This window comes from Ruditapes philippinarum, unplaced genomic scaffold (genome assembly GCF_026571515.1).
Source record: "Ruditapes philippinarum isolate M1 unplaced genomic scaffold, ASM2657151v2 ctg5765_1_1_1_1, whole genome shotgun sequence".
Taxonomy (NCBI): Eukaryota; Metazoa; Mollusca; class Bivalvia; order Venerida; family Veneridae; genus Ruditapes; species Ruditapes philippinarum.
This window is the reverse complement of record NW_026864232.1, coordinates 1-57,369: the sequence shown is the minus strand read 5'-3', so window position 1 is coordinate 57,369 and position 57,369 is coordinate 1. Positions and strand designations below refer to the sequence as shown.

Sequence of the window (57,369 nt, the reverse complement as noted above, 5' to 3'; positions counted from 1 at the left end):
AACATTAAAATTTTTGGCTGCTAGGCTGCCAGGCCGCCAGGCCCCTGGGCCGCCAACTTCACGCCGCTAGGCCGCCAGGCCGCTGGGCCGCCAACTTCACGCCGCTAGGCCGCTAGACCGCTAGGCCGCCAAACTTCACGCCGCCAGGCCGCTAGGCCGCCAGGCCGCTAGGCCGACAGGCCGCCAACTTCACACATCTTATTTGTATTGTTTGTTTAGAAAAACAAAATATAATCTGATCAGATGTCAAGACGTTTATGACTCAGACTATGAAATAAATAGCATGATGCAATGGTATTATTCAAACATGTATATACTTATACATGCATCCGATAATCATATCAGTCAAACAATAATACACTAGCAAACTGATAATTATACAGAGCTGAATGTTACATGAACAGTTTATACAACAGTAAAATCACACTTTGAAAGCGCCACGGTTACCAGACTTATGGCAGCCGTGAACACACTGATATACATTGTTCTATAGATGCGCGAAAATATGACTATTAAGAAATTATATGTGTAGAAATATTCGCGCTGAACATAAATTCGCGGATCGAATGTCATCGCGAAGATCGCGAAAATTTGAAGCCCGCGAATATTTCTACACATACAGTATTATTACTTTCAGATCTTTTAAAGCTTTGACCTTAGTTGCGGTTTTTAATACAGGAGCGTATTTGTTAAGCAAAAACTGATCAAGCCAGTCTGAGCGGATTTACACAGAAGTGGTATCAATTGCCTCTTCACAATTTAACTTTGTGAAACCCGTGCAGAAGTATGAGAAATGCCCAAATTGCATTACAATTTGGACACCCTGTGCACAGAAATTTTCACAATTTAACTTTGTGAAACCCGTGCAGAAGTATGAGAAATGCCCAAATTGCATTACAATTTGGACACCCTTTGCACAGAAATGTTTTCATCAGCAACGAAAACAACAATTTTGCTCTTTTCATTTTTATCCAACTCTCAAACTTAATAATAAGTATTAGTACTTTGCTTTTGATTGTCTGCCTGTTTGTTTGTTTGTTTCTTTCTTTTAGAAGGACGGCAATTTATATGATTGTGATATTTGGAATTTTCATAGTTTTTATATGTACGCAATCAAACTGATGTTTTCCTGAATTATGCTTTCTACCACGTTGTACTTAACGCTCTTGCTATAATACAAGTTTGATACGGTGTGCTCCGAATATTAATGACTACATATTGATTCAAAAATACAGCTGGAACATCTGGGAGATAAACCGTTTCAATAGGCTTATTCAAACTTTATATTGTACCCTCTTGGGATGCATATCTATCACGTCTTTGTTGGATGTTGATAAACATTTTCAAGGTTTACTTATTCAATAAAAGCAAACACACAGAAAAACGAGAAAATGTGCTTGAACAGGCCCAATTATTCTGAGTCTGAAAAACTATTTTTTTCCATTTTTAGTGTTCTTTAGTTTGGTTACAATAATGATATGAAGTAAATATAATCCATAGTAGCATAACAACATAGTAAAACAGAAAGTTTTATTGTGTTTTAGTTCTTTTCCTTCTATTAATTCTTTTTTCTGGTTGTGTAGTTCCAGTTTTCTAACTTAAATTTAGTTTCACCACCCTAAAGGTACGGATTTTCTTTGTCTGATGACACCTTGACTGTGATATGCGCCTTTCGATAACCTCTGAACCCCCTTCAGTTCATTTTTTTTTATTAAAAAATCATTTTTCGTTTATTTAAAGGGAAACCATGATATGCCCCCATATAATACTTTATGTGGATGGTTCAAAAATTAAAATTTTTTACCTTTTTCTTTTAAAAATTTAAAGGGCCTTTTTGGGGTGGTGGATAAGTTTTTAACCTTTAAACTGCCATAAAACACTTAAATTTAAAATTGAGCCGGGCGACTTTTTCACCTTTTTTTTTTAAAGCGTTTTTAAAGGGGTTTAAATGTTTTCCTTATTGTTTATTTATTACAAAAATTTAAAACGTTTTATAAAATTTAAAAACTTTTCCCTTTTTAAGGGTTAATTTTACTTTTTAAAATATTTACATTTTATATACTAATTATACTCACGCGTTAAAAATTTAAACACGACTTTATATTTAAGCCATTCAAGTGCTTTATTTTGAGAAAATTTTTTAAATTATAATAAAATGCTAATAATGGGATGATTTTTGGGAAAAAACATTAATTTTATAATACTTTGTTATGTATTTATCATGACTCTCCTTATTTTCAATCGTCTGTATTGTATTTTCCTACATGTATTTTAATGATATTATAATCATTAAGTTGACCCAAGTGAGCATTATAACTTTATAGATAAAGAAATATATTACTATCCAAGTCTTAATGTTTCTTCTGAATGTATGCATACACCTAACAACTGATTGCGTAAAATAGTCTCCTAGACACGCAATGTACATTTAAGAAGACTGGAAACCGCATTGTTTTTGTATTGATGTTACCTTATGTTAGTACAATATAAAGTTTTATTTCCCAGTCACAACATATAGACTGAACTCTTTAGCATAAATTGAACGATATTGTGCGGTCTTTTAAGTGAAACCATTTAGCATATTAAAAAATGTTCTATGGTAATCTTTGGGAAAAGGATTTTTACTGCAGACTTTTATGATATTTTGGGAAAACTCTGTACTAAATTTAATTTTTGGAATTACTGAATCAAAAAACTAAAAATCTTTTTAACTTCCCATTCTCTAGCCAATTTTCCCAATTGTGCACCATTTTGTACATTAACATCTGCAAAACCCTTTTGGACGAAAACCCTTTCGCACGACGGACTGAGTTTTTAAATGCTTTTTCCCCTTTCCTCATGCTTCTGCAGTTGCTTATGCACAAAAGGGTACATTAAATACTCTATTTTATGTATAATTCATACTGATATTTGAAATAATTTTTGACCTACTCACTCAAATAACCATATCCATGCCACAGTAACGAGATTTCACCTAATTCCGTTATGTTTTAGGCAGTTTAGGTCGTATTGTATGTCCCCTTATAATCAGACAGATTGCAGTTCTTAGACTGAAATTAGTAGTGCTATTAATGTGTTTGTGACACCCATCCCAACTATACTTCTAATTTTTTGTGTGTCTTTTTGTTATTGTTGTTCATTTAATTTATTCGTTGGTTTTGTTAGCACTTAAAATTGTCATTTTATGTCGTTTTATTTAAATCTATTATATATTTAAGTATTTTTTTTGTAATTATTTTTTTCACCTGTCTGTCTGAAATTTATATGCAAAGTATATATTGTAAACTTTTTAATATTTCTTTTTTAAATATTTTTGTATTGTTTTTGCAATAAACATATATTTCGATTTAAATCAACAAAATTCAATCCACACAAAACTATCTGAAGGAAGTGAAACGAATTTCGTACTTCTAATTTCGTTAATGGAAAATAAACGGATTTGCTACTCTAATGTGTTTGTCTTTAAAGTAATATGATGAACAGTTTATTCATATTGTAAAAATTTCAAGCAAACAAACACAATTATTTTAATATAGTTCCTGTTCAATATTTTCCAGGAAATCAGATTTGCCAACGGGAATACTTATATCCCTGTCTGTCAATTTAAACGCTATTTTAAAATAATAATGTTTTTTCTGCAATATATTGATGAAGTGATACATGTATTATAAAGGTCGACTAGTGTATAGTGTATTTTGCTAGACAGTTGTTCGTTTGTTAGGTTTTTACGTCAAACCGACACAGTATAGGTCATGTGGCGACGATCAAGCTTGGTTGAGGAAGACCTCATGTGCCTTTTCGTGCATTATTTCAAGCATGAACGGGGACGGGAACAAGTAGAATCATCGACAAGTGTAAAGGAAGTATCAGACATAACAAATCACAGTAAAAAGTAATCGATGACGTCGAATTTATTCCAAAACCTAAACTTGGACATTCAGAATTTATCGTTATGTATTTTTTATACTTTATAATTTTGTAGCAATCTTTCAATATTTCCACATGTACAGTAAATATGATGGTTTTAAAACAAGCCTTTAATATAAAATTTATGCCATTTTTACTCATCTTTATTTCTAAAGAATGCCTATACACTTGATAGTACACTATATGAGATAGATGTAGATATCAGCATATTTCCATATGATACTTGCCTGAATTGGACGGATTATGTAACACATGATATATGATTTGAAATTGCTTTGTATATATGTATGCACATACCATGTTTTTGCATGTTTTGTAAATATGTTACGCTCTCCTATATTTGGGTAATAAAAAAGCTCCATTCTTTAAAAAACAGTACACACATAATTCATGTGCGCCTACTTATGTATATGGCGTTTTGGTTACTAAGAGTGTTGTCAAAGCATTATGATTGCAGTCTAAGTATTTTTGTGATGATAAAAAGAATTTCAATTAGTGCAGATTCTTTTTTAATTTTCTTATGAACTCGTTGAATGAAACCGTTGTAATCGAGACTTGGTTTATACCGTTTTGTTGAACTGATTTTGTATATTCTAAACAGATACCACGCCTATTTATCGTCCTCTTTATATATCATTTACAATGACAAATTAGAAGTAAAAATTATCTATCTTTCATATACTTATTGGTCAGAAAAATAACTTAATTTAGCTGCAGTGATTAACAAATGTCAAAAAATGTCATGTATCAACTTTCAGCAATGAATACTATTTTAAGAGAAATTAAACGATGGTTAATGCACGAAAGCCATTTCTTTTCCTTGTTAATAGGACACAGCGTTTTGTATTAGATACACCATTTTATAAGTTTAACTATTGTTCAAACATTTATAAGTTTTTTTACATAAACCGATTGAAAAATAAATAAATAAATACGTATGTCTTGTTAATATCTTTAAATGATTACTGACAAGCTGATTTTTTCTTTTGAAAATGGAAGACTAGTCGTTCTCTGAGATTTTAGATGATGAAATTATTAAGCGTCAGGGAGAGTGAAGTAGAAAATTGGATTACTGCGAATAAATTTAATTTCGGGAGAAATATAAGATTTAAGTAAAACAGGGGGTAAAACAAAACATCCAGGGGGTTGTCAATTTCGGTATCATTAAACAACGCTGTCTTACAACCATACAGTGTCTATATATTATAAACCATTGATATCAAAACATGTAGTATTGTGATCCACAGTCATGTTCAGAAACGATATGCATTATATTTGGACATTTTATATTCTCGAAACATACAGATAATAAAAGCATGTTTTAGATTTTAATAACTGTTTTTAAGAATGCATTTCAATATAAAAACATACATAAAGTTCATAATACATGCGTTATGGGTTTTGTATTTATTAATTATTTCATTTTGTTCATTAAGAGCTAATGAATCAAAATGGGCAATCTCAGTGACTTCCATATTTAATTTATGTGCAGTATAGGTCAAATGACGATTCAGTTATCGATAAGGTGCAAATTCGTTATCACATTACAAAATCCAAAAGTCTTTCCTTCTTATGGATATGCATTCACAAAGTTAAATACATCGTTATTTCATCCTATTGAATATATAATTATGTGAATGTTTACATGAATGTCTGGTGGTAGGCTTAATCAAGTATTATAATTCTGTCTCAGGGGATACACATTTATCACTTCTTTACAATGTTGAAAGAAATAATTATATGCGGGTAATCATATAAATCATGCATCAATTAAAACCATACATTATTAAAGTTTGCTTGTATGCTGTTTCGTATGTGTCAAGTATTATTAATCACATCATTGTGTAATCAGAACAGTATATGTATATGTTAACAGACTTATTCCAATGTTACCTATTACGTTTACCTTAAACCTCAATGTGACATGACGACAAAAATAATATTCTTTAAAAGTAGTAATTAAAGCAGAAAACAAACTGATTATTTCTAAAACTTACTGTTAGAATAAAGCGAAATGTGAATTTAAAGTTTTTAAATTGTATATTTGCTGTGCAACACTTATTGTTTTGAATGACTTTATAAAAGAAATGTGTTACTTTATTGGCTTTAAAGCGAATGACGCATGCTAGACATGAATGACGCATGCTAGACATTGCTAAACAGGTTTAAACTCTCCTTAAAACAGCAATATCACGCTTCAAAATTGAGTGGTAGCGTGACTAATATATTATACAAATAGTTTAATGCTCTCCTATTCATTTGTCCTTCGTCGGAGTGATATTATAGGACGTGTTTTATCTTATCAGTAATTTAAACAAGGAAGTACTTAAAAATGTGTTTTCTTTTTTTTAAATCGTTACGGAAACAGGTAACATGTCGGGAAATTACGATTGATATTGAAATTAGCTCCATGTCTTCATTGATTGTCTAGTTATTAGTTTACTTATACACATGGCAGATAATCAGAAAAAATGTATTTCTAAGAAATCAATGTTTAATCTTAACAGAATTTTTTTAATCAATTATGTTAACTGCCAATCAATGTGAATTTTTTGTGTTTCAAATGCTTTCATTTTCTTAATATAAATAACTTATCATTGGCATCATTAGGGTGTGCTTAAGCACTAGGGTAAACATTAAAAAATATGCATATCTAGCAAAATATATATCTATATGTAAGTAAAAAAATGTTGCATATAATGTAAGAAATATTTAAACCGACAAACCTTCTGTTTTATAAGAAAAGGAAGTTAGTGTTTTTGTATCAAAATATGTGCTAAAATTATAATCTATCCGTTTTTCGTTTGTTCTTCATATCATAATTATATCCCACCTTACTAAAATATTCTCACGGTGCAATAATTTATTTTAAACAATCCTGACAACTTGTCATCAAACCATCAAATAGTTTTGATAAGATTAAGGAAAACTAATACATAAGATGATCTATTGACACGGAATGTTGTTTATACAGCTACACTTATGACAGCTAGTTCAATATTGTTACAGATAAATCACACTAAGACATTAATGGTGTAAGTACTTTTCACAAAATGGGTCTCTTAGCACTTTCACGATCATATGATAACTCAAGTCCATTGAACAATATTTGATAACTTGCAGTCAAAATATTTATCTTTTTACGCAGAATTAATCAGATTGTTTAAAGTTCTAAGCCAAGAATGAAGTCTTCGTGTGAGGTTGACATATTTGCGAAACCATATATAAGTTTTAATTTCGTCCTCTTAAAGCATTCTGATAAGTCCGGGTCATATAGTTGTCTATAATTTATAAATAAAGTGCAAAGTCCTTGTAATCAGTCATAAGAAATAGTTGCACTTGGGAAAACCAAGCTTAAAAAACAAAGACAGTGTATGCAGTTAAAAGTGCAAATGTTTTTTCCTACTTACCACATATCTTTTGTTCGTCTGGCGATAATCCATATCAATAGACAGTATCATTCATTATCATTCTGACTCAGGGGATGCATATTTATTACGACTTTGCCACGTTCTTGGAATTATATGCGAACATTTACATCATTGTTTAAATAAACAAAACATGACACGTGCATTAAAGCAAGATTTAACATTATGAAATATACTTGTTAAAATGTTGATGTACACGTGCATTTTTTTATCTTTCTACTCAAAATTTTACCATAGAAATGTCCAAACTTTCGGATGTTGTTCTTCGTAATACGTATATAAGCCTGAGACAGAAATGTACAATTTTATTACATTTTATAATACAAAACAACAAATCTATTAAAATTCCAAATAGGCTAAAACGAAAAAGCTAAATATGTCATTAATTACCATTTATATTTTCACACACTGATTGAATGATTTTCACATTATTGAGGGAAAATGCTTTCAGGAAACTCATTTGTAAGATAAATTAAACATTAAAATTGATTATTTTAAAATAAATTATTTTACGGGAGACAGGATATTGCTTTATATTTAAGACTTGAACCTTTAATTGTACAAAAACATTGAGATTCCAGTTAATTGTTGTCCTTGACTTCTCTCAAAACACACCTAAAGTAAAGCTAAACGCTAAAATTCTGTATTACCATGTCATTACAATTACATGTATTTGGGTACTCATCTAATAATAACACTAATAAAACTATAAAACTTTGAACGTATTGTATCATATCTACCGCTGTTTTAAATAATGCACGTTGATCATCTGACGTATTCCAAGCTTTATCGCTTGTTTGTCAGCTATTGTCACGGCAGTACCAGAAGCAGCAACAGTGAGTATTCGCAATTTAATATGGCGTTGATTTTAAAGAATATATTATTTCGGGCACAATATGTTATAGATAAAATAGGGTCATATGCCATTATATATAGGGGAGTCAGTATTTGATAGAATGGGGACACTATTTTAAATGAAATGATGGCCGGGGTTCATTGTTATATGTGGGTCACTTCACAGTTGCAACCAGCCAAATGCCATCTAATTAAATTGCAAAGCATTTTAACGATATAAATATAAGACAAAATGTAAGAAAAGTTTTAAAAAGGCAGCTTCAACACGTCAAGTTAATCGATAAAATTTGAGTATTGAAACATTTACATCATCGTTAGCATTATTTATGTTAATATTTATGGTAAGTATATAAAGCTCGTGTTGTTTATAGGGAGTAATAATTATAGGTACACAGATGAAACATCATAAACTATAGATCGAGCTACTATTCTGCTGTATACCACTTACTATTCAATGCATACCGTAATTCAATTAGAACGCATCAAAGGGTAATGTCATAGCGAGTAAAATTATACCTTATTTTGAGTTGATATATTGGATATTAGTCTTATACAAGAAGAAGAAGAAAGATGAATTTAAATAAATTTACGACAGATATTATTGAAATAACAGCGCTTCCGGGTGCTTTCAATATCGGTCTCATTCATTTTATTTGAATAATGTAGACATACATGGATGAACAAGCGCCAAAAGGTTATAGTGACACGAGAGAAGACCGGCATATTTGTGATAATTATACAAGAAGACGCATACGTGTAGAGTAATTTGTATAAAGGTAAATGTTCACCAGGGTATCAAATTTGCATGGATAAAATGCAATATAATAATGTATAAATTGTTATATGTTTAACCAAAGTCAATTCATCTTAAATGGCAAGCCCTGATAACCAGAAGATAATGAAGTTTTACTTTGCGATTTCATACATTATTACATACATAAGAATCGTGTCTCATAAAATCCTATACATAATTATATATAAAATATATATTACAGTCAATATGTTCCGCTAGGTACGTGCACACCGTTGAGATGTCTCATGATTAAATAACCAATGTAACGTTTAAGACAGCCACTGTTGTTATATTCGTCTTTAAAGGCGCCAATACTGGAACAATATTGTCACCTTTTAACGATCAGTTATATGAATAGAGAGACTCAAATGCGTCAAAATGTAAATCAAACTGGCTTGGATCATACAAAGCAAAATAGTTTGTTATCTTGTTATTTTTTTTATCTGCAACGGAATCTTTGTAGGGCACGTATGACTTTACCGGAGTTATTTCTTTTACAGTGAGAAACATGGGAACCCACATGATATCGTGACCAACAATAATGTGACCATGATTAAACAATTGTTGAAACATTTAAAGTATCGTCGCATGGTGCACTGGTTCTTCTTTGATGTTCGTCAAATGCTATGCGCAAGTAGCATGCTTAATTGACAATAATGCACAGTGCGATATCTCCGATAAGGCACACTTCTGTAGAAAAATATAGGCTGAAGAAAATAGAATTTATTCAGATCGTGGATATGTAATGGGAAACTGGGGATATGGCTTTCAGTTTAGAATAAGTTTTGTCTGGTTCATCAACGTACTGGTTTATAAACCTTTTTATATTTTTTCCTCAATGTCATTTGGTGCCAGGAAGTACTGCCTCTATGAATCTTTAACATGAGTAGCAATACTTGCAATATTATCTATTTCAAGTCCCTAACGATAAAAAGTAACCGAGGTTCCAAATAGCTAATTTATTTTATTAAGGGAAGCAAATATGAATTGAAATATTATGTTTAATGAGAATTCTCATTTTCTGTATGTCACGGTTCAGAACTGTTCACTATTTAGGGGAGAAGATGTGTAAGCGGCCGGATAGCTCAGTCGGTAGAGCCGCGGAACGGTATTCCGAAGGTCCCGGGTTCGAGTCCCGGTCAGGCTGCACATTTTTCTCACCCTGTGACATGTACCTCAGCACTACCAAAAAACATAGAACCTTTTGAATACCACGCTTAAACGTTTTTTCTCATCTATGCATTGACATAGCCCACACTATATTGAAATTTGTCCCTTTTCATTGGAACACTTAAATGACAAAGTGAATTGACTTGGAGTAAGTACCGCCATAACTTCATATTGGTCCCTGAAAGTAACAGGGGAAATGTGCAGCCTGACTGAAGCTCAAACCTGGCATGCATTGAAAACCATTCCACAGCTCTACCATCTGAGAAATAAGGTTTCTGAACAGTTTATACTGTGACATCCCCACCATATTGAATTTTTTCTACAATCCATTTCATGAATAGCAGAGTATACTTCTTATAAGCTATATATGGCACATTTTGCATCAACATCACAGGGTAAGACGAATGTGCCGTTTGACCGGTATGAAACCTTGGATCCTTAGAATATTATACATGTATGTTGGCTGTACTGACTGAGGTAACTAGCTTACATGTAATTTATATATTATATATACGAGAATAATGCATTGGCATATAAATCAAAGAAACATTCATTGATAATGACCCTTTTTTAAAGTTAACCCTATCAGAAGAATCCCTTGAAAATGATATCATTTTAACATTGACCCATAATTATCACCACTGCCTTCTTATAGCCATAGGCAATATCAAACCGAGCCTGCAGCATTTGATAGAAACAATTAAACACATTAATTGGCACTTATATAATTTTTTAAGAGAAAAGATCCAGATAAAGTGTAAGAGTGAGATATCATGAATGGGAACTTTGATATACAGTTCCCTAGTTTGCCTTGTTTCAGAGGCAAGCCTGGTCCAAGCAGTCCTGAACATATTGGGACTTTTGTCCCACCTGTAAGATTGTTGACAAAGTATATCATGGTGAAGATGGGGTTTTAGTATCTCATGATTCTTGGATCACAAGATCAAAATGTTACAACACAATTACAGATCAACTCCCTTTATTAAGATTTGTGTTTACTTAATTTGAATTTATTCATTGATAACAGAATTTTTCTTTAAAGTTTTAAATACATAGTAATTTGAAGGATTGTGTCATGGTTCATTACTGTTCACTGTTTAGGGGAGAACATGTGTTAATGGCCAGATAGCTTAGTCGGTTGAGCCACGGTATGGTTCTTTAAGCGTCCCGGGTTCGAATCCCGATCAGACTGTACATTTTTCTTAATCTGTTACAATTGGCGCCCAACATATTGCCTTAACTGCATATAGCTCAGAGTATGTTCAATTCACACACCTGTGTATAATTTACCCTTAGAAATTTGAGGATAAGCTTTAATATAGCGAGAAGTCAAGAACTGTTCACTATTTAAAGGAGTTGATGTGTATCCATCTTAATAGCTCAGTCGGTAGAGTTGAAGTGAAGTATTCTGAGTGTCCCGGGTTTGAGTCCTGGTCAGGCTGCACATTTACTCACCCTGTTACAAAATTACAAATTGATAGGACATAAGAGTCTTGTGATAATTCTAAATATAATATATTAAATCATATTGGACTAATATTATTCACTTTTTATATGCATTAAACATTCTTAATCTTGTTGCATATTATACAAATTGATTAACTTGTATAACAGATATTGGTGGAGTGACATTGAAAACATCATAATTATGTTCCTTTATATATAGAAACCAACTATTGAATTATAGAAAATGACTGTTTACAAAATGATGTGGATCCAGGATTTTACACCAGAGGGATTGATAAAATTTGAACTTGTTTTCAAAAAAGGCAAGGCCTTGAAGTAATAGAATATTTATGTGTTACGATTTAGTGGAGAAGATGTGTAATCGGCTGGATAGCTCAGTCGGTTAGAGCTATGGTAGGGTATTCCGAGGGTCCCGGTTTCGAGTTCCGGTCAGACTGCACATTGTGCGCCAAAGTTGGGGCTTTGACTGACTATAGCTCAGAGCAAAATTCACGTTGCTTTGTAACCTGAGAAATTTGAGGAAGAATTTCAATATAGCAGGGAAATAAAAATAAGATAATAGACAAACAGGCATATAGCCGAAACGTTTGCAATTAAATTAAATTACTAAATGTTCGTGTTTGTGTGGCTTTTCTGATTATTTTAATATAGCAGGGAAGTATTTCACGCTTAAGAACATTTCTTTTTAGGGGAGGCCGGATAGCTCAGTGGGAAGAGTCACGGTATGGTATTCCGAGGTTCCTAGATTTGAGTCCCCATCAGGCTTCGATATGTTTTTGTTTTGTTTTTTTCTTTTACTTTAATTAATTTCAATCTTTCTTGTCATTTTTTTCATATACACCCTTTACTGCGATAAAACAAAATAATGAGAAAAAAAGAGAGTGACATTGGTGGGACGCACAGGTGACTGTATGATAAAACGCCAATTTTTAGTGATTGTTCGCTAAATATGGGGCAACAAAATGATTTTTTTATTGTCGCATGGAAATAAATGTCTCCCCCCCCCCCGTCATATCATATGTTTTGTGTTGTCGTGGTTGAAGGACACATTCAAAAATACTGACAAAAGATAAAAAGTGTGTGACAAAATATTCTCAATGTGTCACTCTTACAAGGTTTTGCTACTTGTAACAACCATAACCAAACAAAATGGCACAAATCAGACACAATAGTTTTGTGATCATCATTTGGCAAAATGGCAGCTGGACTTTTGCTTCACTTAAATGAAAAAAAATACTGTCAGGATATTCAAATACATGCACCGAAATAATTGTTTTATGTTGAAGATTTATACCAATTTATTAAAGCGCTGTGTTCGAAAACAAAGTCACAAGCAAGTTAAAAAAACATGTACAAACCTTGGTAATATTACGCCCGTGTGATTATTACGCACACCGGTTATAAACCCCAGCCATCCGATGAGTCATTATCACTCATGCGCTATTAAAGGTTTAAACATAAAGTTTATGAATAGTACAGAAAAACAATTTTCATATGTGTGTGTTAACGTGCTTTGGTGTACGTTTAGTCGGATAAACAACTTTAAATTGCTAAAACTCTAACAAAACGTTTAAGAAACATGTTATTTTAGATATATTATGCCCTTTGTCACGTCTCAAAACGTTTAGACGATTTATATATTCAGTTTTTATTTAACTGTAAATAAACTAGTATTTGTAGCGAGTAGGTTTTAAATATCAGTATATTTACAACTTTAAATAAAATGAAATTTTAAGGACGTATTGTAGTTTTTAAGGAATATTTTAAAAATAGTGAATTGAACAAAATGAGAGAAGACAAAAGCATAAAAGGTGGAAAGGATTTATTCTTCGAAGACACAGTATGTTCTCCAAAAAATGTAATGTAAGTATGACTTTGTCAGTTTTCTCCTTCTCCTTTTTAATGTTGATAAGAACTACTTCAGTTAGATTTCCAAAACATCTGGATGTGTATTGGCCACATCATCTCGGTATATGGAATTTGGAAGAGGACAAAGAAATAAGTAGCAGTGATCAACTTATTGTATTCCACAGTTATATACAATTATATATTATACTTTATATTACATGCAAATCTTACAATAATTGTTTCTTTCAACAATACATAATCTTAGAATGACTTGAAAGAAGTTATTTTAAGCTACATATGTAGACACATTTCTAACACAGCTGTGGCAAGAGGTTACAATTTTAACATGTTAGAAAATGGTGGTGTGCAATCAAGAAGTAATTATACATTGTTTAATATAGTACTGATTTTATTGAACTTAACTTAAATTGACAAATGTGAGCATCAGCTTCTTGCAATAAGTTTGGTATATTCGCCCAAATATTAAACAAGTGGATTGCATATCAGAACTTGTATTGTAATCATTTACATTTGTTCTTTTCATATAAACGTATCCTTTTGTTTGTTTATTATAAAAAACATATTTTCGGGGTTGACTTCTTATATGTAAATGAACCAAATTCACGCAAATGAACATTTCTTTATAAAAGACTATACACACATATTAACATTGTAAATACATTTATATTCGAACATTCTCAGGCATATCACACTAATCTATGTTACCTTGATATTGTTACGGCATCTAATAACCGGCAAACAAATCTGAGGCATTAACATATTTTAACTGAGAAATAAAACACCGACATTTTACTAGATGGAAAGCAAATCATTTACTTACACTTGATTTTCCAAAGTTTTAGTACAAATAATGAATGCAAACTGATGCCACCGATTATTATACAAAGTGAAAAAGGAACATCACAAACCCTTGGTTGTCTTGAGCATAAAATATTATCACTGGAACTGATACGTCAACAGAGACGTTTGTACCAGAAGACTACCAATCAATATACCCAATATACCCATATCATATACCAACCCACAACCACTTGTGTTAATATGAATGTCTTAAACTGTGAATTTCTGTTTGACTTTAGTCACCTTTTGTTAAAAAAAAAGAATTTGCCTTATAAACATTATCAAATTATCTGTAAAAAGATATACAGTCTTCAGGTCGAATTTACAAAGTCTGCTAGTCACGTCTGTAACAATTTTGCCAAAGCTACACTGGACATAGTTCACATTAAACAAAGAACAACAAGTAATGATTACTCAAACTTAATATCCTTTTCTCCTATTTTCATGGGAATAATCAAAGAATGTTTCAAAGAACCTTTTTTTAAATCCAATAAAATTTTATAAGTTCCAAAAGATATTTCATTTTTGTAAGTCCGAAAGGTTCTAAGTTGCAATAAAAACACGATTCAACATACAGTAACAAATCTTTATATATAATCAATATCCCCGCCAAATTTACAAAAAAACACGTAAAATACATGAACAACGGTGGCATACATCGTTGAGGAAACAACAAAGTTTACCGACAATGATTTTAGGTAACAATTAGAACGGTGTAAATATGTATAATTTTATATCAATGTACATAACACCGTTGCTTAAATGATACTTTACAGCATATCAACACCAGTACATATGAAAAACGAACATATGAACAAACAATAAATTCATGACATGAGTTTATTATACGATTAACTTTCTTGCAAAAACCCTTTACATTTATTTAATTAAATTACATTTTAATAAATAAATGGTCACGATGTTCTCGACAACGGTTACTGTTATATATACTGCATTTTGTATGGCTACCCAATGAGTGGGTTATTGTTTAACTTAATTTGATTATATACATGTATTACTTCGAATCTTAAGCGTTGTGCAATTTTCATTATGTGAATTTGAAATAATTTACGACATGATTGCCATAACATTACAACATTACATTATTATGTTATAACATAACATAACATAACATAACATAACGTAACGTAACGTAACGTAACGTAACGTAACATAACATAACGTAACAGTCTATTTGATGCAAATCGACTATAATTTTGTTGTAACAATTATAATGTCGCATAAAAGTTATAATATAATTTTTATTCGACATTAAAATTGTTACAATTAAATTAAAGTGGATTTGAAACAAATAATGCAAAAGTGAGACACATGATTTCCTAACCTAGAAATATATATTTGTTTACCGGGAAGTTCACCCCATGACGAATTGTTAATTATATGAAGATAGCATAATCATTGTGCACAATTATCAGAAATGTATTGTCTGGGTGAGAGATCTGCAAGTGTAAATAGGTTATTTTTGTGCATGGTGGTTCCCTTCCCTTCCAAAAATTCTTATCCCGCTTATATAAAATCAAAACATGTGCCAAATTAGTACAGCAAAATATTGTGATTTGCAACTATAAACATTACTTTATTTATTTACTTTATCTAAAGCCTTAATGAGTTTATTGATATAAATCATGATTTATTCTGGAGCATGTTACAATGACGTAAACAGATTGAAAGTCAATGTCTTTACACCCTCACAATGCATTACCTCAACTTTGATAGATTATCTGAATATACTAGATTTGCTTTGAAATTCATTGAATATAATGATCCTAGTTACAATCAAACGTGTTATCTACGCATCTTTAACATTCAAAAAAAAAAAAGAAACGTTGTTTTTTAATTATAAAAAAAATGTTTTTAAATAAAAAATTATCATTTGTGTTGTACTATATTTAATAACAAATGGTGCCCGATGTTAAAGGGTTGTGTGACCTAGTCTTAAAAGATCAAAATTTCAAAATAAATATTTTACAATTGTCAAAATAAACATAATATACTTTTAGAACAATATTTCAGTTCCGTAAATTGAGCTATATTTTGAACCAGACAGTCTTACAAGGTTAATGTTCCGACAGGAGATTATTTTAAACATTTCGAATCGAAATAATTATTTAATTTCAATATCAGTCAACTATGTATCATATATTGGGGAAAAACAAATATGATAAATAAAAATTAAAGTGGGCGGAGACTACTTTCTCAAATATTTCTGTTTTGTAATAAAATGGTTTGATTTTTTTCATTTCTTCATCGGAAATTATCTGGTTTTGTTGTGTTTTTTTTTTCAGGACAGTTATGGCAGTGATAAATTGTATATTGAATCCGAACCGCGTAGAGCATCTATAAATAATCAATGTATTACTACGTGCTGTATAAATGCAACTGCGTAACAAATTGGTGTATTCGTAAACAACTTTTTCTTGTGGGTAAAATTTATATAGCAATGTTAGTTTTTTTTCGTTTTTCGTGAAATGTTGAATATATTTGCACTTAACATGATGAATTTCTATATATTTCACTCGAAGTTCCGGCTTGTGAAAAGATATGCAATTAAATCATGTTTCGTGAAAATATTTTTCATATTTCTCACACACGAAAAAATATCCTATTAAATGGTGTGTTAAGTGAACACTTTTTTATTGTCGGGGAGCATTCCCAGTGTACCTTATAATTACAGTGGGGTCGGGGAGCATTACAATTACTGTAACAGTATAAGTTTATATGATATGCAAAGATAAAAATTGTATTAGTTTATAACATTTGTGTAAAGCAATATATAAATAACTTCATAAACACTTAAGTACGTATAGATCATTATTATGTGTTTATACTACAAAGTATCAAGCCTTTAAAAAGAATGGACATTTTAAGATATATCTGTATATTCAAAGAATTGTTAATAATATAAATAGAATAAGTTCAGAGAGGTTCTTGTAATTTGCAATTAATAAATGAGTTAAATGCTCCTACAAAAATAATAAGATCAAAAACTATTAATAGTTCTTTCAGCTGTAAAAGCCATTATACAATATTGCCTCATTTGAGGATATTTATCAAAAATTTGATTTAATTTCTTAATTACTGTTTTGATACTTAGAGGAATATAGCATTACTTGTAAGTATTTTATCAATATAAGTTTCTCATCTGACCTCTTAAATCCCCATTATTATCTACACAATAATGAGAAGAAGCTTTTATAATAACTTGTTGTTGCCAACTTAATAGATAAAAAATAATTTTCTTTCCATGTATATCCATCCTCATAATCATGAACATATTTATCCCAATTTGTACAACAAAAAGTTCAATTTCACTTCATTCAATTTACAGTGCATGTACATACTCTACTTCATGTCTTATCTGTTAATAAAGTTTAAAACTGACATAATCAGTAACCAAAAGCTTGTGAACATGTGAAATTTCAAGGAATGAAAAAAGCTAATAAAGAATATTACTACACGAATTGTTTTCAATCCAGTTTGAGTTTTGCAAAACCATATATCATGTTATAAACTATTGGTTAATGACATTTTGAGGGGTATAAAAAGACATAAAAAAGGGTTTGGTGTGATCTATGTGTGCTTAACCTGAGAAACTTAAGACTTGATTTAAAACTAAGAACACTTGTTTTGCTGGAATTGATGAGATTGGGACCGATGGAAGTCTCCTTATAAGAGTAGTATAAGTCAGAGTATTATTTGGAAGTGCGGATTTAGAATGTCAAAAAGAAAATTATCAACTTAACTCAATCAGATTATCATACTTATGCCACGATTTTTTAAAAAAAATCAAGTTTAAAAGATTGTTTCGAAATATATTTCCCAGTTTTATAACTGGCACATATTTGATTTTTGAAGTTTGCTAAACTTGGCCTTTTTGTTTTATTCTGCTTTAATATATACATGTATTAAAATTTCGCATTTATAATTATTTGGTTTGTAACACTTTCCAGATATAACACTTTCCAAAAAACAAAATCTGAAATGATCAAACTATTTAAATGAATATTACATTTTTCCTTTATATAAAGCTGAAACTGTGTCCAAAACTGTTTTATAATACCACAATCAAAGAATAAATGTACCGATGTTTCTTTTTCATTTCAACAAAAATACAAATATCCTCAATTATAATATTAATTTTATTAAGTAAACAAGGCAGTATGAAGGAAGGACAGCTAAAACCCCTTCCGCAGTGAAGATGAATGTGTAATTCTTGACCCTTTACCAGCCACGACCTTGATGTTATGCCATGCATATCATAAGCACTTATTCTCATGATGATGATTATTTGTGCCATGTTATCTAAAATCTTCCATAAAGTAAAAAAAGATATGGAGAACATATAACCTTGACCTTGGGGGTAGCAACCTGGATGTTGAACTCTGCAGATTGCGTCATGGTGGTGATCATTTGTTCCAAGTAATTTCAAAACCTTTGAAATGTCATAAGTTATAGAGCGGACATGTTTTTACATTAGACCTTTGAGTGTGACCCTTACCTTCAGGGTTTTGACTTGATTATTGTGCTCTACCAATGGTTTAATAATGGTGATCATTTCTGCCAAGTTATCCTAAAAATATTGCAGCGGTTTAATCCTTTCGCTGCCAGAGGGTTATTTATTTATTGATCACCTATTTGCCAGAAGGTTTTCTAAGAAATTACTATATTAGTAATTAATATAATTATTATTATTTGTTATTAGTATTATAATAATTATATATGTTTCCAAATATGCTAGTATATAATAATTATTGTCGATGGTATAATTATCTTTATATTTATTATTATAATATTATTTTTGTTATTATTATTATTATTATTACTTTTATAATTATTATTAATATTATTGTTATAATTATTATAATTATTATTGTTATAATTATTATTATTATTATAATTATTATTGTTATAATTATTATTATTATAATTATTATTATCATTATAGAAACGGCAAAAGCCGTCCTTATGGCAAATACACCGAAAATAATAGGGACAGCATATCTATGGCAGTGAAAGGGTTAAATATTATAGACAAATACCAAATGTAGACTTTCTAACATTTGACCTGTAAGTTTGACCTTGACCTTGGGTGTAGCAATTCATTTACTGCGCTCTGCACATTGTCTCATAATGGTGATAACTCGTGCCAAGTTATTAAAAAAAACTTTTCAGGGGTTTAAAAGTTATGAAGCGGACATAAATTGTATACATTTTAACACTTGACCTTTAAGTGCGTCCTTGACCTTGGGAATGGCAACCCAATTATTGCGCTCTGCATATTGCCTCATAACGGAATTCACTTGTGCCAAGCTATTCAAACAAGTAATTTGTTAAACATGTATGCCCTCCTATCGGCATCCAATTAGTCATGTGATCAGGATAATTTAAATTTATTATGACTGACTTTTGACCTTGTGACCAAATTACTAATCACTAGGTAATTGTGACCACAAAGGTTGTGTGAAGCAACTTTATGACAAAGTTATTACAAATCTCACCAAATAATATATGCATACATTTTATGAATCATGTAGACCTCATTAATGACAGCCAGGTTGTTATATTACATAATACCTTGAAATGTGTATACCAAAAGTATAATTAGTTTAATAAAAAAATATCAACAAAGGCAATTTGAGTTCTTGAGTTATTGGTCAGAAACAGTTTTTACATACCAGGTCAATATAACATTTGACCCTTGAATCAATAGAGGGTATCCACTGACAAGACCAATGTAGCTGTGAAGTTTAAAGGTAAAGGGCCAATGAGTTGGGACATTGATCAGAAAGCGTTGTAACCGATCTTGACCTCTGATCCCTTAATCCCAAAAATCCATTTAGGTCATCTTCTGACCAAAAGCAATGCATCTGTAAAGCTTGAAGGTCAAGAGTCCATGGGTTGTCCAGTTAGTGATAGAACACCATTTTGAAATACAAGGTAAATGCAACCTTGATCTTTGGAAACCCTGACCCCATAATGAATATGGGTCATCTACTGGCCAAGACCAATGCACAATAAATTTTGAGGGCCACCGGCCCATAGCTTGTCAAGTTATTGACGGAAACCGCTTTAACTACAAGGTCAATACAACCTTCACCTTAGACAACCGTCATCTCATTATCAATAGGGGTCATCTACTGGCCAGGACCAATGCACCTACAAATTTTGAGGCCAAACAGCCCAAAGCTTGTCAAGTTATTGATCGGAATCCGTTTAAACCTATCGGGTCAATGCAACCTTGATATTTGACCCCGTGAACCCAAAATCAATATGGGGTCATCTACTGGTCAACTCCAATGCACCTCTCAAGTTGGAGGGCCAACAACCCATGGGCTATCAAGTTATTAATCGGAAACCACTTTTATCTACAAGGTCAATGTGACCTTGACTTTTGACCCCAAAATAAAGAGGGTCATTTGCAGTTCATAAACAATCATCATACCAAGTTTCATGTTCCTAGGCCTAAGTGTTCTTAAGTTATTGATTGGAAACAGTTTTACCTACAAGGTCAATGTGAGACCTTTGACCCATTGGCCCCAAAAATCAAAAGGGGTCAACAAATCATCAAACAAACGTTGAAGTGCCATTGCCTAAGTGTTTTAAGTTATATTTCGGAAACTTGTATACAACTTGTTTTTAACTAAAAGGTCAATGTGACCTTGATTTTCTTTACGTATTAACCCCAAAATCAACAGAGGTCATCTGCTTTTCATGAACAATCATTTAACCAAGTTTTAAGTGCCTAGGACTAAGCCTTCCTTATTTATTGTTCGGAAACCGTTTTTACCTACAAGGTCAATGTGACCTTGACGTTCGACCCTCTCAACCCCAAAATCAACAGGGGTCTGAAGTTTGAATTTCCTTTGCCCAAGCGTTCTTTAGTTATTGATCGGAAACCGTTTTTACCTACAACCGTTGACCCCTTGTCCCCAAAATTAATAGGAGTCATTTACTGGTCATAAAATATCATCAATCCAAGTTTGAAGTTCATAGGCCTTAGCGTTCTTTAGTTATCACTTGGAAACCATTTGACCTACGGACCGACGAACCGACGGACCGACCGTCAGACAAATGCAAAGCAATATAGTCCCATTTCTTTGTATGGGGTATAAAAAAAGTTTAAAAGTTATGGAAGGGACGCAAAATGTAGACTTTTATACATTTGACCTTTACGTGTGGCCTTGACCTTGGGGGTGGAAATCCAATTATTGCGCCCTGCACATTTTCTTATAATGTTCAATTGTGCCAAGTTATTTCAAGAAAAAATCAGGAGTTTAAAAAGTAACGAGCGGCAAAAATTGTAGACTTTTATTAGGAAATGAAGACATTTTAACATTTGACCTTTAAGTATGACCTTGACCTTTGGGGTAGCAACCCAATTATTTCGCTCTGCACATTGTCTCATCGTGGTGGTTACTTGTGCCAAGTAATCACTGCGGTATACCGTACCCCGGATATTGCTCGATATTATGAGGACTTTCATCCCATTTCGCGACTTTGAACGGGGAACGAAGGTAAGTTCAGCGAAGATATTTTCTAAACTAATGGCTATTTCATTTATCTCAACGGGTTTTAAATATCTAGAGTTATTTTTGTAGCTCTAAAAGACGTAAAAGTATTACAGGTATTTGTAAACTTGATTAAACTACCCCTAAACGAACCGCTGCTCACTAGAAAATAGTGACCGCGATACTGTAGAATCATTAGAAATTATTATATTACCAATATAAAAAAAATTGAATCGAGCAATTTTTTTATTCACAAACCAAGTATGCTTTGTCCAAATTTCAGGCAAAAAGTGTGAAAGTACAAAAAGATACAGGCCAAAAAAGAAACAAGAAAGTGTACCGAGTATTGATTTTAAGTGTACAGAGTATTGCAAAATATCCCAACTTTAGTGTACAGTGTATTGCAAAACAGAATGAGCACATTAGTATGGAAAATCAATATTTTTGTCTAATTTTCACGTCTGTTTATCATTTTGCTGATGATGTACTGTTTATATGATATTTATTCAAAAATTTCAGATTTAACAATGCATTTTCAGTGTTATTACTGTTCTTTTCCTACGGCAAATACAGAGATTTAGTTTCCCATTTGATTGAAAATCACACTATGGATGAAATAAAGTGTGTGCAGGGTCGGGAGCAGGGTAGAACCATCAAAATTGACGATAATAATCTTTAAATACATGTCTCAAGAAACTATGATCAAGAAGACCCATCTCTGAAAAGAAGAAGAATAAAAAAGCATATTTAGATGCCATTAATAATAGGGTTTTACAGGGCAAGTTTGCCTTAAGAAACATATCGACACACTTAGTAAAATATTGGCCCGAGGGCTTATGCCGTCCAAGCATGCCGGATACCTTAACCTTTTTCTGCATGAGCATATTGCGAAAAATGTCTGTTTTCATTTTATTAAGCCTATTGTTACAAGTTCAAACTGTTATGAAACTATAACAAAAATGCTTCAATACTAATCAAACTTGGACAAATGTTGGCTGGACCATAGCCTGTGGAATAGCATGCTCAATTTTAAATTTCCAGTTACCACGTGGCAACGGGGGACCTCTCAAAATTGCCAAAAATCTCTATTTTGCGTTGTTTTCAAGGTGCAGCAACTTCTCAATTGATTGAGATAAAGTCTAAGGTATTCGGCGTTGATTACACGGTAGCTTTAAATCGACCTGATGCCATTTTAGCCCCCTCCCCCACAAGTCCAAAGTCTTCTCGGCGATTAGAGGGGCTACTGCCCAACTTCAAATTCCCAAACAGAGAAGGGGGCACCCACCCCCTTTGTGGCACCCCTTGATGAATCTTTTTAATGGGTGGCGCCGAAAAAGTGATCACTAGCTCTTTTGAACAACATTTCTCAAACGGGGTCTAAACAGCGCATGTTTTACACTATTTGAGGCCTCAAAAGATATGGGATGTAAAGCCTTCAAAACACGCCTTAATGAGGTATAAGGTTATAAGAAACATAAACTTTTTATTGCCCTTTATAATAATCTTGTCAAAATGCATTATTCGGTTTTTTAGCTGTGCCCGATCGGCAGTCATATGGTAACTCATTGCTAATGACGTAACAAATTCACGTGCAGACAGTCCGCCATTGCTAGAGTGCAGGTGCAAAATGACCGAAAGTTACCTTAATATGTATTTTGGGCATAGTAGGAAGTCGGTTGATATTTGCTCAATACTGTCTACAATCTTGAGGCAGCATTAATTCACTTCGGATGCATTTTTTTAGTCCCCTACCGGTTTACCGGAGGGGACTTTAGGTTTACCCTCCGTCCGTCTGTCCGTCTGTCTGTCTGTCCGTCTGTCCGTCCGTCAGTCCGTCCGTCCACAAAACTGGATCCCGCGATAACGCAAAAAGTACTGAAAATATTTTAATGAAACTTGATATATGGATAGATGGCAGTATGGAGATTATGCACGTCTTTTTTTTTTCTTCCTATGTTGAAAATTCTGGTTGCTATGGCAACAAATAGACTGAAAATATGGCAAATTTTACACATAACCTGGATCCCGTGATAACCCAAAAAGTACTGAAAATATTTTTATGAAACTTGATTTATGGATAGATGGCAGTATGGAGATTATGCACATCTTTTTCCTTTCTTCCTATGTTGAAAATTCTGGTTGCTATGGCAACAAAAAGACTGAAAATATGGCAAATTTTACACATAACCTGGATCCAGTGATAACACAAAAAGTACTGAAAATATGTTTATGAAACTTGACATATGGGTAGATGGCAGTATGGAAATTATGCACATCCTTTTCTTATCTTCCTATGTTGAAAATTCTGGTTGCTATGGCAACAAATAGACTGAATTTCAAGATTTCTGATTCTAGTTTTTAAGTTTTTTCACTATAAGTTCTTTATTTCTTAAGGTATTTTCTTCAAACTTTAAATATAAGTTGCTTATCATCAACCACATCATATGTGACAAGGTTTACAACTCTAGCACAAAATTTATCAGAATTGCCTCCCTTGAACTTAAAATTTTCATGAAAAAAAAACATTGTTTTTTTTAATAACTTCTTTTTTTGAATGTATCTACTTCAAACTTCATATAAATGTTTCTTCTTATCACTCAAAATTTGTGAGTGTTCAATACTCTAGCAAAACTATTTCCAGAATTATGCCCCTTTTGAACTTAGACTTTTTTTTTGTTGAGAAATTGGTAATTTTTACTCCAACTTCTTCAATCATGATAGGATTTTAAAAATGTTATATTTTGATAACAGGGATGTTTAAAAAATAACTTTAGAGTGTCCTTCAGTCTGTCTGTCTGTACATAAAAACTGTTTCCTGTGATAACTTTTAAATAACTTTTTTAACAAATTAACTTAAAATAGGAACATAAGTGAATGGCCAATGGCCCTTCAGAACGTTGCTTGGGCTCTTACCGGTAGGGGACTTATGGATTGCTTGCAATACTATGATAATTGCTTGTTACTATTTAAAGTAAGATATGCAATAATAACTAACAAATTCTGGAAAGGTTGATCTTTCGATAGCAACGAGAACTTTTTAAACACAGAAAATTGCTGAGTTCGTTCGACTGAGATTTTTCATGAGCAGGATTATTCGCAGATGTTTCCAGTAAAGTACCTCCGAACTCTGCATATTCTGCACATATAGTGTAAATAAGTATACACAATAACAAATATATAAGATTAAATGTAGTAAATACTACATGTTTACTACTTGCATTACTCTATATTGATAACCAATACTCGTTACACTAAAAGCAATACTCGTGACACCGGCGGGCAACTCCAACGCAATACTCGGTACACTGACATGTGTATTTATTCTCAAAATGCACTGTCATCTGAAGGTCTATTGTTGATGGAACTTTACAACATAAACATTATCATCATTATCACATTTCACTCGATTCAAGTTTTTCTGTTAATAAGGTATATGCACAAAAACATCAAATTTGGCTGACCCGAGCTCATTTATCACGTGAGCAAAGAGACGAATTTTACCTCATAATTACATTTCAAAGCTATTTCTCAGCATTTTTGGGGTTTCAGTAACTAGAGAAATTATCGAAGTATTTATTTTTCTATAAAATTTATATCAAACCAATTCAAAATGACTAAATATCGCCACTGAACTTACCTTCTTTCCTCGTTCAAAGTCGCGAAATGGGATGAAAGTCCTCATAATATCGAGCAATATCCGGGGTACGGTATACCGCAGTGGTAATTGTCAAAATAAAACAGCGGTTTAAAAGTAATGGAGCGGACACGAAAGTGTTACGGACGGACAGACGGACTGACAAACAGGACAGACGGACAGATGGACGGACAGACAGAGGGGGACAATTTCTATATTTCCCTTTCCGCCACGCGGAATAGGATTCATAATTGGTCGCAAGAATGCTATGATTAATTTTAAATTGGAACCGTAATAATTTTAGATCTTTCGTATTTATATGTTATATCATATACTAAGTTGTTCTGAAAAAGTTAGGATCAATTTTATCTCATTCATCATTTTTGTAAAAAATGGATATTGTTCTAATAAGTGCATTGCCTTGTAAATAGAACGACATCATTTTATATCTTTGATAATTGTCAGTACAGTTTGTGGGAAAGGTATATTACATTTATGTTCTTTTGCTAAGTCTTGTACATTTAATTACAATAAATATTATTATAATGCTTTTATGACACTCCTATATTCTAGAAAATTACTTCTCTATTTGCTTAAATTCATCAAAAGTATAATAATTTATTGACAAGATCTCCTAAAAACAATATTCCACCAGCAACCCATCTGTTCAGATGAATGCTGGAATTTCAAACCTTAATTTCAGGGTTATCCCAATGGAAAAATATTAAATAAAATTTTTTGGCTGTAAGTTCAAAGATAGGGAATGATAGCTATGTAAAACAGCTTTCCCAAAATGGACTTTCACCAAATTTAGTGCAAACCTAACTACTTCCTTGATATAAGGCAAATACTTTCCACCAGTTTGAAATAATTATTGTTTGAATGTATAAGTCTCTTAATCCAGGCGACCTTTATTATTCATAAAACATATAAGGTCAATCATTTTTAAACCTGCAAACTTATATTCTTCAGTGATTATATTCCTCTTAACTTTATTCGTACATTCTTTCCAGAGAAATTTGAAGAAAATATTTTGTATTAAATTATTTTTTTCTAAAGGCGGACTAGGTATACTCATAATAAAATGATTTAGTTTAGCAAGTGCCAAAGATTTTACCACTATAATTTTTCCAATGAATTTTGATACCTTTTACTATCATGGTTACCTCTGATCAAAATGTAAAGAATCTCAGCACATATAATGAACAGGTCATCACATTGTCGACAGTCTCTCTGAAGTGTGAACCAGTCTGACATATGTCCATTTACTATAACACAAGACCCCACATTTCTACAGAACAGCTTAACCCATGTTTAAATGAAGGGCCTAAAACTTTAAACATTAAATCATATTACACAGAATCGAAAGCAGTCGCAAATTCAATGAGAAGTAACAATCCTGGAATGTATTTTTCTCAGTTTAAAATAACAAATCATACAACATCGATCCTAGTATTAGATTCCATTAGTCGTACAGGTATAAATCCCGTTTGGTAATATCATTTATAATATATGTCAAATTATTCTTTATACGAAAGGCTTTTGAAACAACAGCAATTTATAAGCCACATTCAATAGTGAAATTGGCCTCCAATTCGTTAAGTATAATTTGTCTTAATTGCCTTTTGGGGTACAAGTTATTACCCCCTTGTTTGTGTGAAACTGACAATTATTCTGTATTATAAGCATAATTTATATGAGTAAGATACAATCCGGAACGCACCTAATGTAAATCTTCTGTAGATCTCCTGTCTGTGGTGCTTCTATATTGCTGATCGACCTCCATCATCAGCATGGTGCTCGCCGTCATTGATATTTCAGCCCTTATCCATGTATATCTGCTGACGAGTGGGCCCACCGTCTTACGGTTTGGAGGTCGATTGCTTCCAGATCTTCTCCTTTCGTCTCAACCACAGCCAGCTAGACGCACGCTCGGCAGCTTGGCTCAGTCTCTGGATTGTCCTACGTCTATCCCTTCCAGTAGTTCCTATCGCTGTCATCAGTCGGCACACATATTGCGAACAGAACCCTCGCACACCTACTTCAATAGGAAAAAGCCATGTATTTCAGCCTCTGTCTACATTGGTTAAGTAGCTCTGTATACTTTGTTTTCTTCCTCTCGTAGGCCTCTTCACATCTTGTCTATCAAGGTACTGTTAACTCAATCATGATGAATTTCTTTCCTCTTCCAGACCACAGTACAATATCTGGTCTTAAGTTGGTCTGGACAATACTTGGGAAAACAAGCTTCTTGCTAAGATCCACCTCCATTTTCCAACCTGTTGTGCCATCTAGAATTGATGGTTGGTGTGGCGACTGTGTCTTGGCAGTTTTACCCGGTTTCACAAAGTTAATGTGACAAAGCTTGGGGTTACTCGTTCGTTCCTTTTTCCTTTCACCTTCAAGCCAGTCAGCCACCTCCCTGAGGACGTTGCCATGACGCCATCGGTACCTTCCCTGTGTCAGTGCAGTGGAACAGGAAGAAAAGACATGCTCCAGAGTGCCAGGACGATCGCCCAGGTCACATGCTGGATCCGTTGTAAGTCCCCACCGGTGAAGATTAGCTGGGGATGGTGAGAGTTCATGAACTGACCTGATAGAATTAACAAGAATAAAAACAACAGATGTCTTTCCAATTTTAAGAATTCAACAATAAATCCATCATTACCCGGACTGGTATTATTAGACATTTTCTTTAATAAGTCAGTTTTCAATGAACGCCACCTTTCCTTGTTCACCTTGTTTATCTTTTTTTCCTACTTTAGACATCTTTATATATTTTTACTAAGGTAGGAGTATAGATACATTCAAAAATATTTTTAAGTGATACATCAATTGTTTCGTTTCTTTTATAATGGTTTTCATGATGTTGTTTTGTTTCAGTTATAATATCCTTCTGTGTTTGCAATAAAAGACCATTTCTATATATAAGTGAGTTCATCATTTTTGATATGTTATTTTGATTTTTTAAGTTACAAAAATAGTTTGAAGGTTTAACCTTCAATGATCCACTTTGCGTTTGATCTAATAAAATGTCCCACCCTTTCTTTTGCTTCTTAGAGTCAGAAGTTCATTTCATTCCATCTAAAAGTTCATAGTTTATATTTTCAATATTTTCTATTTCTTTTAGAAGTACATCCTCTTTAATATCAAGTAATGTTTGTCTTATGCGATGCATAGCTTTTTGCTATCCCACTAAATTAATATTTAGCATAAACGTCTCAAAAAAGTTGGTTATTGATACTAAATCTTAAATCTTCAATATCGACATCATAAGTATTCCTATAATTCTCTAAAATAATTGTTGTGTATTGTATTTTTGTCACTTAAATATCATTTTTCACCTGTTCTATATATACTTCATCTTTCAGGAGTGAATTATTGAATTTCGAATATGACATCCTCTTTTGAAATTTTCCAAATTTTAATGACATCAATATTAGAGGATAGTCAATACTGTAGCCATGTGAGATCTTTAAATTGACTATGTCAGTATATATATAATCAGACATTAATAAAAAATCTAAACGGGCCCTTTATGGGATTTCACCTAAACCATGTATATTTTTTTTCCAAAATTACTTTCTCTTCAGGTGTTCATCAAATTAAAATCAGACATTAAGGTATGTACTTTGTCTTTTGCATTTGGATTGTTTAAATTTAAGTAATTGTAACTATCAAATTGTTGATTAAGAATTAAATTAAAATCCAGCTAAGATAAATAAAAGTTATCATACTTGGACATTTTATTCGATAATGTACCAAAAAAAAAAACATGGTCTATCCCTGTTTGGACCATAAATATTCACAAGTCTTTAGAGTATTTTTTTTTCAAGATATATTGCAATTTAAAAGGAGTAGGTTACCATCTTTATCTTTTTATGTATCATTTATCTTACACTCAAAATTGTTATTGATAAAATTTGCAACTCCTCTGGACTGTTAAAATTTGAAAAAAATGTGTTTCATATCCCCAAATGGAACGTATATATTGCTCCTGTTATTTGTAAAGTGTGTGTTTTGCAACATGCAAATAGAGTTTTTTTTTACTTTTCAAAAAGTTAATTACATCTCTCCTTTTTTCCCTGTCACCAAGACCCGTCCCTGTACAGTTATGATTGCAATTGAGACATTATTTGTCATAATTTAACCTAAAAGGTTTTATTATTACTTAAATAAAAAAAACATAGAAAAGCCATTCATTAACCACTTGAAAACGTTCTTAGTTTTTAAACTACTCACCAAATGTTTTTATTATAATTATCATATGCACGATCAATTTTGCAGAGAAATTCCACCAAACCACCCACAAGAACCCTTCACAGCATGTTCCTGAGGAAATTACAAAGAGTTTGAATAAGCCTGGCTCATGAAGGCGAATAAGACAAAAATTGACAGAAGAATAGGTTAAAAGAAAGTAAAGAAATTAAAGAAAATATCCATATATTTATATATGTGTATTTTTGCCGAATTGGAGCCTAGACTGTGAGGCTTTAAATTACATATTTTACGGATTGATCCTTAAATCAAATAAGTAGTGATTGTCATTAGTTGAAAATGAATCGGTGCAAAAAATAACTATTTTCTTCTGTATTTTTTTTCACTTTTACTGTAAACACTGCTAGATAAACATACTTAATATGCCCCCGCCATATAATGGCTGGGGCATATAGTTTACCCCGTTTTGCCTTTTTTGTCATTTCCCCCCTTTGGGGCATTCCGTCATTTTTCATTTCCCTCATCATCATTTCCGTTCTTTTCTACGTAAAGGGGTTTCCCATTTAAATCAAAATTTGGGGATATGGTATGTTCATGAGAAAAAAACAGTCAAATTCGATTTGGGGCATGGGTTTGATGTTTTTAGGGAGAATTAACTCCTTTTACTTTGAAAATGATATAAAATTTTCAGTTTCCGTTCATTATCTCCCCAACAGTTTTACACATTCAACTCAAACTTGACATATGGATATGTCAAATAAATGCGCAGGTCATGTTTGAATTTGGTCATGGTTCAATGATATTTAGCAGAGTAATGCCCCTTTAACTTTGAAAATAATATGAAATTTTCAGTTTTCGTTCATTATCTCCCAAACAGTATTATGCATTCAATTTAAATTTTACATATGGATATGTCATGAGAAAATACAGGTCAAGTTCGAATTTGGTTATGGTTTGGTTATTTTTGGCAGAGTTATGCCCCTTTTGCTTCGAAAATAATATGAAATTTTCAGTTTCTGTTCATTATCTCCCCAACAGTGTGACATAATTTATTCAATTCAAATTTAATATATGGATATGTCAAATGAATGCGCAAGTCAAGTTCAAAATTGGTCATGGTTAGATGAACTTAGAAGAATTATGTCCCTTTCACTTTGAAAATAATATGAAATTTTCAGTTTCCGTTCATTTTCTCCTCAATGGTATTACACATTCAACTCAAATTTGACATATGGATACGGCAAAAGATGCGCAGGACAAATTTGAATTTTGTCATGGTTCGATGATTTCTGGCACAGGTATGCCCCTTATCTTTGAAAAAAAGGAAATTTTCAGTTCACACTAATTATCTCCCCAACAGTTGTACATATTCAACTCAAATCAAAGATATGGATATGTCATAAGAATGAATGGGTGAATTTCGAATTTGGTTATGGTTTGATGATAGCTGACAGAGTTATCCCTCTTGAACTTTGAATAAAAATCAGAAATTTTAAGTGTCCGTTTATTATCTCCCAAACTGTTGTACACATTCAACTTAAATTTGACAAATATATACATCTAAGGAATAAGCAGTTAAAGTTTGAATTTGGTCGTTGTTCAATGATTTTGGACAAAGTTATCTTTCTTGAATGTTGGAAAAATTTTGATTTTTCAGTTTCAGCACTCATACTTTTGTGGAAATGTATGTAGCCATTATTTTGGCTACAAATATGCAATATGCAATTTACAAAGGTAAACACTGAATAGTTTCAGTGCTTCGAACTTTGTAAAAAATTGTTTTTGTTAACATTGAATAGTTTTCAAGGCTTTGAACTTAAAATGAAAAAATAATTAGTGAAAACAAATTTGGAACTAAATATTAAAGCATCTGAAATTTTGGTTGCATGCGGGGGCATCCGTGGCGTGACGACATATTTCTAGTTTAAATATATAGGGCTACAGACTACAGTATATTCGGAATAAATACATACATTATAATGAATAGTATCTCAAACGCCTGGATATAAAAACATGAGCACTTACTTTTCTAAATACATATTAATGATGTATCATGTAGCAGTTCTGTGACATGTGGGCAGTAATAAAGACAAAAAATGTTTCTTGTTCACGACCGGCTGAAACACTTGGTTTAATCGAAAATTCAAAAGGACGTTTGTCATGCCGTTAAGTGAAGTATATCCTGAAAAGTTTTTAAAAGACACAAAGAACCGATTGCTTGAAATAAACAACAACGGAAAAAACACCCAACAAAAAAAGCTAGATCCTGAACCCTAGGTGTTAACCAGGCGAATAAATGATCAATGAACACTTTGTCTAAATCTCCAAGTCTTCTCACAGCGAAGTTTTTTTATTAATAATAATTACTTTTCATTAAAGTGATGATCCGACCTTCATTTCTTCACTACTGCCTTTACTTTGCTATGTTCCGATACGTGTTCAAGAAGTCTAGCATTTGTTTTTTTGATGTTTCACGTATTACCACATAAGATCCTTAAAGAACTCTGCATACCTTCATTACTTGCTTCTTCACTAGCCTCTGCACAAATTTACATATTATCACTCGGTTTCCATCACTTCTAAACTCTCGTAGTCAAAATAACATTGTCAAAATAATTTGTTGAAAGTTTTATTCTGAGCTTGTCGTTCAAGAGCTGTGGAACCTTTTTACATGTTTCTTCGTCCGTTTCTGATACATTGTCCTGAGTACCATAGATCAGGACACTGTTACGTCTGTACTGCTCTAGATTGTTATAAGTAGATTTTAAAACTTTATTTCTATCAAGGACGGCACATGATTGTTCTTCAAGTAATTTATTGATTTTTTAGTTTTATATTTTCGACTCTAAAGTATCCGTTTTCACTTAAAAATCCGAAACTTTACTTCTGATTTCAAAGATCGTTTTCTCCAAATCTGTCACTTGATCTTTCAAAGCTTTTAGATCTCTATTTATATTATCAAACTTTTTTTTCATTTTATTTTCTATAGATGTTTTTAATTTCTCATTGAACATTGAAGTACTCCTTAGAAGCTAACATATCTAACCTTTCCTGTAATTTTTCAACATGCCAGCTAAGTCGATCGGAGCCCCAGTTTTAAGGTGCTTGTCGAGTGTTGACGCCTCCTCGTTTTTCTTTGATTCGTCGCTTTTAGGTATTTTTTGGTCTTTGCATTTAGACTGGCATCTACAGACGCGTCTGTTTCAGTACCCACATACTCCTCCGACTGTTTTGATCCTCCCTTTGACCTTGATCTCGTTACACTCTGCGTTATGTTTGTGTTCTGTTTCGACATCTTCAGAAAAAAAATTGACACTGTTTTTGTGTATACACTATGCTACAATAAACTAAGTATTTGTGTCTACCTGCCGTTACGCTTTATGAATTCGTGAAAATCGTGCAATAATCTCACATTTCTCCCCTATTGTTTATCGTTTAATACCAAATTTTCCCTTCTCCAACTCCAACTCAAAGCGCCAAAAATTTATACCATCATATTCCTCGTACAATTTAATTTAATCTCGATATAAATTTACTTTTAAATCCAATTTTAATTGATAAATTTATCTTTTGTTAGCTTGACTTTTCGCAGAATAATCGAGCTAATGTTACGTACGGTTTATTAGTTTTTTTTGCAATATATCTTATATCAGGACAAAAAAAGGATTAATCATATAACTTGTATTGTTCACGTTATTATATACTTTCCCGGTGATGTCCTCTTTATTAGCAACTCGAGAAATGAAATACATGCGGCGTAGGGTTGTGTTTCCGTTCAAAGGTTGCTTATATGTACCGTTACCCTGAGAGACTTGTGCTATTCTTTTTTACACCGAACCAACATTTTTCAACGCAATACATTATTTATCCGAGTGCAATGCTTCACTGATTATTGTCAAGGGAGGGAAATAGTCTAAGAGCATTTTGTTTTCCTAAGCCTATGTTGTGGTTTTCAGATACCTTGATTAATTTTCTAATTTAGATAATTCTTATTTTTATCAACTGGTGTCTGATATTTATCCTCATGAACTAAAACTTAATAAAACGAACTCTTAAAATTTACGTACATCATATTTGTATCTTCTTGTACTGTCAACAACTATTCTATTCACACATACATCTATGATAAAATAGATGACTTTGATTTCTGTATAGTTAATTATCCACATTTTGATGGAGACGTTACGGGGTTAGTTAATTAGATTGACTAAAGCTTGTAGCAACTTTAAGGATTTCAATGAGCGGAATATATTCGTTACTAGCAAGCTCCAGAGCAGGGCTACCGCTTTTATAAATTACAGAAATACTTTACAAACATTTTATAATCGTAATTTTAATTCAAAATTCAATAGTGATTTAAAATCACTTCTGCGACAAGTGATTAGCCAACCTGATTTTTTGGGATGTTATTCACAAACTTTGTAAGATCTTTGGTCATGGTAATTTTTCTGTTGTTTTTACAAAAATTATTAAACGCTTCATAAGAAAAAGGTTATGAATCTACTATTTTAAGACATACCGCATGCTTAGCGTTCAACCGTTTTACTGTTAGATCTGTAGATACAACGCTTTCCTTTTTTAATTACATTTGACGGACCAAGTGGGAGACTCCGTTCTTAATGCCATTTGGGACTTAAATGTCTAAATGTTAGTTTTCTGTCTTGCTTTGTCGGCCCTTGTAGGTGACTTTCTTCCTTTAAGACGTTATGTACTTTTGTTATTGTCATTCGGTTTACTTTTACATGTATCTACATGATCATTTCTGTGTTTTACTTATTTCACCTTTTGTAACCATACCAACTGTTAGAATTTTACTTTACAATGTCTCTAATGGGCTAAAAGTCACTCGTTTAATTGTATAGGTTTATTGATTAATCGTTTCTTTAACTTCATTGTCGGTTTTTATTGTTTCCGACTATTGTTGTTGTTGTAGTCACCCCATCAGTGCTTTGCCTGTGTCCTGTTTTTGTTTGGGTCCTGCTTGACTCCTGTTGGTGGTCCTGTGTTGCTGGGTCGTGTGGTGGTTGAGTTCATTGGACGCCACCCTTCCTTGTTGATATTGTGTTCCATATATTTTGTTTTAATTCAAACCTGAAACTACGAGCTTTAGATCCTCTTTATACCTTATACAAACTCTTGATATTGCATCATTTTAAACCCATCTCACACAGAATACTCGGCCACCCGTGTAAACCGTACCTAAAACCGAACAAACCGTGAGTTTAAACGAGTTACATTAGGGCCATTCGAGTGCATCCGTGCAAGCCGAGTATGATTAACAAAATCTGGTACGGATGTAATGCCCATGTTAGATCGTATAAACGACAGTACAATACCGTAAGAGACCGTGTGAGACGTATGAGACCGTATATGCAACCGTATTTGAAGTCCACCTCACGACTGAGCCCCACCGTGCCAAGATCGAATATAAATCGTATGGAATCGTTGGAGACCGTTCCTAAGTCCTTTATCCAATAAACGATTAACATCCGAATGTCACACGATCACGGTACGATTCACTCGAGTGCACATGCGGTTTCATACGATCGCCATACGACCAATACGGTTAAAGTACGAGTCATACATGGTAGACACGGTTTAGTACGTGTATACACGGTCTCATACGGCCTCGTACGGCCTCTACATCATTATGAATTGTACAACGAAAACCAAAACTTCCTGCTGCCACCCTAAATTGCTAGATCTACCGTGAGTGCTTGCTGCATCATACAAAAATGTATCCAAAGAAGAAGGTTCCTACGCACAGAAGGAATGCAAGAATGGTCTTTCAGGCCCGCTGACCACTTCAACCGTCTGACCCTGCCGAACCTGATGAGCAGGGGGACCTACCAATGTCTGTCAGTCTTATCATGATTTCTAATTCCCTTATCCTGTCATCTGTGGCATGTGGCATTGTTTTATATAACCAATATTCACATAATTATAAAGGTGTTCTTTTTTTGAAAGTTTGAAAATTTATGAAGCCAAACCATGAAAATGGGTCAATTTATATAAAAACATACACGAATATGTGATAAATCGAGCATAAAGCGAACAAAAGTTGGCGGGACCATATGTTAGTCCTGTGAAAGTCGGGTAAATCGAGGAAAATCGTGTTTAATCGTACTTGGCCATATAAGACCGTACTTGGAACCGTGCAACAATTGTATGTATTCGTATGCAAATTGTTTTCAAACCTTGCTTGACCTGGTTCGAGTGTATCGCGATCAGTTGAAGTCTCACGATGAACATTTTTGCCTAAAAAATTCAATTCATACTCTTTATTTGAAAATTTCTCCATAGACGAAGAAGTTGTGGCATTTACAAGTTTGGACGTCCGCACACACAATCACTGAAAAGCCATTTTGACAACTATGTCAAGCTCATGCGCAAAGATCTTATAGTCCTCTGACCACTAGGAATAACACTTCAAAACATAAGCAAGATACAGCGCCAAGAAACAAACATAGTTTAATATTTTATTTGACCTTTGACCTGTTGTGCCATAGACCTTCATTTTGCGGGAGACAACTCAACTCAACATGGAAAGCTTTTGTGCTGAGTTATATTTAAATCCATCCATGTATATAGACCTTGACCTTTGAACGGGGGAACTGGGTATTGCATGCAACTTGGTAACACTTGTACAAAATTATCATGTACAGACTGACGGACGTACGTACAGATGCACATACATCGGAAATACGCCAAATGTGACGACAAAATAGAGAAATACAGAATCCCTAAAGAAAGCCCAAAACGACAAAATTGATAATGTTGCAGGCTCGGTTCGATTGAGCCTGTTCATGGACGGTATTGGAAATTGCACATTAAATTAAATGAATAGTTAAAATGAAATAATTAGTTAAAGTGCAAGTCGAGCTCACCGCAAGCGGGCTCGACAATAAAATGATTATAATACAAATAACATTATTATACAACACGCATTGAAGTTGTTGAATGGGCAAATCTGTTAATAACAGTAATATTACAGTGATTAAATTTTATGTATCAAATACAAGCATAGAAGGTAGGTGAATAATGGTAACAGATGAAAACAACAGAAGAACAAATAAAGCCTAAATTCTTAACTTTATTTCATGATAAGATGCATTTTGATTCTTTTACAGTTTACATGCTTTGAAGCTCATATCGCTGTTCACAATTCTGATACTGATTGTTGTGATGATAGTTTCAATTGTGACTTGGTCCAGCACTGCAATGGGGACAAAAACTTTTAGCGATACATTTGTGCATCTTCTTAGTAAAGCTGCACACTTTTGGGCAAAATGCGTTTTGGTCTTAATTGCAGGTATGTTTTTCTTTTGTTCAGTTTTGTTACTTAGTTTCTTTTTCAAAACATTTTTTTTATTTGTTTTAAATTGCATGCAAAATGTATTTAATTTTATATTTTTATTTTTACCAGAAATGTTAAGCTTTGACGTTGTATTAAACATTGTGTTTTCTTTTTTTTTTCAGAAATTGTATTTGCCTGGTATTCGTTCCACCGGTTTGAGCTAGGACACAGCGAAATCATGTCTATCGTTCAAATTGTCCTATTTTTTATTTTGTTTTTTGTCGTTATTTGTATACTTATACTACAGAACCCTTTAACAATTTTTGTATTTTGGCTTTCATATTTCTTCAGTTTTGTTTTCTTTTACTTTTCATCATGCTACAGGTACGGCTTAAAACCGCCTTCTGTAGAGCAACTACCTATTTAAACAACAGTTAGTAAAAGAAAATATAATAGACAAGATCAACAAGGAAAGGCGGCGTTCAAAAGATCCTAACAAAAGATCTTACCTTTCCGGAACAACCAAAATACTTGTATCTAAATAGATATTGCACTATATAAGTGGTTCTGTATTATTCAAAATGTACAAAATTGATATTTCCTACTTTAATTCTATCTCAAAATTATAAAAGCTTGATTTTTTACTGCATTGCATATTAATTTTATATAAATATGTTTGTTTGTTGGTTTGTTCGTTTTTTAACTAAATATAGCAAAATGATCATTAACACCATATATCTAAATTAGGTTTTTGTATGTTAGAATTACCATAATAATGGATGTAAAATTGTTTTATGCCTTGACTAAAAGTAAACATAATATATATCAGTATGCAAACCATAATTCATTTAAAATAGTTTTGACTTATGATTAAATTAAGTTATATATTGCATGTAGATTAGGAAAATACAACATCAACAAAAAAAACAACAACAAAAAAATGCAAAACAGACATGTACTCGCATAATTTTGCAATTAAATGTAAAAGTTAATAGTAATTAAGTGATTAGCATTTCAGCATTTAAATTGACTTTCTTAAAAAATGCATGGTTTAGTCACTTAACTGTGACTTTTGTAAAAACTTGAAGAATTAAAATGATATGTTATGAGTTTCGGAGATATAGATATATTTTTTAACCAACCATCTTCTTAAAATCAAGTTAAAAAGAAAACGTATATCATAAATTTGTGGCAAAACGTAAATGACCATAAAAAGGTGATGCAAATGATAGTCAGTGAGGCCGTTGTTTAATCAGTATTGTAACTGTGTCCTAGCATATAAGCCAACTGATTTGAAATTTAAAAATCGTTGACTTGCGTCCACCTTTATTTAGCAACTTTTGTAATTAAGCAACGGCATAAAATCCCGCCCATGTAAGTTCATTCCATTTAACGACGGCTTTATATCGCGGCCAGCGTGAACTAAAAGTCGGCCCAAATATACGACATTAAGTGTTTAAGTATCTATTAAACGGCCGTTACAATTTCAATCGTTTCAAAATCGGATATAAATTGCTGAAAACAAAGAAATATTTTCCCCATTGTAATATTTACTTAGTCATATTTTGTCAGAGCAATAAACAACTTCAACACCGCATTTGTCATGTGCTAAGGGTGAACTTCCTTCCTGTAAGAAATAATCGAAACGAGCGAAAAAATGACGGACAGCTAAAAAGACCGAAGAAATCGAATGAGGAAATCGTATGTGGAATTGAGTCTGAGTAAAGAGCAAATGGCATCGTTTATAATCAAAACGAAACGTAAAAGGTAGAGGACTAATTATTTCTGAAAGGCTACTTCACTGTTTTTTATTAACTCAGCCTTTCCTTGTCGGTTTTGTAGATGCTCATCTAATGCTTTATAGAAATAATCTACCCATTGAACTAGATCTCTAAAAAACTAACTGAATTTGAAATCTGGTAGTAAAAAAATTTATTGCTAAAAAAATATAAAAAATATTTGGAGCTCTGGCTGACGACTTTTAAAGTATGCTAAGCAGGAGATGTGCATGGACATATTAACAATATAAGACACTATGCTCTGTTTCATGGTCACAATGACCTGCTTGATATTATTATATATACATCACATTTTCACACACATTTCTACGAAAAAAATACAAGAACAAACACATATTGATGACCTTTTTTTAGAAAGGCATAAATGTAATTATGAGACTGTAATACATGTTCATACATAATATTGTAGTTTTTGTTATTGTAAAGGATGATATCATATCTATGACTTGTAGTATAAAAAAGTTATCCCTTTATTTAGTATCGGATTTTCCAGAATTCTATTGAGAAACCAGTTTATTAAGAAAAACGTGATTGGTAAAACTCTAGGAAAAAAAAATTCCTATACTTGTTCATATTAAACACGAAATACATAAATTTTAAAAATGCTGAATGAGCAAAATTGTTCAAACCGATTTTTACATTAGTCATTTTGACCCCAGTGACCTGTTTCAACATAAAAAGTCAGAGGACCATTAAATGTATCCACTCGCCAAATAATATGAAATATATCATTGAATAAATTAAGTAATTAGGACAAATTCAAGATTTCTGTCTTGTGAATAGCACACCTGTTGTAACATGCTACACATAATTATGTGCAGTGTAATTTCAGAGTGGCCTGATGCATGGCTGAGTTTTGAGCCGACAATATTTTCTAACTGCTAAAAAAGCTACATAAATCAGAAGTGTAGCCCAAAACCTGCAAATGAAGCTTCCGTAAGTAAATCTGCATTGTAATAATCAGTTCAGTTTACAATTCAATTCAATCGGCTTCGCTTATTTCAATTGTATACCTAGATTATTTTATGGTTGCGAATTGTGGTCTTACCTTAAGCAAACTGACTATACACGACTTGATAGATTTATTAGACTTACAGCAAAATGATGCAAGTGTTCTCTGTGCGAATATGAACTGATATGTGTCTAAGGATGTTAGGCTGGGAAGTATTAATTATGAAATAGAGCTTATCAAAGTAGGTTTTTTGGACAATTATGTGAAATGCCAATCACAGTGTTAGGAAAACATGTGTTCAACGTGAGATTACCAATTTATTGATGTACCGCAGAAGAAAAATAGCATGAGTTTGTCCCAGATATTGTGAATTTTCTTAGGAAATATAAAAACTCAATGTACTTAATAAAGTATATAGAAAAGTTGTGTTTTCCGGCAAAAGAATCATGGAAAATTTTATGCAGGACAAAAAAATAATATTTTTGAAACATAAAAATAGACCCTTAGGCTGGTTAACGATGATGATTTTCATATATTTCGTTTTATACATACAAACATAGAGAGGTCTATTCTTTGGGAATGTTCTTATAACTCAACAAGCTTAGAACACGCTATTTAGATTAGCAAATTATTAATAAGCAAACGTAATAATACAAACATTTCAATGTGTCTTGATTGTGGAACACACTGATATGATGTCATCAAACATGATGTGGTAAATTGCAATAAAATGGACCATTTTTGAGAAGAATTGTTTAAAACTTTGTATAATTTATTTGGCAAATATATGTTATTTCACAAATATTATTAAGTGAAAGCGAAACTAAGTTTCAAAAACTGATAGGCAGACGCCTGTTATCATTACAAAACAGGAATGTTCATTTCTTTTTAGAATAGCAATGGAATATGTTTACTATTGTATTAAAATACACGAAGTATACAAATCTTGTAGATACGATGATTATGCTTTAACAGTTTTGTGTTAAATATGCGTGCAAGTTGTCATAATATTGCTTTTTAGAACGGAAATACGATACTGGCGTTACTGATAACTGTACAGGCATCTAAAGTATATAACAAGATAAAACATTGTATAATGAGAATGTAAATACTCATGCACTTAAATAATCTATGTCTTTTCGATAATTATGTTTGGTGTTTATGCTATTTTCACTTTATATTTTCAGGTTGCATTTGATCTGTACTTAACCAAATTGAATATGTTATGCATGTTATTACCACCAATATCTTCTATTTATGCACAATTGTATAATATGTATAGTTGTTTTTTTTTTCACTTGAAAACATTGTATTATAATTTAAATCACTTAAATGTGGGAATAAAGAGTATATTTGCAACAACAAATTTTATGTGCCCATAATATGTGCCTGTCACAGTGGCACATTTATATACTTAAAAGAATATTTCATAACAACCATGAACAGTATATATTGGTTTATACAGAATTTATTTTAGTTCGATTGTGTAGGAAGCTATAAGCTGTACAGTATATATTGATGAGATAAAACCGTATGTTGTAATAATAATGTTAGTACAATTATCATTGTTGCTAGCAAACAAATATATCTGCATTAACAAAATATAACTTTAAATAAATACCAGTACAGAATTTGTATTGACATATTAGTGTTGTTAAATAATAGCCATCCTTTCAGATCCGGGATTATAAAAAAGTATTAGAGTCAATAATGCATAGATTCCAACGTAAGTTTATCCCTGATATGATAAAATTCATTTACAGAGTTAAAGATCAATCATTGTGTTCAACAATTGAACATGTAAGGCTTCTAATAAAACGTTTTTACAGTGTTAAAATTTATATAGTTGAATAAAATATGATAAACAAGATCATCAAGGAAAGGCGGCGAACGCAGCCCCCACCCGACCCAGTAACAAGAGCGTGGCAAGGAGCCCAGGAGGACCCCAAACAAAATCAGGGAAGGGCATAATGCAGAGTACGGGCTAAACCACTACCTAAAAATAAATAATTAGAGACTGATAAGGAACCAAAATACAACAAATAAATGATTGAATATAATGCTTATAAAGTCAAAAGGCACAGGGGAAGGGTACATGAGACCCGGGGAAGGGGGGGGGGATAAATAAAAACTAGGGGCAAAGGGGAAGATACTTACCGTAGACGAGAAAACAACAAGAGACACAAAAGTGTCAACGAAACAGTATAAAACAACATAGACAAACATCTGAGTAACACAGAGGGACGCCGCCTTCAAACGGTCAGCAGCAGAAATACTGCTGAGGTGTTTAAACCGGTTAATGGTGCACCAAACCTCACTCTTAGCCCCACCATGTTCCTAAAAACGAGACAGTGTAAACAAAATGAATCCCCGCCAAGTGAAATTTTAACAGTTGTCATGGTTACAAAATGGTTACAAAAGGTGAAAGTAAAACATCGAAATGCTCATGTAGAAACATACAAAAGAAAACCCACTGACCATAACAAAAGTACTCAATGTCTTAAAGGAAGACAGAGCAACAAGAAAATCACCTACAAGGGCCCGACGAAGCAAGACAGAAGACGAACATTAAGGCAATACAGTCCCAGGGCTTTAAGAAGTCTCCCACTTGGTCGATCAGATGTAACCAAAAGAGGAAAGCGTAGCGTCTAACTGTAAATGGGTTGTAAGTTAATAATTTTAACGGCCTTATACCTAAGTTATACAAATAAATCAAATAAACACTAACCTTTGTATGAAAGGTTAAGATAACATTTTTATTGGCTAATAAATAAGTAACATTTTGGTCATTCGGCATCATTGATGCCAGCACTATAAAGTGTTGAGTATTGCTTAAGCCAGTGCTAGGGGCACTAAGGGATAAACTTATTAAAGCTTGAAAGTCGTCGTATGATTGTTAAAGTGTTATTGCAAATTAAAACACAAGCAAGATAGAAAACATATATGCCAAGCTAAATTTCTCTTGGCCACTCATCTTCAACTGGCAAGCAACGCCAAAGCCTAATATGTTTGGGAAATTTGCTTAATGTTATTTTATTATTTTCGTGTATGTCCATAAATCACCAAATGAGACTGTTTCAAATACAAATATGTTTACAAATGTTAAGATTAAAGTGACAAATTGATGACAAAATTAGCCTGTTCACATACAGTTAATGGCGATTTTAGCCGATAATGTAACTTTGATGTGAGGTTTTATTCAATATTCATAAGTCAATATTCTATAATAATATTATTGTTTTGTTTTTGAGTGCAACTTTTATTTTCAAGTGAGTAGATGTAGTTATACTGGTCGGTGGGCGAAATTTATACAAATCTGGTTATTATTACAATATTGTGTGAAATGTTTAAAGAGCAACAACAGCAAAAACAACAAATTAAAAAGGATATTTTGTAAACAGTTTATCTGCTAAAGAGCAGTGCACCCATCTGATGCTTCTTTCCATACAAAATTATCAGTTGAACTGTTCAATTTGCTTTAATCAAAATAAAACATACTATTTATGAGAATATATTTACGAAACATTGCTCATCGATTGTTTAAAAAAATGACATTTCTGACAAATAAGCTAAGGCTTTCAAAATCAATTTTCTGTTGCCAAGGTGATATGTTATTCTCGAACATTAGTCTTATCTTGAAAGGAATGAATACGTACAAGGAAATGTACTTAAAGATATTTAAAACATACAAAGGCTTGAAATATATTAATTTTGTTGCAGACAGGATTTAACGTGAAATATGAGATGGTTGTTGTAAATATAAAGACAAAATAAATCAAATTCATAATAGCAATGATAATTAGGCTAATGTTATTGCATGGTTTGTTAAAGAACAAGAGATAAGGCCACCCTTTAGTTGTTTATCGTTTTGTTAAATAGTACCATTATTTCAATTTCTCTGTGTAAAAGTATATAGTTAATATTCTATAATAACTTGCAATGTTTAAGTTGCACATGACATATCTATTTTGAAAAGAAATTTGATATTACTTTACTTTTGCAAGACATGGAAGATATTTGATGTTATTAAACATAGAGAAACAGTTTTGTATATGCCTTTTGACAAGTCTTTTTCCTCATGTTTTTCTAACACCATCTTACGTATTTTAACAATCACATAGGAAAATTAAGTTCCTTTTCGTGCAAAACAATAACAATTATAGATTTATATCTTCACATACGAAATCAGAAAGCAATCAAGGTTTGTGGGAGGAAACAAGTGCCGTTGTGACTAAATTAACATTTTTATAAATTTCGTTTCAATTATAAATAAGATTATACAACTTAATTTCAATGGCCTTAAATTTCTTGCAAATAGTTTCCAAAGGTCTATTAAATAAAAACAATCGTTTAAGAGAAAATACAAAAATAAACAACACAACATTATTGGCAAGTTTTTATAAATTGAAAAAGTCGATGTACATATAAATCATCTGTCATTTTTGAATATACAATACCAATACATAGATCTTGTAGAAATCTTTTTCCGAATAATGAAGAAGACCCGATATTCTCTTTTAGAAAATTGAAGATTGATAAAGTAATACTTTGTTCTTCGGAGAATTCAAGATAATTAGGTGTCATACTTAGTGGAGTAGAAAACAGGATTACTATGAATAAATTTAATTTGGGGGAAATAACAGAGATTGGAGAGATAACAGGAGGCAACAAATCTAGGGAGTTGAAAAAACGGTGTATCAAAACAGTTATTAAGAATTATATGTGTAGGTAATGGTACCTTAATGTTTAATACTAGGTTGCTTTTCTTTTGAGATGACATTTATCAGGGACTATATCGTTTAGATTCGCATGTGATTAAAACAGTATACGCTTGGTGTAATGAGAAATACTTAAACATAAACATGAATTGAAGGAGTTCTGCGAATCCATATAATTTTTTCTTTAAGATCCAAAGCTGTTTACAGAGACTTGTGACGTTATAGCGGATGAAATAGGAATGTATAGTTTAGGGTTATAAATGTTTTAATTTGAATAGATTGTACGCCGATTTCAGCCTACATAACCTCCTCTCTGTGACAACTCGTCGGTAATTACTATAATAATTTATCCGCTAGTTACTAATTCCACGTGCTTTTTTTAAACAGGTTTTCGAGATAAAAAAACTTACACTTCGTTGCCACGTAGAAAATTTAATTCGCTCTATGACCGAACCAGTGATCTCTAGATTTTGAATCCGCTGCTTTCCGGATTGAGCTAGGTAGTCGGAAATATATAATCGACGACTTAACATGGTAATATTTATAGACCTGTAAATATTATTTTCTTTTAATAACATAAGTACGAAATTGAATGGGCATGTGTTATAAATGTGAAGAGACTGTATAAGTATAAATGTTACGTGATCGTTCATTCATATTATGAGCTTTGCATGGTTCCATTTCTTTAAAAAACTTTTCAATGCAATTAAAGAGATACAAACACTACTACTTCCATTTAAGATAAGCGCTTACATAGTCGGATAAAGATGTTTTTTGTCTTATAACTCTCTTGTGCACATACTTTTATTGATCACATAGACCAAAAATCGCTGTCGAGGCCTACACACAAGTAAGCTGAATAAACCATTTCAATAGACCTAGTAAGGCCTCAGGGGATACATTTGTTTTTTCCGTCTCAGTCTGGTTCTTGTAAACATATTATAGCATTAAGCATTCCCATGCGATGGTGGCCTTGATTAACTTGAAACAAATGGAGCCCTAAAACGTGCACCAAATTAATATATAATTTTATTTGAAAAAAAAAATGGACAAGCCGCAAGACAAGAGTATATTCCTTTCTTTTGGGTTTTTTTAACGTATGGCATATTTTGGAACAGATTTGTCGGATTTAATCGTTTGATATGTTTGATTTCTCGATATTTAACCTAATGTAACAAGGTGACAAGAAGTAAATTAAATTCCTTCAATTTATTGTACTTTTACAATTTTAAATATAATATCTTTAATCATTTATTATCAAATTTTAATTAATTGACATCTTTTTGTATTTATTACTTCTGATTAAAACGTATTTTCTTTTCACTGTAAATGAAATTAATTTCATAAAAATGGTTTTAATTGCTGAAACAGTACATTGCTTGCAATTGCTGACATGCATATAGCAAATGTCGAAATGTGTCCTTAATTGCACAGCATCTTGATACAGAATCACCCGATTTTGTGAAGTTTATAAACTAGACGAATTATCAAAATGCTTTTGATGAAGATAGAGCTATAATTATGGAGTTATATATCCTGGATTAGTAAAAATGCTGTCCATAGTACTGAAAGAAGTTCCATGAAACAAAATTGTTCAAAGGTTTAACTTTTCTGTGGCGGAAGTATATTCTTTTACGACTGACAGGAAATTGCAGTGTATAAGAATGATTATTTATGGCAAGACATTTTGATAAAACGGAAACACTGAAGTCTAGATAATGCTTTTGTTTAACTTCTCTCGGAGCATACGTAAAGTAAAGCAATCCATTTCAAGTCCTTTCCTGACTTCATGTCACGTTTACTTTAAACGTACAGGGTTTATCTTTCCTCTACTATTTGTGTACTATATTTTCGCAAGGCAAGACAATGAATATATTTTATATAAATTATTGAAATCTCGTTAATTCATCCTATGTTATTAGAATATAGGAAGGTATGAACTATGTTTGAGAAGCTGCAATTCGTATTTCTTGTCAAATTAATTTGATCAATTCTTATAAAAACTACCAGTTTTTGTAATGACATGTATGTAATCATACTGTGATTACCTGTAGTGTGTAGAGTTTAAAGGGTAACATAGTTCCTTTATGTATGTATACACAATATGTTTATTGCACATTTCAAAAGAGACTGTATAGTCATTATCAGGATTTATTTCGTTTTGTTTTTGCTTCAACTTTTTTTCAACTATCAAATTTGAGCATAAAATATTTTTTATATCGAAATCGTGTTTACAGCATATAAAATGTTATGAGTGTATTCCAACATATGAATGAAAGCCATGCCTTGACACTAGACACGTTTTAATGTTTAAAAAAGTACAATATGAAAAGCTCATACTATGAATGAACGTAACATCTAAACTGATAGTCTCTACAAATTATTGACACGTGCACATGTTTACATTATAATGATATTAAGTATTTTACTCAAAGATGGGAATAGTATATCCGTAAGTCAAACCATATCAAATAGGCGATCATGACGCCTAGGTGGAAAGGGTCATAAGTCTTTTGTTTGATAGTTAGTTTTAACGACCAAATTGTAAACACTACAGGGAAATAAACAACCATTACGAGGAGTATCCAGATATTCTAGCCTTCAGTATTCCTAGACTTAGGATTAGGAGTATTCTTAGACTGCCTTGATTATTCATATTTAATTATGTTTTTACCTTGTGACAAACCAAAAAATAAAATAAAAACACATTTCAAAGTTGTTTTTTATCTTGTGAAATTTAAAGGTACGTTTTATAAGGGGGATTGTCAATTACTAATTTATGCAACGTCGATGCCATATAAATGAGGCTGGTATGTAATTGTCTGTATAATATTATTTAGAGGTTTCCCTATGTGAGATGTTTGTTTCTGAAATGCCATTGCGCATTTATTGTTCCGCTTAAAATGAGGAACACTGAAAGTTGTTTTGATATTTATAACCATACATGATTTTATGTGCCCTAGACAGCTTTACATGTAGCATTGTGATCCACATCCATGTAAAGAGACGAAATGGATTGTATTTGAACATATTTTATTCACAAAGCAATACAGCAGTACCATTTTAAATTAATTTTTAAAAAGCACGAATTAAATTAGCACTTATCTACTAATATCTAGACTTAATAATGTAAATGTTATGCGTTTGGAATAATTTGAAAAGTTCAGCTTGTTCATTTAAAGGACGTGATTACAAATTGGTAATCGTTATAATTATACTATAATAAAGATTTAATAATGAAAAATATTTACTGCCAAGACTTTTATATGAAACAAGTGTTAAAACATTCACAAGATCATAACTTTTTGTATTCAATATCAAAATCAGTACAAGTCAAATGACGATTGAGTTATTGTGAATGTGCAGATCCGTTGTCAGATTTCAATATCCGAAAGTTCTTCCTGCACTACACAGAGTTAAAAAGACCGTTCATTTTTCCAATTGACTGTGAAAGAATGTATAATAGTAGGTATAATCCAGCGTTATAATTCTGCCTCAGGGGATGCATATTTATCGCTTCTTTACCGGGTTCTGGGAAATACATTTGCGAGTAATCTTATAATTAAATGAGATTGCCTTATTAACGATTCAAACAGAAATACACCTTAAGCAATCATCAATCAAACATATTTTAACATACCTTTATTAATTTGACTTTTTAATGTCTAGATTAAACTAGAACTAGATTATCACTCAACGACAAGCATGGATGTTTAGTTACATTTGTAATATATTCGGAGAAAAACAATATTTAAAAGACGATTACCAAACAAAATACTGTATATATAGCCTCAAGCTAAGTCAATATTACTAAATTTATAATCGTTACTTCATTAAATTATAAATGTTTATATATCATTGTGTACAGTTTTAATTAACGATTTTGCGAGTTATCATAATTATAAAATTGATATATTGTTAATTCTATTATTTTACCACGTAACATGCTATAAAAAATTTCCAAGAGGGACCTACAGCTATTTATATCATAAAAACGATTTTATAAGTTGCTTCTTTCTTATATATGTATGATTTATATAGATGTATTAAATAATATTAATTTTACTTTACATTGTGCTTCCTTACTGATTTGTAATGTACGACATGTCTGTATGCAACAGCAAGAATTGTCCGTGAGAAATAATATGGTAGTTTAAAGGAAAATATTATCCGATTGGTCGTTTGAAAGTTGCCACAATGGCAAGTTAAATATTCTAAATTGTGTTCATTTCAAAATACAAATTAGTTCAGAGTCAATAAGAGCGTTGTCACGCATTAATTTTACATATACCTATTTATCAAGACTTGCAAGATCATAGCGTGTAAGTTTCATTTCTTATCATAACGTAATGCAAAAAAAAAATACTTTTATAACGGTTGAGTATATTTATATGGACGAATTTGTATTCCTTTGTATTCTATGTAGCTGTTTTTGAAATTCAATGTTGAATGTCATTGTTGCTATGTGATGTGGGCTTCAAAATTGACCTATCTCTATTATGTGGTAGCATAACTTATTAATCATACAAATAATTAAATGCTCTACGATCCATTCTTCATTTGTCAAGGTGATTTTATAGGACATGTGTAATCTTATCAGTAATTTCTACAAGGAACTACTTAACAAAATGTGTGTTTGTTTTTAGAATTGTAAAGGAAACAAGTAACATGTCAGGAAATTATGGTTAATGTTAAAATTACAACAAACCGAGTATATCTTCAAGTCTTCATTAACAGTCTAGTTATTAGTTTAGTACTTATACATATGGAAGATAGACAGTCAGAATAAAGGTGTATAATTGTAGAAAAATCAAATTTAGCCATTTCACTATCAAAGCTATATTAACTGCAAAGAAATATAAATAGTTTGTGTTTCACAGGGTTATCATTTTTCAAATAGAAAGCAACGTATCGTTTGCACTAAGGGTGCTTAAACACTAGGTGGGGCACATCAAACACATAAGCATGTCGACCAAAACATAAAGATAAATCCATATGTAAAGTCAGGAAATATAAAACTTTCGACATTTTTACACCGATGAACCATTTCTTTGTGCAAGAAATGGGATAGTCGGTGATTTTATTTTTACAATATGGGCTTGAATTATAATCTACACCTTTTCGGTTTGTCTTCATAGAAATATTGATCTCACAAAAAATAATTCTTATGTTGCATTGTTTTCTTCTTATAATAAGCATTCATGACAATGTGTTAACAAACCGTTTCGAAAACTAATTCATAAAATGGTCTTTTTACAGGGAATATATTTATCCAGCTACACTTATGACAGCTAGTTCAACACAGTTACAGATAAATCACACAAATACATTAATGTCAAAAGTAATGAAAAATTTCTCTTAGCGCGTTCACGGTCATTTGATAAATTCGATTGTACAAAAAAATCAAAATCGTCTGATGCAAGTATATTGAGCAAAATTTGATAAATTGCCGTCAAAATATTTTACTTTTTTACGCAATATCGATAAGATTATTCATGTATATCTTTTACTTTATGTACTTTATATAACACTATTCTACCGAAATGAAATATTTTCCCTTGATTTTATAAAATGCCACAGTAAATAGGGATGGGCGGGTTATGGTAGGGCTGGGTGACAAAAATTATGTTGTTGTTTTTTTTTCATATAACTTGTGGAATACATCATATTTCTAGATTTGTCATAGTTCAACGGTTTGTGCGAATAACATGGACATTGCAAAATAAATACATATATCTTTCGTATGTTTTATATTTTAAATAAGAACTGATTTTCTATATAAGAAAAAGAACGTAATGCTTTGCTCTCAGAGATCTTATATGATTAATTGTCAGAAAATGTAGAGAAGAATATTTGATTAATATATCAAATAAATTTAATTTGGAGAAAGCTGAGAGATTTAAGTGACAACAAGTGGTAACAAATCTAGGGTGCTTGTCAATTAGGGTGTAACAAAGCAACGATACAATTGGAATGATTGTTGTAGGCAATGGTCTGTACATTTTCAATGGTAGATTTGCTTTTAGAATTGTCTGTTTCTGACGAGATATTTACTGGCCAGTATACGGTCAGCTATGAGCGTTTTTAAGACAATTATTTTAACTGGCTATTGCGTATTCTTTGCGTCGTTGAGTTATATCTAACATCTATTTCATGGTTTAAAGACACGTTATTAAATTTGATTTTTGAATTATAAAATTAACCCTTATAGAAAAGATACAATCTAACTGATATGTTGGCATGTCACAGTTTGTGTTTGTGCATTTTGTATTATACTGCAGGCATTGACTTGTTCATTTAATACGGTTCCATTAAAAATTGATAATGATTTCCATTTCCAAGATTAGTTTGAATATATAAAACGAAACATAAACAAAACAGGGGATGAGGTTTATAACTAACATAAGGATTCAGTAAAGAACAAAAAAATGTAGTACTAAGTCAAGACTCACGTCTTAGACACTATTATCAGCCTTACTGTTCAATTTGCTTTAAATTTTATAAACATACTATTAATGATAATATATTTACGAAATATACCTCATTGCTGTTATCTGTCAAAATTGACCCATCTAACAAATAAGCTGAGGCTATAAGAATCAATTTTCTGTAGTCAAGGTGATATGATAAATATTATGATATTCTAGAACATGTGTCTTATCTTGGAATGACATTTACGTACAAGGAAATACTTAAAAGATTATTAAAAAATACGAATGCTCAAAATTTATGATTTGTTTTTTTGCAGACAGGAAATTACGTGAAATATGATATGGTTGTTGTATATATGAAGACACAATAAATCAAATGCATAATAACACTTATGACAAGGACGAGCGCAATGCATGGTTTGAGAGAGTACATGGGAAAACCAATCTTTTTTCAGTTGTGTATTTTTTTTGTAATTTCAGACAATGCAAGTTAGAAAACTGAATGCAGACACAATAATGTTTATTTCGTTTCTTTCCAGAAAGATTTGTTTTCAGTAAGATTTGTTTCGCAAAAAAAATCAAAACAACGTTTCAACTTAACAAAAGTTGAAACACGTGTGTTACGAAACGGTTTTGTACGAAATAAAAATTTAGTGAGTTACCGTTCTTTATAAAACCACGCCGTTTGTTGAAAACCAATCTAAGCTTGTTAAAAGGGTTATGTCAAGCTATAATGTAAGGAAACAGCTTATTCGTTAACTTTTTATATGTATTTTCTTTAAAATCAACTTTACACTGTTTATTCTAGTCATGTTTGTAAGAATTTTATGTTTCTTTATGATTAGGTTTCGCCCTAAAATATGTTCGTACTCGGAGATTCGTATTTAAAGGGGCGAAAGGTTACGTTCGTACTCGACTAATGTCGGATTCGTCCTCAGCTATTTCGTACCTTTATATTTATAAGGTTTATGGACCTTTATGAATGCATATAATTAGATATAAATAATTCAAATGTTAGATATTACTTCACACTGTCATTTTTGTTAATGGTTAATGTCTAGACTACATATCTTTTAAGAATTTCGTGAAAATTGTAAGATCAGGAACAACTATGCCATACTTGTAGGTATTATGTTACCTACGTACATGTTAACTGATTAAGTATTTTTGTAACCTCAATTTAACTTGTTCTAGTCTTTGTTAGCTGAAAGATTGTAAATTAATAATTTCATTATGTTTTTTGTTTGGTTTCAGCTTTTACGATAATAAACAACGTTCTGAGCTCGATCTGTTACAGTAAAAGATTAGCTGACACCAACCAGACGACAAGTATGGCTTCTCATGTTGACAGTCAGCCAGAAGATGAGTCAAAGAGAATACGCAGTCACACGGAGAAAGCAAAGAAGATCTATGATGAAAAGGTCACCGACTACCTATCAAAAATGCAAAAGGCATGGGATACCGTTCAAAGACTTATGGATACACAGAACTCATTTACCAAATTAGAAGAGTTGAAAGACCTACAAAAGAACCTTTGTTTCTGTTACGGAGAATACAGAATGTTAGCTCGTGAATTTGTGGCATACTTAGAGGGAATTCGTACTCAAGATAGTTGTCAAGAACTTTCAGACCACCGTGTAAATGACCAAAATAAAGACATAATTGTAAATGAGGTCTTCGATAAAATAGAAAGTAAGATAACCAATTTATTGCTAGAAACCAGATCATCATCTTCATCATTAAGAAGTGGTAAGTCGAAATCATCACATTCTGCAGCAACCCAAGCGAAGGCTAAGGCACGTGCAGCATTAGCACGTATGACATTGATAGAGAAAGAAAAAGATCTGAGAAGGAAACAGGTGGACATTGAAAGTGATTTAAAAGCATTAAAAGTAAAAGAGATATATGAAGAGGCAAAGGCAGAAGCGGAGGTCTATGAGGAAGAGATTAGTGAGTGGCATGCGAGTCAGCACGGTCATAGTGAGAAGAGTGTTCTCAACGAGCAACATCAAACTACTAGTAGTCAAATTCAACTTCAAGTTCAGTCTGTTGAAGAGAGAACAAGACAGTACGTTTCATCACTGCCAGAAAGATCAGTTCAATCTTCTAAAGATCTCAATCCTGCGGCAACAGAATTTACTCCAAGAAATGTTGACACAAATGTTACCTTCGAACTATCACGTTTTCTTTTACGGAAAGATCTTATGTTCTCTCGCTTAACCAAATATGATGACAAACCAGAGAATTATGCAGTCTGGAAAGCTACATTCCAGAGTGTCGTGCAGGAACTTGGAGTGTCCTACCGTGAGGAGTTCGACTTATTAGTGAAATGGCTTGGTCCAGAATCTGCCAGGCATGCGGTCAGCCTTAGAGCATCTAGCTCCTCAAATCCTACAAATGGTGTAAATCGACTTTGGGAGAGATTGGACGAAAGGTTTGGTTCCCCTGAAATAGTTGAGGTAGCCCTACGGAAAAAGATCGACAACTTCCCTCGAATAGGACCCAGAGATAGTAGAAGGCTTTATGACCTTGCAGATATCCTTGACGAGATCTTAAACAATATGGATGACCCCATGTACAAGGACCTCCTGTCATACTATAATACCTCGCTTGGAATAATTCCTATAGTAAACAAGTTACCACACAATCTTCAAGAGAAATGGACTTCTCATGCTGCAAAATATAAGAAAGACAACTGTGTTCAATATCCTCCGTTCTCATACTTCACTAATTTCATCCGAGAGATAAGTAAGATTCGTAATGATCCTGGATTCATGTATGAACTCAAACAAAATGCATACACTCAACCAAATAGGAGAATGTCCTCCATGAAAAAAGGGGAAGGGTTTTAAAATTTCCCCAGCAGGAAAAGTCCAAATTTTGGGGAATTTCACCGGCAGGGGATGGAGATTCCCGGGCCCCAAAGGGGAAAAAGAGATTTGTGCTTTTTTATAAAATTTAGGAAAATAACTTGAATTTTATGCCCTCTTTTTCCCGGGGAAGCCCCTTATCGGGTTTGAAAGAAGTTCATTTAGAGACAAGGAAAAATTTTCCCTTTAAAAAGTTTGGAACAGTCGGGTTTATATAGTTTGGAAGGCCCCTAAAAATGTCGTGCAATGTGTGCAAAGGGCAGCATGCTACAGCTTTACATTTCAATCATACTTCTTCTACAGTTTCGAATGGCGGGGAGAGATCAGAATACTCAAATTATCCAGAGAAGAAGGTGAGTGAAATTCACACAGCTTGTGCACAGGTATGTGGGAATATGTCAGGTGGAAAATCATGTGCCAAAGTGGTTTGTGTAAATGTGTTTCCATGTGCAGAACCAGATCGAAAATTAAAGGTGTACGCCTTATTAGACGATCAAAGTAACAGATCTTTAGTAAAGTCAGAGTTTTTCAATTTCTTTGATGGATCTTATGAAGAGGTTTCTTATTCGCTTTCTACATGCTCAGGCAAAGCCGATACATATGGTCGTCGAGCCACCGGTTTCATAGTGGAGAACCTAGATGGTACTAGCTCTCATGAACTCCCAGCTCTTACAGAGTGCAATCAAATTCCTGATATAAGACAGTCAGGGGTGTAACTTATAGCAGTTATCATTTTTATAACTGAATTAAGTTATAAATTTAAGATCTACAGGTTGCTTCCCTTTGGCTATCCTTCACTTTTATATCATTTCTATAAATAGGTTAACAAGGGCACTAAATCACGCACGCTTCATTTTATTGATCTTATGTCCTGATAAGCTCCCTTTACTTTATTGTTCACAGGATTTTCAGTTCAAGATAAAAAAAATGAATTTTAAATATCTTTATGACAAAGTTGGTTAAGTCATTGGGAAGCAAGATAACTGAAAATTTTAACGAGTTTGAGTCTCACTTCTAACTTTTTCCCTATTTTTTCCAAGTTTACTAAAGATGAACATGCATTTGAAAATAAAGGTAGTTTTGTTATACTATCGTATGATTTTAATATACCGGTAATAATATTTTTATCCTGTGTATTGTATATATTGCAGTAGTCATGTACTAGTGCAGTGCACTAGTATTTCAACAATACACTTTGCATTTCTTTACGTCAAGAAGAAATGTAACATACACGTATTCGTCTTACAGAAAATAATTATTATTTTCGCGTATAAAGTACAATCCGAACCAGCAGGGGTGAGTAACCAGAAGCATTCGTTAGAGTAACGATCATCGTTAAGCCTTGGTTAAGATCTAGTTAGTAATTTACCCTCTAACCTAAAACGTTCGTTATACCAAAAATTCTAACTAAACTGTCGTTAAATAACGAATACTTCGGAGTACACGTTAGACCTTCGTTGAAGGAAAAACAACGTGTGAAGCTCTTTCAAGAAACTTTTTATGAGTTTAAATTATTTTATAGCGTATTTTCTTCCTATTTTCCTGATAATAAGTCCTTGATATGGTGTTACAATCTGTATATGTCTTAATGTGTAAAGTTATTATTTATTTATTAATTTATTATTAGTATTATTATTATCATCATCATTATTATTATTATTATTATTATTATTATTATTATTATGACTGCATTCTTTTTCAAAATAATACGTTACCGTACTCAATAATCTTGAGTGAGCATTTTCCGTAAATGATTTTTAGAATAATTCAAAATATCTTTATGCAAGTGATGTTGTTTTTTCATTCCGCAGACAATGGCCGCCATGCTGCTAGAGTATTTAGATAACTGACCGACTTTTGACTCTCATATATTTGAATGCTTCTTAGGAGGTTGATTAATTTCTTCAACTAACATAGAGAACACAAAGCGACCTGTTGATCTCTTGATAGTTACAGTAGCCCTTATCTCTATACAAAAATTATATATATATATAGAATCTAGAGATAAGGGCTATATCACTAATATACGTATATTTTATAAAAGCCAGCAGATGGCGCTAGGGCAGGTTTCTTATTAATTTTATGCATGCTTCACTTCAGGGACCCTTTTTCAAAGATTTAAGATTAATTACCAAATGCATTAAAACAACACTTAGCATGTTTGTAGGAATATATATTTTTGATAAAGATTGACCAAAATTATTCAAAATATAACATTGTAAAGTGTATTTCTGGAAAAAAATACTGGCTGTCAAATTTGAAATTTGAATTTCCCTGGGAGGAGCCATGTGATCATTACAGGTCATGAACCTTCAATAGTAAACAGAAGCACGTGGCAGTGTTTGTTTCAAGGAGAGATATTTGTAGCAAACCATGTATATTTCAGGGAAGGAGATTTTCAGCAGACGACACATTGGAATGCTGAATACATGATAAGAAAAAAAACAATAACTTTTACTGACTTTTTTTATCAAATCCAACAAATTTACAATAATCCATTAATATAAGATTTTTTTTTTAAATTTCAAAGTACTGATTTAACTTGTATTTGAATGGTTTAACCTTCATGAAAACAGTAAAAGTTACTTCCAGGTATATTTCATTTACACTATATTTTGTTGTAAATATTTTGTAGTCAAAAACTACATTTCAGTAAAGGAAACTGAATGTTGCATATAAGCATAAAAATTTTATTCATTAACAGCTTAAAGATATTTTAAATCCCTGTCAAGAACATTTTAGCATGTTGTTCCTACGTAAGGCACATCTTTTGGATTTGGATATAATTGTCTGACTTGATGAAGGACACATGCAGCATTCCAGTGAAGAAAAAACAACTGACTTCAAAATAATGTCTTTAATTAATCTTTGAGTTATATAAAACATCCATTAAACCTCTCCTGTGTAAAATCAGCTGTTTTGTTTACATTCTCTCTGCAGGTTAACACTGCATGCTATTTATAGTTCAGGGTTTATAACAGACAGTTTTACAACACCCACAAAATACTCGCTGCCGCGATTATACTTTTCTTATTTGTGTTATCTCGAAACAAGCTAACACTATTTGTATTGCATGTATAATATACATCACATTCTTGCATGTATGAAATCAAATAGATGTAATATGACATTAAAGTTTTGAATTTTTAATAATTAAAAGGCTTAGAACTTATACTAGTTCTATATACAAAGTGAAATTAAAGAAATCAGCATAAACGCATTCATGTAGATTCCACAATGAAAGAGTGTAGCACAGTATATGGATAAAGTTTGACGCTTTTGGTTACAATAAATTCAGTGGAGTATATTAAGAAAACCATTATATACCTTTCATGTACTTTAAATTAATGGTTAACCTCTATTTTGATGAAAAGTAGAGTTTATTAATCGGAACTTGCTTTGTTTCCCAATGTAATTTTCAAGCTAACAACATACGAAGATTTATTAATATTTTCACCAGTGTCTAACAAAGGTTATGTAAAGACAGTTTTACAGAAAAGCAGTTCATTCCTTCATTTGCATCATGAAAATCAAAACAAAAACACGTTGCTATTTACCGCCAATATTTTTGA

The 57,369-nt window shown here is 32.2% G+C and overlaps 2 protein-coding genes across 2 annotated transcripts; both read left to right on the top strand.

Moving 5' to 3' along the window:
• Positions 1–13,168: 13,168 nt before the first annotated feature.
• LOC132724934 (uncharacterized) lies at positions 13,169–37,712 on the top strand. Its single transcript, XM_060709920.1, has 3 exons — positions 13,169–13,503; positions 36,861–37,042; positions 37,210–37,712. Exons 1-3 carry the CDS (start codon positions 13,427–13,429, stop codon positions 37,452–37,454), a joined length of 504 nt encoding a protein of 167 aa, XP_060565903.1. The 5' UTR covers positions 13,169–13,426; the 3' UTR covers positions 37,455–37,712.
• Positions 37,713–51,550: 13,838 nt separating this feature from the next.
• Positions 51,551–53,779, top strand: LOC132724935 (uncharacterized). Its single transcript, XM_060709921.1, has 2 exons — positions 51,551–51,662; positions 52,182–53,779. The coding sequence occupies exon 2, from the start codon at positions 52,259–52,261 to the stop codon at positions 53,777–53,779; it is 1,521 nt and encodes a 506-aa protein (XP_060565904.1). The 5' UTR covers positions 51,551–51,662; positions 52,182–52,258.
• The last annotated feature ends 3,590 nt before the right edge of the window (positions 53,780–57,369 follow it).

Coding starts and splice junctions, on each gene's coding strand:
- LOC132724935 (XM_060709921.1), top strand. CDS start 52,259: ATGGCTTCTCATGTTGACAGTCAGCCAGAAGATGAGTCAAAGAGAATA.
- LOC132724934 (XM_060709920.1), top strand. CDS start 13,427: ATGAGAGAAGACAAAAGCATAAAAGGTGGAAAGGATTTATTCTTCGAA. Junction 13,504..36,860: donor TGTTCTCCAAAAAATGTAAT/GTAAGTATGACT, acceptor ATTCTTTTACAG/TTTACATGCTTTGAAGCTCA. Junction 37,043..37,209: donor CGTTTTGGTCTTAATTGCAG/GTATGTTTTTCT, acceptor TTTTTTTTTCAG/AAATTGTATTTGCCTGGTAT.